General features: G+C 42.5%; 5 protein-coding genes across 7 annotated transcripts in view; 3 read left to right on the top strand and 2 right to left on the bottom strand.

The window, feature by feature from the left end:
* Nucleotides 1–10926: 10926 nt before the first annotated feature.
* nupr1b (nuclear protein 1b) lies at nt 10927–11586 on the top strand. Its single transcript, XM_061973363.2, has 3 exons — nt 10927–11094; nt 11177–11312; nt 11382–11586. The coding sequence occupies exons 1-2, from the start codon at nt 10998–11000 to the stop codon at nt 11302–11304; spliced, it is 225 nt and encodes a 74-aa protein (XP_061829347.1). The 5' UTR covers nt 10927–10997; the 3' UTR covers nt 11305–11312; nt 11382–11586.
* A 5815-nt stretch (nt 11587–17401) lies between these two features.
* Nucleotides 17402–22514, top strand: doc2a (double C2-like domains, alpha). The gene is made up of 11 exons (XM_072915763.1): nt 17402–17661; nt 17824–17879; nt 18267–18346; nt 18425–18499; nt 18895–19004; nt 19064–19190; nt 19281–19340; nt 21120–21313; nt 21953–22034; nt 22116–22212; nt 22273–22514. The coding sequence occupies exons 1-11, from the start codon at nt 17402–17404 to the stop codon at nt 22407–22409; spliced, it is 1278 nt and encodes a 425-aa protein (XP_072771864.1). The 3' UTR covers nt 22410–22514.
* Nucleotides 22515–29165: 6651 nt separating this feature from the next.
* On the bottom strand, nt 29166–38339 carry LOC133615358 (uncharacterized). Its single transcript, XM_061973898.2, has 2 exons — nt 38126–38339; nt 29166–31278 (listed from the first exon to the last, which is right to left on the bottom strand). The coding sequence occupies exons 1-2, from the start codon at nt 38316–38318 to the stop codon at nt 30584–30586; spliced, it is 888 nt and encodes a 295-aa protein (XP_061829882.2). The 5' UTR covers nt 38319–38339; the 3' UTR covers nt 29166–30583.
* LOC133615359 (transmembrane protein 233) lies at nt 38185–53948 on the top strand. Of its 2 annotated transcripts, XM_061973901.2 has the most exons (7): nt 38185–38288; nt 45452–45531; nt 45685–45750; nt 45824–45929; nt 46005–46282; nt 52711–52843; nt 52924–53948. In XM_061973901.2, exons 4-7 carry the CDS (start codon nt 45851–45853, stop codon nt 52941–52943), a joined length of 510 nt encoding a protein of 169 aa, XP_061829885.1. In that variant the 5' UTR covers nt 38185–38288; nt 45452–45531; nt 45685–45750; nt 45824–45850; the 3' UTR covers nt 52944–53948. The 2 variants fall into 2 exon arrangements, with proteins under 2 accessions (XP_061829885.1, XP_061829886.1); XM_061973902.2 differs by lacking the exon at nt 38185–38288 and having other exon boundaries at nt 45387–45531; nt 45694–45750.
* A 10419-nt stretch (nt 53949–64367) lies between these two features.
* mvp (major vault protein) overlaps nt 64368–72089 on the bottom strand; it is a 12251-nt gene continuing 4529 nt past the window's right edge. Inside the window, exons 3-18 of one of the 2 annotated variants that reach the window (XM_061973895.2) lie at nt 72043–72089; nt 71854–71977; nt 71666–71797; nt 71299–71393; nt 70996–71232; nt 70798–70923; nt 70683–70730; nt 70205–70414; nt 69909–70144; nt 69643–69840; nt 69443–69587; nt 69167–69378; nt 68068–68184; nt 65075–65201; nt 64819–65007; nt 64368–64742 (exon numbers count right to left, since the gene is read on the bottom strand). The exon at nt 72043–72089 is cut by the window's right edge and continues 149 nt beyond it. In XM_061973895.2, the coding sequence (XP_061829879.2) occupies nt 64623–64742; nt 64819–65007; nt 65075–65201; nt 68068–68184; nt 69167–69378; nt 69443–69587; nt 69643–69840; nt 69909–70144; nt 70205–70414; nt 70683–70730; nt 70798–70923; nt 70996–71232; nt 71299–71393; nt 71666–71797; nt 71854–71977; nt 72043–72089 (2363 nt within the window). In that variant the 3' untranslated portion in view covers nt 64368–64622. The remainder of the gene's footprint in view (nt 64743–64818; nt 65008–65074; nt 65202–68067; nt 68185–69166; nt 69379–69442; nt 69588–69642; nt 69841–69908; nt 70145–70204; nt 70415–70682; nt 70731–70797; nt 70924–70995; nt 71233–71298; nt 71394–71665; nt 71798–71853; nt 71978–72042) is intronic. The other variant, XM_061973896.2, reaches the window with a different exon arrangement.

Below are 72089 nucleotides of genomic sequence, written 5' to 3'. Positions count from 1 at the left end.
ACAGTATGATGAAAACAACACATTCATAACAAGGATATGAAACAGTATGATGAAAACAACACATTCATAACAAGGATATGAAACAGTATGATGAAAACAACACATTTATAACAAGGATATGAAACAGTATGGTGAAAACAACACATTTATAACAAGGATATGAAACAGTATGATGAAAACAACACATTTATAACAAGGATATGAAACAGTATGAAGAAAACAACACATTTATAACAAGGATATGAAACAGTATGGTGAAAACATCACATTTATAACAAGGATATGAAACAGTATGATGAAAACAACACATTTATAACAAGGATATGAAACAGTATGGTGAAAACATCACATTTATAACAAGGATATGAAACAGTATGATGAAAACAACACATTTATAACAAGGATATGAAACAGTATGGTGAAAACATCACATTTATAACAAGGATATGAAACAGTATGGTGAAAACAACACATTTATAACAAGGATATGAAACAGTATGGTGAAAACAACACATTTATAACAAGGATATGAAACAGTATGATGAAAACAACACATTTATAACAAGGATACGAAACAGTATGATGAAAACAACACATTTATAACAAGGATATGAAACAGTATGGTGAAAACAACACATTTATAACAAGGATATGAAACAGTATGGTGAAAACAACACATTTATAACAAGGATATGAAACAGTATGATGAAAACAACACATTTATAACAAGGATATGAAACAGTATGGTGAAAACAACACATTTATAACAAGGATATGAAACAGTATGATGAAAACAACACATTTATAACAAGGATATGAAACAGTATGATGAAAACAACACATTTATAACAAGGATATGAAACAGTATGGTGAAAACAACACATTTATAACAAGGATATGAAACAGTATGGTGAAAACAACACATTTATAACAAGGATATGAAACAGTATGATGAAAAGCTTTTGGAGCAACATATGTTGCCATCCAAGCAACGTTACCATGGACGCCCCTGCTTATTTCAGCAAGACAATGCCAAGCCACGTGTTACATCAACGTGGCTTCATAGTAAAAGAGTGCAGGTACTAGACTGGCCTGCCTGTAGTCCAGACATTGAAAATGTGTGGTGCATTATGAAGCCTAAAATATCAGTAGGGAGACCCCCGGACTGTTGAACAACTTAAGCTGTACATCAAGCAAGAATGGGAAAGAATTCCACTTCAAAAATGTGTCTCCTCAGTTCCCAAACCTTTACTGAGTCTTGTTAAAAGGAAAGGCCATGTAACACAGTGGTGAACATGCCCTTTCCCAACTACTTTGTCACGTGTTGCAGCCATGAAATTCTAAGTTAATTATTATTTGCAACAACAACAAAAACGTTTATGAGTTTGAACATCAAATATGTTGTCTTTGTAGCATATTCAACTGAATATGGCTTGAAATACATGTACTACACTAAGTACTTCTACTGCATCACAAGTACTTCTACTTTCATACAAGTACTTTTGCTAACATACAAGTACTTTTACTTGCTTACAGGCACTTTGACTTACTTACAAGTACTTTTACTTCCTCACAAGTACTTTTACTTCCTCACAAGTACTTCAACTTCCTTACAAGTACTTCTCCTTCCTTACAAGTACTTCTACTCCCTTACAAGTCCTTCTACTTCTTTACAAGTACTTCTACTTCCTTACAAGTACTTCTACTCCCTTACAAGTCCTTCTACTTCTTTACAAGTACTTCTACTTCCTTACAAGTACTTCTACTCTCTTACAAGTCCTTCTACTTCCTTACAAGTACTTCTACTTCCCTACAAGTACTTTTACTTCCTTACAAGTACTTCTACTTCCTTACAAGTACTTCTCCTTCCTTACAAGTACTTCTACTCCCTTACAAGTACTTCTACTCCCTTACAAGTACTTCTACTTCCTTGCAAGTACTTCTACTTCCTTACAAGTACTTCTACTCCATTACAAGTACTTCTACTCCTTTACAAGTACTTCTACTCCCTTACAAGTACTTTTACTTCCTTACAAGTACTTCTCCTTCCTTACAAGTACTTCTACTTCCTTACAAGTACTTCTCCTTCCTTACAAGTACGTCTACTTCCTTACAAGTACTTCTACTCCCTTACAAGTACTTCTACTTCCTTACAAGTACTTCTACTTCCTTACAAGTACGTCTACTTCCTTACAAGTACTTCTACTTCCTTACAAGTACTTCTACTTCCTTACAAGTACTTCTAGTCCCTTACAAGTACTTCTACTCCCTTACAAGTACTTCTACTTCCTTACAAGTACTTCTACTTCCTTACAAGTACTTTTACTTCCTCACAAGTACTTTTACTTCCTTACAAGTACTTCTACTTCCTTACAAGTACTTCTACTCCCTTACAAGTACTTTTACTTCCTTACAATTACTTCTACTTCCTTACAAGTACTTCTACTTCCTTACAAGTACTTCTACTTCCTTACAAGTACTTCTACTCCTTTACAAGTACTTCTACTCCTTTACAAGTACTTCTACTTCCTTACAAGTACTTATACTCCCTTACAAGTACTTCTCCTTACTTACAAGTACTTCTACTTCCTTACAAGTACTTCTACTCCTTTACAAGTACTTCTACTCCTTTACAAGTACTTCTACTTCCTTACAAGCACTTCTACTTCCTTACAAGTACTTCTCCTTCCTTACAAGTACTTCTACTTCCTTACAAGCACTTCTACTTCCTTACAAGTACTTCTACTTCCTTACAAGTACTTCTACTCCTTTACAAGTACTTCTACTCCTTTACAAGTACTTCTACTTCCTTACAAGTACTTATACTCCCTTACAAGTACTTCTCCTTACTTACAAGTACTTCTACTTCCTTACAAGTACTTCTACTTCCTTACAAGTACTTCTCCTTCCTTACAAGTACTTCTCCTTCCTTACAAGTACTTTTACTTCCTTACAAGTACTTCTACTTCCTTACAAGTACTTCTACTCCCTTACAAGTACTTCTACTTCCTTACAAGTACTTCTACTCCTTTACAAGTACTTCTACTCCTTTACAAGTACTTCTACTCCCTTACAAGTACTTCTCCTTCCTTACAAGTACTTCTACTTCCTTACAAGTACTTCTACTCCCTTACAAGTACTTCTACTTCCTTACAAGTACTTCTACTTCCTTACAAGTACTTCTCCTTCCTTACAAGTACGTCTACTTCCTTACAAGTACTTTTATTTCCTCACAAGTACTTCTACTTCCTTACAAGTACTTCTACTTCTTTACAAGTACTTCTACTTCCTTACAAGTACTTCTACTCCCTTACAAGTCCTTCTACTTCCTTACAAGTACTTCTCCTTCCTTACAAGTACGTCTACTTCCTTACAAGTACTTCTACTCCCTTACAAGTACTTCTACTTCCTTACAAGTACTTCTACTTCCTTACAAGTACTTCTACTTCCTTACAAGTACGTCTACTTCCTTACAAGTACTTCTACTCCTTTACAAGTACTTCTACTCCCTTACAAGTACTTCTACTTCCTTACAAGTACTTCTACTTCCTTACAAGTCCGTCTACTTCTTTACAAGTACTTCTACTTCCTTACAAGTACTTCTACTTCCTTACAAGTACGTCTACTTCCTTACAAGTACTTCTACTTCCTTACAAGTACTTCTACTTCCTTACAAGTACTTCTAGTCCCTTACAAGTACTTCTACTCCCTTACAAGTACTTCTACTTCCTTACAAGTACTTCTACTTCCTTACAAGTACTTTTACTTCCTCACAAGTACTTTTACTTCCTTACAAGTACTTCTACTTCCTTACAAGTACTTCTACTCCCTTACAAGTACTTTTACTTCCTTACAATTACTTCTACTTCCTTACAAGTACTTCTACTTCCTTACAAGTACTTCTACTTCCTTACAAGTACTTCTACTCCTTTACAAGTACTTCTACTCCTTTACAAGTACTTCTACTTCCTTACAAGTACTTATACTCCCTTACAAGTACTTCTCCTTACTTACAAGTACTTCTACTTCCTTACAAGTACTTCTACTCCTTTACAAGTACTTCTACTCCTTTACAAGTACTTCTACTTCCTTACAAGCACTTCTACTTCCTTACAAGTACTTCTCCTTCCTTACAAGTACTTCTACTTCCTTACAAGCACTTCTACTTCCTTACAAGTACTTCTACTCCTTTACAAGTACTTCTACTCCTTTACAAGTACTTCTACTTCCTTACAAGTACTTATACTCCCTTACAAGTACTTCTCCTTACTTACAAGTACTTCTACTTCCTTACAAGTACTTCTACTTCCTTACAAGTACTTCTCCTTCCTTACAAGTACTTCTCCTTCCTTACAAGTACTTTTACTTCCTTACAAGTACTTCTACTTCCTTACAAGTACTTATACTCCCTTACAAGTACTTCTCCTTACTTACAAGTACTTCTACTTCCTTACAAGTACTTCTACTTCCTTACAAGTACTTCTCCTTCCTTACAAGTACTTCTCCTTCCTTACAAGTACTTCTACTTCCTTACAAGTACTTCTACTCCCTTACAAGTACTTCTACTTCCTTACAAGTACTTCTACTTCCTTACAAGTACTTCTCCTTCCTTACAAGTACGTCTACTTCCTTACAAGTACTTTTATTTCCTCACAAGTACTTCTACTTCCTTACAAGTACTTCTACTTCTTTACAAGTACTTCTACTTCCTTACAAGTACTTCTACTCCCTTACAAGTCCTTCTACTTCCTTACAAGTACTTCTCCTTCCTTACAAGTACGTCTACTTCCTTACAAGTACTTCTACTCCCTTACAAGTACTTCTACTTCCTTACAAGTACTTCTACTTCCTTACAAGTACTTCTACTTCCTTACAAGTACGTCTACTTCCTTACAAGTACTTCTACTCCTTTACAAGTACTTCTACTCCCTTACAAGTACTTCTACTTCCTTACAAGTACTTCTACTTCCTTACAAGTCCGTCTACTTCTTTACAAGTACTTCTACTTCCTTACAAGTACTTCTCCTTCCTTACAAGTACTTCTCCTTCCTTACAAGTACGTCTACTTCCTTACAAGTACTTCTCCTTCCTCACAAGTACTTTTACTTCCTTACAAGTACTTCTACTTCCTTACAAGTACTTCTCCTTCCTTACAAGTACTTCTACTTCCTTACAAGTACTTCTCCTTCCTTACAAGTACTTCTCCTTCCTTACAAGTACTTCTCCTTCCTTACAAGTACTTCTACTCCCTTACAAGTACTTCTCCTTCCTTACAAGTACTTCTCCTTCCTTACAAGTCCTTCTACTTCCTTACAAGTACTTCTACACCCTTACAAGTCCTTCTACTTCCTCACAAGTACTTCTACTCCCTTACAAGTACTTCTACTTCCTTACAAGTACTTCTACACCCTTACTAGTACTTCTACTTCCTTACAGGTACTTCTACTCCCTCACAAGTACTTCTCCTTCCTTACAAGTACTTCTCCTTCCTTACAAGTACTTCTCCTTCCTTACAAGTACTTCTACTTCCTTACAAGTACTTCTCCTTCCTTACAAGTACTTCTCCTTCCTTACAAGTACTTCTACTTCCTTACAAGTACTTCTCCTTCCTTACAAGTACTTCTACTTCCTTACAAGTACTTCTCCTTCCTTACAAGTACTTCTACTTCCTTACAAGTACGTCTACTTCCTTACAAGTACTTCTACTTCCTCACAAGTACTTCTACTTCCTTACAAGTACGTCTACTTCCTTACAAGTACTTCTACTTCCTTACAAGTACTTTTACTTCCTCACAAGTACTTTTACTTCCTTACAAGTACTTCTACTTCCTTACAAGTACTTCTACTTCCTTACAAGTACTTCTACTCCCTTACAAGTACTTTTACTTCCTTACAATTACTTCTACTTCCTTACAAGTACTTCTACTTCCTTACAAGTACTTCTACTCCTTTACAAGTACTTCTACTCCTTTACAAGTACTTCTACTTCCTTACAAGTACTTATACTCCCTTACAAGTACTTCTCCTTACTTACAAGTACTTCTACTTCCTTACAAGTACTTCTACTCCTTTACAAGTACTTCTACTCCTTTACAAGTACTTCTACTTCCTTACAAGCACTTCTACTTCCTTACAAGTACTTCTCCTTCCTTACAAGTACTTCTACTTCCTTACAAGCACTTCTACTTCCTTACAAGTACTTCTACTTCCTTACAAGTACTTCTACTCCTTTACAAGTACTTCTACTCCTTTACAAGTACTTCTACTTCCTTACAAGTACTTATACTCCCTTACAAGTACTTCTCCTTACTTACAAGTACTTCTACTTCCTTACAAGTACTTCTACTTCCTTACAAGTACTTCTCCTTCCTTACAAGTACTTCTCCTTCCTTACAAGTACTTTTACTTCCTTACAAGTACTTCTACTTCCTTACAAGTACTTCTACTCCCTTACAAGTACTTCTACTTCCTTACAAGTACTTCTACTCCTTTACAAGTACTTCTACTCCTTTACAAGTACTTCTACTCCCTTACAAGTACTTCTCCTTCCTTACAAGTACTTCTACTTCCTTACAAGTACTTCTACTCCCTTACAAGTACTTCTACTTCCTTACAAGTACTTCTACTTCCTTACAAGTACTTCTCCTTCCTTACAAGTACGTCTACTTCCTTACAAGTACTTTTATTTCCTCACAAGTACTTCTACTTCCTTACAAGTACTTCTACTTCTTTACAAGTACTTCTACTTCCTTACAAGTACTTCTACTCCCTTACAAGTCCTTCTACTTCCTTACAAGTACTTCTACTTCCTTACAAGTACTTCTCCTTCCTTACAAGTACTTCTACTCCCTTACAAGTACTTCTACTTTTTTACAAGTACTTCTACTTCCTTACAAGTACTTCTACTCCCTTACAAGTACTTCTCCTTCCTTACAAGTACTTCTCCTTCCTTACAAGTACTTCTACTCCCTTACAAGTACTTCTCCTTCCTTACAAGTACTTCTCCTTCCTTACAAGTACTTCTACTCCTTTACAAGTACTTCTCCTTTCTTACAAGTACTTCTACTTCCTTACAAGTACTTCTACTCCCTTACAAGTACTTCTACTACCTTACAAGTACTTCTACTCCTTTACTAGTACTTCTACTCCTTTACAAGTACTTCTACTTCCTTATAAGTACTTCTACTTCCTTACAAGTACTTCTACACCCTTACTAGTACTTCTACTTCCTTACAAGTACTTCTACTTCCTTACAAGTACTTCTACTTCCTTACAAGTACTTTTCCTTCCTTACAAGTACTTATACTTCCTTACAAGTACTTATACTTCCTTACAAGTACTTCTACACCCTTACTAGTACTTCTACTTCCTTACAAGTACTTCTACTTCCTTACAAGTACTTCTACTTCCTTACAAGTACTTTTCCTTCCTTACAAGTACTTCTACTTCCTTACAAGTACTTTTCCTTCCTTACAAGTACTTCTACATCCTTATAAGTACTTCTACTTCCTTATAAGTACTTCTACTTCCGTACAAGTACTTCTACTTCCTTACAAGTACTTTTCCTTCCTTACAAGTACTTATACTTCCTTACAAGTACTTATACTTCCTTACAAGTACTTATACTTCCTTACAAGTACTTCTACACCCTTACTAGTACTTCTACTTCCTTACAAGTACTTCTACTTCCTTACAAGTACTTATACTTCCTTACAAGTACTTTTCCTTCCTTACAAGTACTTCTCCTTCCTTACAAGTACTTCTCCTTTCTTACAAGTACTTCTACTTCCTTACAAGTACTTCTACTCCTTTACAAGTACTTCTCCTTTCTTACAAGTACTTCTACTCCCTTACAAGTACTTCTACTTCCTTACAAGTACTTCTACTCCTTTACAAGTACTTCTACTTCCTTACAAGTACTTCTCCTTCCTTACAATTACTTCTACTTCCTTACAAGTACTTCTACTTCCTTACAAGTACTTCTCCTTCCTTACAAGTACTTCTACTCCCTTACAAGTACTTCTACTCCCTTACAAGTACTTCTACTTCCTTACAATTACTTCTACTTCCTTACAAGTACTTCTACTCCCTTACAAATACTTCTCCTTCCTTACAAGTACTTCTCCTTCCTTACAAGTACTTCTACTTCCTTACAAGTACTTTTACTTCCTCACAAGTACTTCTACTTCCTTACAAGTACTTCTACTCCTTTACAAGTACTTCTCCTTCCTTACAAGTACTTCTCCTTCCTTACAAGTACTTCTACTCCCTTACAAGTACTTCTACTCCCTTACAAGTACTTCTCCTCCCTTACAAGTACTTCTCCTTCCTTACAAGTACTTCTCCTTCCTTACAAGTACTTCTACTCCCTTACAAGTACTTCTACTCCCTTACAAGTACTTCTCCTTCCTTACAAGTACTTCTACTCCTTTACAAGTACTTCTACTCCTTTACAAGTACTTCTACTTCCTTACAAGTACTTCTACTTCCTTACAAGTACTTCTACTCCCTTACAAGTACTTCTACTACCTTACAAGTACTTCTACTCCCTTACAAGTACTTCTACTCCCTTACAAGTACTTCTACTTCCTTACAAGTACTTCTACTCCCTTACAAGTACTTGTACTTCCTTACAATTACTTCTACTTCCTTACAAGTACTTCTACTCCCTTACAAGCACTTCTACTTCCTTACAAGTACTTCTACTTCCTTACAAGTACTTCTACTCCTTTACAAGTACTTCTACTTCCTTACAAGTACTTCTACTCCTTTACAAGTACTTCTACTCCTTTACAAGTACTTCTACTTCCTTACAAGTACTTCTACTCCTTTACAAGTACTTCTACTCCCTTACAAGTACTTCTACTCCCTTACAAGTACTTCTCCTTCCTTACAAGTACTTCTACTTCCTTACAAGTACTTTTACTTCCTCACAAGTACTTCTACTTCCTTACAAGTACTTCTACTCCCTTACAAGTACTTCTCCTTCCTTACAAGTACTTCTACTCCCTTACAAGTACTTCTACTCCCTTACAAGTACTTTTACTTCCTTACAAGTACTTCTCCTTCCTTACAAGTACTTCTCCTTCCTTACAAGTACTTCTCCTTCCTTACAAGTACTTCTCCTTCCTTACAAGTACTTCTACTCCCTTACAAGTACTTCTACTCCCTTACAAGTACTTTTACTTCCTTACAAGTACTTCTCCTTCCTTACAAGTACTTCTCCTTCCTTACAAGTACTTCTCCTTCCTTACAAGTACTTCTCCTTCCTTACAAGTACTTCTACTCCCTTACAAGTACTTCTACTTCCTTACAAGTACTTCTACTCCCTTACAAGTACTTGTACTTCCTTACAATTACTTCTACTTCCTTACAAGTACTTCTACTCCCTTACAAGTACTTCTCCTTTCTTACAAGTACTTCTACTCCCTTACAAGTACTTCTCCTTCCTTACAAGCACTTCTACTCCCTTACAAGTACTTCTACTTCCTTACAAGTACTTCTACTCCCTTACAAGTACTTCTACTCCCTTACAAGTACTTCTCCTTTTTTACAAGTACTTCTACTCCCTTACAAGTACTTCTACTTCCTTACAAGTACTTCTACTCCCTTACAAGTACTTCTACTTCCTTACAAGTACTTCTCCTTCTTTACAAGTACTTCTACTCCCTTACAAGTACTTCTCCTTCCTTACAAGCACTTCTACTTCCTTACAAGTACTTCTACTTCCTTACAAGTACTTCTCCTTCCTTACAAGTACTTCTACTTCCTTACAAGTACTTCTCCTTCCTTAAAAGTACTTCTACTTCCTTACAAGTACTTCTCCTTCCTTACAAGTACTTCTCCTTCCTTACAAGTACTTTTACTTCCTCACAAGTACTTCTCCTTCCTTACAAGTACTTCTACTTCCTTACAAGTACTTCTCCTTCCTTACAAGTACTTCTACTTCCTTACAAGTACTTCTACTCCCTTACAAGTACTTCTACTCCCTTACAAGTACTTCTCATTTCCTTACAAGTACTTCTACTCCCTTACAAGTACTTCTACTCCCTTACAAGTACTTCTACTCCCTTACAAGTACTTCTACTCCCTTACAAGTACTTCTACTTCCTTACAAGTACTTTTACTTCCTCACAAGTACTTCTACTTCCTTACAAGTACTTCTACTTCCTTACAAGTACTTCTACTCCCTTACAAGTACTTCTACTCCCTTACAAGTACTTCTACTTCCTTACAAGTACTTCTACTCCCTTACAAGTACTTCTACTTCCTTACAAGTACTTCTACTTCCTTACAAGTACTTGTATGTCCACTCCAAGCTTTTTGGCAAGTGCAACTTTATTGATGAGAATGAAAAGTGTATAGAAGAAGTACACAAACAATACATGACGTGTACAGTCGAGTTCCAAGCAGTGCAGACAACAATTACATAAAAATTGTATTTCATGCACTTCCTGTTTTGCTTCACGTAGTTAATTATCATCAAAGTCTTTCAAATATTCTCATTCCAAACTTTCTTCTTGCTTTCAAACTGGGCCTGCTGCAAATGTGTATTTACTCTGCAGAGATGATGCAAGAGCAGGGGGAGGAGCCTGAGAGAAAGCAGATGTGTTGGAGGAGGAGCCTGAGAGAAAGCAGACACAAGGGGGGAGGAGCCTGAGAGAAAGCAGACACAAGGGGGGAGGAGCCTGAGAGAAAGCAGACACAAGGGGGGAGGAGCCTGAGAGAAAGCAGACACAAGGGGGGAGGAGCCTGGGAGAAAGCAGACACAAGGGGGGAGGAGCCTGAGAGAAAGCAGACACAAGGGGGGAGGAGCCTGAGAGAAAGCAGACACGTCGGGGGAGGAGCCTGAGAGAAGAAGGACACATCATGGGAGGAGCCTGAGAGAAGGCGGACACGTCATGGAAGGAGCCTGAGCGTTCCCTCAAAAGGCAGAGAGCGTTTCCCCTGCAGCAGACGACACGTTGCAGTTGTTGTTGTTGACACAAGCGGCCATCATGAGTCACGTGGACGTGAAGAATCTGAAGCCCAGCAGCTTCGAGGACGAGTACTACGACCAGTACGACTACTACAGCGTGACCGACAAGTACACAGGTGAGTGTAGAAGTACACAGGTGAGCGCCTACACATGCCTGTGTTGTCGTTGTTGTGACGCCGTGTTGTCGTGGCAACGCAGAGGGGGCGGCGCGCAAAGGCCGCAGCAAGAAGGAGGCGAGCGCCAACACCAACAGGCCCAACCCCGGCGGACACGAGCGCAAGATAGCGGAGAAGCTCCAGAACAGCGAGAAGAAGGACAAGGCGTGAACGCGCAGGTGATGTCAGGCGACGGCGCTGCGGCCAGGTGTGAGCGCGCAGGTGAAACTTTTGTCTTCTCGCATCAGGACCGCTCTGACGGCTCAACAGGAAATGACCTCGGCCTCGATGGCGCTCCCGGCCGCGCGTGCAGTGCGGGTGGGGGGCCTCGGGAAGACCTGCGGCGGGGGCGTGCACGTGATCACCACGTGCACGCGCACGTGCACTGTGATTGACGTCATTTGTTGACTCAAATAAAGTTTGTACTTTGTTCAGTACACTTCAATAAGTATACTACATGTGTACTCTGTACTTGCTTCCACTGTTGACTGTGTAGTATATACTACTGTCTTTCTAAGTACACTTACTGTACATGACTCCAATATTACTGTAAAGAACTACATTACTGTAAAGAACTGCAATATTACTGTAGATAACTGCAATATTACTGTAAATAACTCCAATACTACTGTAAATAACTACATTACTGTAAATAACTGCAATATTACTGTAAATAACTGCAATATTACTGTAGATAACTGCAATATTACTGTAAATAACTCCAATACTACTGTAAATAACTACATTACTGTAAATAACTGCAATATTACTGTAGATAACTCAATCAATCAATCAAAACTCCAATATTACTGTAACTGCAATCTTACTGTAAATAACTGCAATATTACTGTAAATAACTCCAATATTACTGTAGATAACTGCAATATTACTGTAAATAACGGCAATACTACTGTAAATAACTTCAATATTACTGTAAATAACTGCAATATTACTGTAGATAACTGCAATATTAATGTAAAGAACTCCAATATTACTGTAAATAACTGCAATATTACTGTAAAAACCTCCAATATTACTGTAAAGAACTGCAATATTACTGTAAAAACTGCAATAATACTGTAAAGAATTACAATATTACTGTAAATAACTGCAGTATTACTGTAAACAATTACAATATTACTGTAAATAACTGCAATATTACTGTAAATAACTACAACGTTACTGTAAATAATTGTAATATTACTGTAAAGAACTGCAATATTACTGTAGATAACTCCAAGATTACTGTAAATAACTGCAATATTACTGCAAATAACTCCAATGTTACTGTAAATAACTGCAATATTACTGTACATAACTGCAATATTACTGTAAAGAACTGCAATATTACTGTAAATAACTACATTACTGTAAATAACTGCAATATTACTGTAAATAACTATATTACTGTAAATAACTGCAATATTACTGTAGATAACTGCAATATTACTGTAAATAACTACATTACTGTAAATAACTGCAATATTACTGTAGATAACTGCAATATTACTGTAAATAACTTTAATACTACTGTGAATAACTACATTACTGTAAATAACTGCAATATTACTGTAAATAACTGCAATATTACTGTATATAACTCCAATATTAATGTAAATAACTGCAATATTAAGGTAAATAACTACATTACTGTAAATAACTGCAATATTACTGTAGATAACTGCAATATTACTGTAAATAACTTTAATACTACTGTGAATAACTACATTAGTGTAAATAACTGCAATATTACTGTTGATAACTCCAATATTACTGTAAATAACTGCAATATTACTGTAAATAACTGCAATACTACTGTAAATAACTGCAATATTACTGTAGATAACTCCAATATTAATGTAAATAACTGCAATATTACTGTAAATAACTACAATATTACTGTAAAGAACTGCAATATTACTGTAAAGAACTGCAATATTAATGTAAGGAACTCCAATATTACTGTAAATAACTGCAATATTACTGTAAAAAACTCCAATATTACTGTAAAGAACTGCAATATTACTGTAAAAAATTACAATATTACTGTAAATAACTGCAGTATTACTGTAAATAATTGTAATATTACTGTAAAGAACTGCAATATTACTGTAGATAACTCCAATATTACTGTAAATAACTGCAATATTACTGTAAAGAACTGCGGCATTACTGTAAAGAACAGCAATATTACTGTAAATAACTCCAATATTACTGTAAATAACTGCAATATTACTGTAAATAACTGCAATATTACTGTAAATAATTACAATATTACTGTAGATAACAGCAATATTACTGTAAATAACTAAAACATTACTGTAAAAACTGCAATATTACTGTAAATAACTACAATATTACTGTAAATAACTGCAATATTACTGTAAATAACTGCAATATTACTGTAAAGAACTGCATTATTACTGTAAATAACTACATTACTGTAAATAACTGCAATATTGCTGTAGATAACTGCAATATTACTGTAAATAACTGCAATATTACTGTAAATAACTATATTACTGTAAATAACTGCAATATTACTGTAGATAACTGCAATATTACTGTAAATAACTGCAATATTACTGGAAATAACTACATTACTGTAAATAACTGCAATATTACTGTAGATAACTGCAATATTACTGTAAATAACTTTAATACTACTGTGAATAACTACATTACTGTACATAACTGCAATATTACTGTAAATAACTGCAATATTACTGTATATAGCTCCAATATTAATGTAAATAACTGCAATATTAAGGTAAATAACTACATTACTGTAAATAACTGCAATATTACTGTAGATAACTGCAATATTACTGTAAATAACTTTAATACTACTGTGAATAACTACATTAGTGTAAATAACTGCAATATTACTGTAGATAACTCCAATATTATTGTAAATAACTGCAATATTACTGTAAATAACTGCAATACTACTGTAAATAACTGCAATATTACTGTAGATAACTCCAATATTAATGTAAATAGCTGCAATATTACTGTAAATAACTACAATATTACTGTAAATAACTGCAATATTACTGTAAAGAACTGCAATATTAATGTAAGGAACTCCAATATTATTGTAAATAACTGCAATATTACTGTAAAAACTCCAATATTACTGTAAATAACGGCAATATTACTGTAAATAACGGCAATATTACTGTAAAGAATTACAATATTACTGTAAATAACTGCAGTATTACTGTAAATAATTGTAATATTACTGTAAAGAACTGCAATATTACTGTAGATAACTCCAATATTACTGTAAATAACTGCAATATTACTGTAAATAACTGCAATATTACCGCAAATAACTCCAATATTACTGTAAATAACTGCTGCATTACTGTAAAGAACAGCAATATTACTGTAAATAACTCCAATATTACTGTAAATAACTGCAATATTACTGTAAAGAATTACAATATTACTGTAAATAACTGCAGTATTACTGTAAATAATTGTAATATTACTGTAAAGAACCGCAATATTACTGTAGATAACTCCAATATTACTGTAAATAACTGCAATATTACTGTAAATAACTGCAATATTACTGCAAATAACTCCAATATTACTGTAAATAACTGCGGCATTACTGTAAAGAACAGCAATATTACTGTAAATAACTCCAATATTACTGTAAATAACTGCAAATTACTGTAAAGAACTACAATATTACTGTAAATAATTACAATATTACTGTAGATAACTTCAATATTACTGTAAATAATTACAATATTACTGTAAATAACTAAAACATTACTGTAAAACTGCAATATTACTGTAAATAACTACAATATTACTGTAAATAACTGCAATATTACTGTAAATAACTACAACACTAGTGTAAATAACGGCAATATTATTGTAAATAATATTACTGTAAATAACTTCAATATTACTGTGAAGAACTGTAATATTACTGTAAAGAATAACAATATTACTGTAAATTAGTTCAATGTTACTGTAAATAATTGTAATATTACTGTAAAGAACTGCAATATTACTGTAAATAACCACAATATTACCTTCTGCTCGCTACTGGTTAGTCCCGCCCCTCCCGCCATGTCACCAAGATGGCGGCTACTCAGAAGAGTTAAGTGTCCGTCAGTGCACACTCACCCTTTTCAGTGTTTGGACTATGGAACATGAGACTACAGTGTACTGCAATGGAGGGTACTTGTCCGTGTGGAAATATACCTATAAGTACACACATGTAACACACTTATACACTTAAAGACTCAGTTTAAGTACACAAGTGTAACACACTCATGCACTTACATTCTCAAAGTACACACATATAACCTGAAGACTCAGTTTAAGTACACAAGTGTAACACACTAATGTACTTAAAGACTCAGCCTAAGTACACAATTGTAACACACTAATGTACTTAAAGACTCAGTCTAAGTACAAAAGTGTAACACACTTATGTTTTTAAAAACTAAGTCTAAGTAGACACATGTAACACACTTATACACTTAAAGACTCAGTCTAAGTAAACAAGTCTAACACATTCATGCACTTAAATATTCAGTCTAAGTACACACGTGTAACATAAAGACTCAGTGTAAGTACACAAGTGTACTTAAAGACTCAGTGTAAGTACACGTGTTTTACACTTATTTACTTAAAGACTCAGTCTAAGTACACAATGACTTCTCCTGGACAGTCAACACCACATCAATCATCAAGAAGGCTCAGCAGCGGCTACACTTCCTTAGAGTCCTCGGGAAGTACAACCTGAAGCCTGACCTGCTGATGACCTTCTACCGCTCGTCCATCGAGAGCCTGCTGACCTACTGTATTACGGTATGGTACGGCAGCTGCACTGCAGCAGACAGGGAGAGGCTGCAAAGAGTGGTCAAGACGGCTCAGAAGATCATCGGCCGCCCTCTCCCCTCTCTGACGGACATCTACACCTCCCGCTGCCTCAACAGAGCCAGTGCCATCATCAAGGACAGCACCCACCCTGGCTCTGACCTGTTCCACCTGCTGCCCTCTGGGAAGCGCTACAGGTGCATTAAAACCAAAACAAACAGGCTAAAGAACAGCTTCTTCCCCAGGGCCATAACCATCCTGAACGGACTGCCCCATTGTCCCTCATAACTGCCTTCTCTTCGGTGCAATAACCCATTCCACCAACCACCCTGTTTTTTTTTTTTTTTTTTTTTCATGTATATATTCATTTCACACCATATTCATTGCACTTCTACATTTTTTAAATTTTTATATATTTGCACATTGTTTTTCTAGCATGCACACATCGCACTGTATGGAATGGCCTCAATCTCGTTACCTTGCGTAATGACAATAAAGCTGATTCTGATTCTGATTCTGACAAGTGTAACAATATATGCACTTAAATACTCAGTCTAAGTATAAAAATGTAACGTAATGACTCAGTCTAAGTACACAAGTGTAACACACAAATGTACTTAAAGACTCAGTCTAAGTACACAAGTGTACTTAAAGACTCAGTCTAAGTACACAAGTGTACTTAAAGACTCAGTGTAAGTACATGTGTTTTACACTTATTTACTTAAAGACTCAGTCTAAGTACACAAGTGTACTTAAAGACTCAGTGTAAGTACATGTGTTTTACACTTATTTACTTAAAGACTCAGTCTAAGTACACAAGTGTAACACAAAGACTAAGTGTAAGTAATGGGAATTAGACCTGGAAAACACACACACACACACACACACACACACACACACACACACACACACACACACACACACACACACACACACGCGGTGGCCTAGCAACAAGTTTTGAGTAGAGTAAAAATGAAAGTAAAAACTATGTTTTGAAGCAGAAAATCTCATGTTGATGCCTTGTTGTGTGTGTGTGTTGTACATGTCACATAGGTTGTGTGTATGTGTGTGTGCACGTGTATCATTAGACACAAATTACAGAGGAGGAAGAAGAAGAGGAGGAGAAGGAGGAGGTGGGTGCAGACAGATGCTGTTATTGACCCCCACAGTATGAGGGGATGTTCAAAGAAGAGCATGACGTGTGTGTGTGTGTGTGTGTGTGTGTGTGTGTGTGTGTGTTCTGGCGGGTGAAGGAGCAGCAGAGTGGTCATACTTCCTGTTGCTGTGTTGGTGTTTTGGTGTCTTCCGGTTGCTGCCTGTAGGTAAGTCTTCACACACACACACAGACACACACACACACACAGACACACACACACACACACCTGACCCATGTATGCATGTGTGACTGACAGGAGGTCCAATGAGTGTTGGGAGAAGCAAGAAGTTCAACATCTCCATCCAGGAGCACATGGCCATCGACGTTTGTCCTGGTCCAATCAGAGCCATTCGCCAAATTTCAACCTACTTCCCCCGTCTGTCCCCCACCTCCCTTGTGTCCCCCACCTCCCCCGTCTCCCCCACCTCCCTTGTGTCCCCCACCTTCCCCGTGTCTCCCACCTCCCTTGTGTCCCCCACCTTCCCCGTGTCTCCCACCTCCCTTGTGTCCCCCACCTTCCCCGTGTCTCCCACCTCCCTTGTGTCCCCCACCTTCCCCGTGTCTCCCACCTCCCTTGTGTCCCCCACCTTCCTTGTGTCCCCCACCTCTCCCGTGTCCCCCACCTCCCTTGTGTCCCCCACCTCTCCCGTGTCCCCCATCCCACTCTCTCCCCCGACAACCCTCAGTCCTACCACTGTGATGTCATCAATGGACGCCATCAGCTCAGACAGTGATGACTGCAGTGAGCATTGCTGTCACACACGCCTGTGTGTCTGTGTGCTTGTGTATGTGTGTGTGTTTGTGTATGTACGTGTGTGTGTCTGTGTATGTGTGTGCGTGTATCTGTGTCTGTGTGTGTACGTGTGTGTGTATGTACGTGTGTGTGTGTGTGTCTGTGTGTGAGTCTGTGTGTGTATAAGTCTGTGTGTGTGTAAGTATGTGTGTGTGTAAGTATGCGTGTGTGTGGATGTGTGTATGTGTGTGTGTGTGTACACAGCTAACCTGTTTGACTAAGTGCTAAGCTTTACTATGCCAGTGTAAGTACAGTACTACACTGCTAGCATTCACACACTAAGTACACAGTGCACTTCATGAAGTGTACTGAATGAGCTAATGTGTGTGTGTGTAGCGTCGTTGGGCATGTTGGAGTTTGAGCTGAGGTACGAGCAGACGTCCAGTCAGCTGCACTGCACGGTTCTACGGGCAAAGGTAAGCAAGGTGAGAGACTGTGGGGGCGTGGCCTCCAGGGTCACATGACAACAGGTGACACATCCTCATGGTCTGTAGGGTTTGAAGCCCATGGACTTCAATGGCTTGGCCGACCCCTACGTCAAAGTGCACCTGCTGCCCGGCGCCTGCAAGGTGAGATTGGAACCTGCGACACCTTACGTATGCTAATGAGCTGACCAAGAAGATATGCTAATGAGCTGAAGTTAAAGATATGCTCATGAGTTAACATAGAGGATATGCAAATGAGCTGGCCTGGAAGATATGCTAATGAGCTAAAGGAAAATATATGCTAATGAGCTGAAATAAAATATATGCTAATGAGCTAAAGGAAAATATATGTTAATGAGCTGAAATAAAATATATGCTAATGAGCTGAAATAAAAGATATGCTAATGGGCCAAAGGAAATTATATGCTAATGAGCTGAAATAAAAGATATGCTAATGAGCTAAAAGGAAAATATATGCTAATGAGCTGAAATAAAAGATATGCTAATGAGCTGAGGGATATGCTAATGATGTGTGTCAGGCCAACAAGCTGAAGACAAAGACGGTGAGGAACTGTCTGAACCCGGTGTGGGAGGAGACTCTGACCTACGTGGGAATCACGCAGGAGGACATCGTCAGGAAGACGCTCAGGTGCGCCCCCTGCTGTGCGTGTGAAGACCTGTTCCTTGTTCTTGCTCTGCACCTGGCAGGCTGACCGTGTGTGACCAGGACAAGCTGACCCAGAACCAGATCATTGGTCAGTCCAGAGTGGCGCTCAGGAGACTCCACGCTCAGCACGCCACACGCTTCCACACCTGCCTCGAACACCCGCCCCCGGTAACACACACACACACACACACACACACACACACACACACACACACAGGAAGTAGCCAACACTGTGTGTGTGTGTGTGTGTGTGTGCAGCTGCCATCTCCGAGCGCCACAGGAGAAGCTGTGCGAGGAATCTCCTGCTACCTGCGAGAGGTACTCAACCATCATGTGACACCTGCAGGTCCATGACATCACCACTTCCTCTTCACTGATGATGTCATCACAACATTCTTCACTGATGATGACATCACAACCGACGACGTCACGACTGGCGACGTCACGACTGGGGACGTCACAACTGGGGATGTCACGACTGGCGACGTCACGACTGGCGACGTCACGACTGGGGACGTCATGACTGGGGACGTCATGACTGGGGATGTCACAACTGGCGACGTCACGACTGGTGACGTCACTACTGGCGACACCACGACTGGGGATGTCACGACTGGCGACATCACGACTGGCGACATCACCACTGGCGACGTCACTACTGGCGACAACACGACTGGGGATGTCACGACTGGCGACATCACGACTGCCGACGTCACTACTGGCGACACCACGACTGGGGATGTCACGACTGGCGACATCACGACTGGCGACGTCACTACTGGCGACAACACGACTGGGGATGTCACGACTGGCGACATCATGACTGCCGACGTCACTACTGGCGACACCATGACTGGGGATGTCACGACTGGCGACATCACAACTGGAGACATCAGGACTGGTGACACCACGACTGGCGACACCACGATTGGGGACATCACTATTGTCCACACCGCGACTGGCCACACCACGGCTGGCCACATTACAACAGGGGACATCACGACTGGCGACGTCACTACTGGCGACAACACGACTGGGGATGTCACGACTGGCGACATCACGACTGCCGACGTCACTACTGGCGACACCACGACTGGGGATGTCACGACTGGCGACATCACGACTGGCGACATCACGACTGGCGACGTCACTACTGGCGACAACACGACTGGGGATGTCACGACTGGCGACATCACGACTGCCGACGTCACTACTGGCGACACCATGACTGTGGATGTCACGACTGGCGACATCACAACTGGCGACGTCACAACTGGCGACGTCACGACTGGCGACGTCACAACTGGCGACATCACGACTGACACCACGACTGGCGACACCACGACTGACCACATCACAACTGGGGACACCACGACTGGCAACACCACAACTGGCCACACCACGACTGGGGACATCACTACTGGCCACACCACGACTGGGGACATCACTACTGGCCACACCACGGCTGGCTACATCACAACTGGGGACATCACAACTGGCGACACCACAACTGGCCACACCATGACTGGGGAGATCACTACTGGCCACACCACGACTGACCACATCACGACTGGGGACATCACAACTGGCGACGTCATGACTGGCAACGTCACGACTGGCAACGTCACGACTGGCAACGTCACGACTGGCGACGTCCCGACTGGGGACGTCACGACTGGAAACACCACGACTGGCGACACCACGACTGGCGACACCGCGACTGGCCACATCACAACTGGAGACATCAGGACTGGTGACACCACGACTGGCGACACCACGATTGGGGACATCACTATTGTCCACACCGCGACTGACCCCACCACGGCTGGCCACATTACAACAGGGGACATCACGACTGGCGACACCACGACTGGCCACATCACAACTGGGGACATCAGGACTGGCGACACCACGACTGACGACACCACGATTGGGGACATCACTATCGTCCACACCGCGACTGGCCACACCACGGCTGGCCACATCACAACTGGGGACATCACGACTGGCGACACCACAACTGGCCACACCACGACTGGGGTCATCACTACTGGCCACACCACAAAGAAAGACGGTGATGATGATGTTTTGTTCCAGTGGGAGGAGCAGCAGCTCCACAGTCTGGAGGAAAGAGGTCGTCTTCTTCTCTCGCTGCAGTTCCTGCCTCTGCCCACCGGGGGAAACGACCAGACTGACAGGCGGCTAGCGGGCGGTCTGTGCGTTGGCGTGAAGCGCTGCGCTCACCTGGCAGCCATGGACGTGAACGGATTCTCTGACCCTTACGTGAAAATGTAGCCGCACAAACACTGATGCTAACTCCTTAGCTAATGTTGATTAGCACAGTGCTACCTTTGTAGCTAATGTTGATTAGCAGAGTGCTAACTCCTCAGCTAATGTTGATTAGCACAGTGCTAACTCCTCATGAATGTTTATTAGCACAATGCTAAGTCCTTAGCTAGTGTTGATTAGCAGAGTGCTAACTCCTCATGAATGTTTATTAGCACAATGCTAAGTCCTTAGCTAACGTTGATTAGCACAGTGCTAACTCCTCATGAATGTTTATTAGCACAATGCTAAGTCCTTAGCTAACATTGATTAGCACAGTGCTAACTCCTCATGAATGTTTACTAGCACAATGCTAAGTCCTTAGCTAACGTTGATTAGCACAGTGCTAACTCCTCATGAATGTTTATTAGCATAATGCTAAGTCCTTAGCTAACGTTGATTAGCACAGTGCTAACTCCTCATGAATGTTTATTAGCACAATGCTAAGTCCTTAGCTAACGTTGATTAGCACAGTGCTAACTCCTCATGAATGTTTATTAGCACAATGCTAAGTCCTTAGCTAACATTGATTAGCACTGCGCTAACTCCTCAGCTAACGTTTGTAGCATGCTAATGGCTTGGCTAACATCTGATGCGTGCGGCAGATACCTGAAGCCCGACATGGAGAAGAAGTCCAAACACAAAACTGCAGTTGTGAAGAAGACGCTCAACCCTGAATTCAACCAGGTAAGAAAAACGCTAACCTTCTTGTCACCTTGACTAAAAAGTGCTGGGGTCGAAGGTCACTGAAGCGTCCGCACTCCGCAGGAGTTCTTCTACGAGATCTCCCGGTCAGAACTGGTCACCAAGACCCTGGAGGTGACCGTGTGGGACTACGACTTGGGACGCTCCAACGACTTCATAGGTGACGCGCCACTGATGATGTCCCGCCTTTTCAATGACTTCCTGTCCACTTCCTGTTTAGGTGGCGTGTGTCTGGGGGCTCAGTCTCTGGGCCACGCCCTTCGCCACTGGACAGACTGCCTGAAGAACCAAGGCCAGCAGGTGGAGCGCTGGCACATTCTGACCAATCAGCTGCCACGTAGCGTCAGCCACAACTAAAGTCATGTGACCTCTGCGAAAAAAGGAATCCATCCGTGTCAGCCGCTAACCAAATGTTAGCATCAGTAAATATGTAACATTACTGTTATATCTGTATGTTATATACATGGGCTCCCCTAGTGGTGTGCGAAGGTATCATTTGATTAAAGTACAGTGTTTTATTGTCTTATATTCAAACACAGTGTTACTGTTCAAACTGTGTGTAATGTTACAGTGGCCAAATATATTAAATACACTTGTTAATAAAGCCTCTGCCTTGTTTTTAATGAATACTTAGGTCTACTACGCTACTGTATTTTAATGGTGTCATTATGGTGGTACTTGATGAATACTTAGGTCTACTACACTACTGTATTTTAATGTCATTATGGTGGTACTTGATGAATACTTAGGTGTACTACACTTCTGTATTTTAATGCATATATACACATACATCTATATACACATACATACATACATACACACACATATATACATACACCCATACATGCACACACATACATACATACACACATTTACATACCTCCATCCACACGCACACACACACGTACACATACGTATATACACTAATAAATCCATACACAGGCCGGCGGGTCAGCAATCAAGCCTTGGCACCCACTGCCCACTGAGAACCAGCCGATCACCTCCCCCAAGCCCCACAGGTCCGACCGCCACCTGCCCCCAGGGACAACCCCGCCCCAGACGACGGCACGACACCGGGCATGAAGGGCGGCGCGGCAGAGCGCAAGGGCATCCCAGGCCTACACCCGACAAGCCCTGCAAGAAAAGCTACATGCCACATCTGCCATAAAAGCGGACATTGGGCCAGAGTGTGTCACAACAGCAACAAGTCAGTGAATGAAGTCACAGAAAGTGGGCATGTTGAACAGACCTCCTATTTCTTAGGTTCAGTGTGCTGTGGAGATGAGAAAGAACAGTGGACTGTTCAACTACAGGTGGATTCCATCCCAAGGAAATTTAAAATTGACACAGGAGCTGATGTCAGTGTATTAAGTGAGGACGCGTTCCACACACTTACCCCACTGAGAGCACTGGAACCTGCTGACATTCCCCTGGACAGCCCAGGAGGTGAACTGTTGTGTCTGGCCCGATTTAAAGCAACAGTTACCTACAAAGGGAAGGATTACCCCTTCAATGTCAACAATCTACGCAGCCGGTCCCCGTCAGTCAGAATGAACTTGGTGCAAAGAGTTGACGAAGTGACACACACCACCAGAGGACATCAGCAAGCTTACGGTGAGCACGGCACGCTAAAAACTGAACCAGTTAGAATACAGCTGAAAGATGGTGCCCAACCATATGCTGTTCATTCCGCACGCCTTTCCTAATATTACAAAAAGTCAAAGACACAGGATGGAGAATAAAGGCCAGTAACACAGCCAACTGAATGGTGTTCACCAATGGTGCCCGTTCTGAAAAAGGACACTGGCAAAGCCAGGGTATGTGTGGACTTGAAACGGCTAAACGATTCAGTCAAAAGAGAGCCTTATGTCTTACCTACCTCGGATGAGATCACTGCCAAGCTCAGTGGAGCAACTGTGTTCTCCTCTCCTCTCTTGATACTGCGAGTGGGTTCTGGCAGATCCCGCTGCACTCAGACAGCTGCAAGCTAATAACTTTTATTATACTGTTTCAAGAGATTACCATTCGGGATCACCAGTGCACCAGAAATCTTCCAGCGAAAAATGCTGGAGACACTGCAAGGGCTGTAAGGTGTTGACGTTTTCATGGATGACATCCTGGTCTATGGGATCTCAATGGAACAGCACGACATCAGACTCGAAAAGGTACTTCAACGTGTTGAATCAGCAGGCCTGAAGCTCAACAAAGACAAATGCTCCCTCAATTAAGGCCAACTACGTTTTTTGGGACATCTCATCGATCAGTCAGGGGTCAGACCTGACCCTGACAAAGTTGAAGCAATTCGACAGCTGGCCCCACCAATGAATGTCCAGGAGCTAAAAAGAGTTCTGGGCATGGTGAACTACCTGGGGAGGTATGTTCCCAGCCTATCCACAATAGGTCAACCATTATACGAGCTTTTGAAAAACAGGAACATCTGGACCTGGAGCCACACACAGCAGGCGGCATTTGAGAACATTAAGGAGCCTTTCTTTCTACGATGTGGTTAAGCCCACAGCTGTGTCCGCCGACCCCAATAGTTACATCCTGGGGGGCGTACTGTTCCAACTCTATGGAGAAAAGTGGAAGCCAGTAGCCTATTGCTCCAGACGTCTCACTGAAGCCGAAACAAGTTTCGCCAAGACTGAGAAAGAGTGTCTGGCTGGTGTATGGGCCTGTGAAAAATTTGACAAGTATCTTTGCGGCTTGGATCAGTTCAGGCCTGAGACCGATCACAAACCATTAGTACCGTCTGTCAACAATAGAAGTCTGGACAATGTTCCTTTAAGATGTCAGCGGTAACTGATGAGACTCCGGAGGTACAAACCGATCGCAGAATATGTGCCAGGAAAAACTCTCATAGTTGCCGAAGCCCTGTCTCGTAGCCCACAAACACACACAAAAGGAGAGACTGACACTCAGGATGATGTGGCGTGCTACGTAGCCACAGTGATGCAGGGCATCCCAGCATCTCCAACCAGAATGGAGAGCATCAGGACAGCAACAACGGCCGACAGCCAGCTACAGGCTGTCATCAAACTAATCAGGTCAGGATAGCCAGGACTCTCTCTAAGACTTAAGAACATTGTAGAGTCGTGCAGAACCTGTCAGGAGCAGAAGCGAGCTCAGCAGAAGGAGCCACTCATCTCCACACCTCTGCCAAACCGTCCATGGAAACGAATCGCTCTTGACCTTTGTGAACACAACAAGCACGATTATCTTGTGATATCGGATTACTATTCACGGTACCTAGAAATCCTGCATCTACCATCAACGACCAGCGCTCAGGTTATTCAGAGACTGAAAGCAACCTTCACTAGGTTTGGTATCCCGGACGAGGCGGTGAGTGACAACAAACCTCAATACTCAAGTGCGGAATTCCAGGAGTTGGCACGACAGCTGGACTTCAGACACATTACGTCTTGTCCTCACCACCCTCAAGGAAACGGTCATGCAGAAAGAGCAGTGCAGACAGCAAAGAGAATCCTCTGACAGGAAGATCTACTGATAGCTCTCATGTGCTATCGTTCGACTCACTGCACTACCACAGGAGTTAGTCCAGCAGAACTGCAGATCCGAACAACACTCCCTACGATTGAGGAAAATATGCAACCTCAATGGCCCAACAGAAAGACTGCCAAGCAAAAGGATGCTAAAGAAAAGACTAAACAAGCCTTCTATTACAATCGCCTTCAAGGTGCTAGACATCTTCCTGCTCTACAGCCGGGAGATAATGTCTATGTCAAACTTGACAACGAAAAATCTTGGAAAACGCCAGCAGTTGTCACAAAAAAAAGTATTACTCTGAGATCTTATATGGTCAATACACAGGGAGGAGCAGTGCTGTGGCGGAACAGACTTCATGTCCGGGCACAACCAATTCCTGAACCACAAAAGACTACCCCACCTGCGCACACCACTGAGAGTGGTGAGATGATTTCTCAATCACTGTGTGCCACCGTTACAGCGGAGAGCTGCCCAAATAAAAGTGAGCTGACGACCCCAACACAAACACCAGGACATATTTTGACCAGGTCTGGCCGTGTCAGTAAGCCAGCTGCTAAACTGGACTTGTAGAGAGAAGTGTTTTAGGTGTTTCACATTGGACATGGGGGTGACATACTGAAAAAACTAAACAAAAAAGCCACCAATGGCCTTTGGGGTGGGGGGTGGAAGAAGAGAGATGACACAACCATCTGTTCACTTTGAGAATGTACATTTGAGTTATGTTTACGGAACATTTGTGTAATAGTTATGTAGCTTCTGTAAATGTTGATAAAGAGTAATTATTGTGTTATTGTGACAAAGGAAGTACACTTTGAGTTATTTGCAACTTAGACCTATTTTTTTTTACAGATTTTAATTTAACGTTACAAAGCCCACTTGCGGTTTGAAAATACTAAACAATAATGTGGCATCACAATTGTAACATTGTTAATTTCAATTGAGCTATTTTTACTTGTTAAGATACACTTTGCAGTTATTTGGGATAAGTTGAAAAGGATGCAGATGTCACATATGCATGTACACTAGATGGCAGTATTGCCCTGTTTAAGAGTGTCACAACATTGCCGTTTACGGCAGACGAACTGCTTTACGGTAGACCAAAAAGGTGACTGCGGTTGTTGTGTGTTGTTACCGCTCTGGGAGGACGTTAATGAGAACTGCCTACAATAAACCCACATAAGAAACCAACAACTCACCCTTGATCATTCTACAGTGCTCAAACATCCATCCATCCATCTTCTTCCGCTTATCCGAGGTCGGGTCGCTGGGGCAGCAGCCTAAGCAGAGAAGCCCAGACTTTCCTCTCCCAAGCCACTTAGTCCAGCTCTTCCCGGGGGATCCCGAGGCGTTCCCAGGCCAGCCGGGAGACATAGTCTTCCTAACGTGTCCTTGGTCTTCCCCGTGGCCTCCTACCAATCGGACGTGCCCTAAACACCTCCCTCAGGAAGCGTTCGGGTGGCATCCTGACCAGATGCCCGAACCACCTCATCTGGCTCCTCTCCATGTGGAGGAGCAACGGCTTTACTTTGAGCTCCTCCCGGATGACAGAGCTTCTCACCCTATCTCTAAGGGAGAGACCCGCCACCCGGTGGAGGAAACTCATTTCAGCCGCTTGTACCCGTGATCCTGTCCTTTTGGTCATGACCCAAAGCTCATGACCATAGGTGAGGATGGGAACGTAGATTGACCGGTAAATTGAGAGCTTTGCCTTCCGGCTCAGCTCCTTATTCACCACAACGGATCGATACAGCGTCCGCATTACTGAAGACGCCGCACCGATCCGCCTGTCGATCTCACCATCCACTCTTCCCTCACTCGTGAACAAAACTCCCAGGTACTTGAACTCCTCCACTTGGGTCAGCGTCTCCTCCCCAACCCGGAGATGGCACTCCACCCTTTTCCGGGCGAGAACCATGGACTTGGACTTGGAGGTGCTGATTCTCATCCCAGTCGCTTCACACTCGGCTGCGAACCGATCCAGTGAGAAATTCTGTCCGTAAAATTTATGAACAGAATCCTTGCTCAAACATGACTTTTGTTTTTTCTTTCTAATTCGCAACGTGCGCCCATAAAAGTACGTAGTCTGGTTCGCACTTTCTTGTATTCATGTACTTACCGTGGACTTCTAGCTACTTCTCCATATTTCTTGTATTCATGTACTCACCGTGGACTTCCAGCTACTTCTCCGTATTTCTTGTATTCATGTACTCACCGTGGACTTCCATCTACTTCTCCGTATTTCTTGTATTCATGTACTCACCGTGGACTTCCATCTACTTCTCCGTATTCCTTGTATTCATGTACTCACCGTGGACTTCCAGCTACTTCTCCATATTTCCACGTACACATGGTCGGATAATATTCGTCGCCAAGTTAGCTAGCTGCACGCTCTGCCGTCTTTTTGATGATTTATGACTTTAATTTGATGAATATCATCCACTTCATCTTGTCTGAGCTTCCTCAACTCAAACTTTTATTTGACAAAAAGTCAGTTCTTGTCCGGCAGCAGAGCTAAAGATGCACTTGGCAACACCACACGTCTGCTTAAGTCAGGCCTTCAAAATAAAAGGCCGGCAGGAAAGTAAACATAGCAGGCGTTAGTGGTTTCATCCTCAACCTGCTTTGCAAAACGTTATTGTTCCAGACCAGCAAACAGGACTCGCATGACGCTTTGAGGTAGTGCATACAGGAAGTCCTCACAGCACTTCACTTCCTACACACTTTAGAATAGAATACATTTATTTTCGTCCTCAAACTGCAAAGATGTCTTTAAAAATACCTTTTCGCGTCGTCATTATGGGGTATTGTGTGTAGAATTTTGAGGACCAAAATGAATGTATTCCATTTAGGAACACAACTGTCCTCTCCGGGGTCACGACCGTCCTCTCCAGGGTCACGGCCGTCCTCTCAGGGGTCACGGCTGTCCTCTACGGGGTCACGGCTGTCCTCTCTGGGTCACAACTGTCCTCTCTGGGGTCACAACTGTCCTCTCAGGGGTCACAACTGTCCTCTCAGGGGCCACAACTGTCCTCTCTGGGGTCACAACTGTCCTCTCGTGGGTCACAACTGTCCTTTCATGGGTCACGGCTGTCCTCTACGGGGTCACGGCTGTCCTCTCTGGGGTCACAACTGTCCTCTCATGGTTCACCGCTGTCCTTTCATGGGTCACCGCTGTCCTTTAATGGGTCACAACTGTCCTCTCTGGGTCACAACTGTCCTCTCCGGGGTCACAACTGTCCTCTCCGGGGTCACAACTGTCCTCTACGGGGTCACAACTGTCCTCTCCGGGGTCACAACTGTCCTCTCTGGGGTCACAACTGTCCTATCATGGGTCACCGCCTTCCTTTCATGGGTCACGGCTGTCCTCTACTGGGTCACGGCTGTCCTCTCTGGGTCACAACTGTCCTCTCCGGGGTCACAACTGTCCTCTCCGGGGTCACAACTGTCCTCTCTGGGGTCACAACTGTCCTCTCGTGGGTCACAACTGTCCTATCATGGGTCACCGCCTTCCTTTCATGGGTCACGGCTGTCCTCTACGGGGTCACGGCTGTCCTCTCTGGGTCACAACTGTCCTCTCCGGGGTCACAACTGTCCTCTCTGGGGTCACAACTGTTCTCTTAGGGGTCACAACTGTCCTCTCCGGGGTCACAACTGTCCTTTCAGGGGTCACAGTTGTCCTCTCAGGGGTCACAACTGTCCTTTCAGGGGTCACAACTGTCCTCTCAGGGGTCACAGTTGTTCTCTCAGGGGTCACAACTGTCCACTTCGGGGTCACAACTGTCCTTTCAGGGGTCACAACTGTCCTTTTGGGGTCACAACTGTCCTCTCTGGGGTCACAACTGTCCTCTAATGGGTCACCGCCTTCCTTTCATGGGTCACAACTGTTCTCTTAGGGGTCAAAACTGTCCTTTCAGGGGTCACAGCTGTCCTCTCAGGGGTCACAACTATCATTTCAGGGGTCACAACTGTCCTCTCTGGGGTCACAACTGTCCTCTCATGGGTCACCGCCTTCCTTTCACGGGTCACAACTGTTCTCTTAGGGGTCACAACTGTCCTCTGAGGGGTCAAAACTGTCCTCTCAGGGGTCACAGTTGTCCTTTCAGGGGTCACAACTGTCCTCTCAGGGGTCACAGTTGTTCTCTCAGGGGTCACAACTGTCCTTTCAGGGGTCACAACTGTCCTCCAATGGGTCACCGCCTTCCTTTCATGGGTCACAACTGTCCACTCCGGGGTCACAACTGTCCTTTCAGGGGTCACAACTGTCCTCAGGGGTCACAACTGTCCTTTTGGGGTCACAGCTGTCCTCTCTGGGGTCACAACTGTCCTCTCATGGGTCACCGCCTTCCTTTCATGGGTCACAACTGTTCTCTTAGGGGTCAAAACTGTCCTTTCAAGGGTCACAGCTGTCCTCTCAGGGGTCACAACTATCGTTTCAGGGGTCACAACTGTCCTCTCTGGGGTCACAACTGTCCTCTCATGGGTCACCGCCTTCCTTTCACGGGTCACAACTGTTCTCTTAGGGGTCACAACTGTCCTCTCAGGGGTCAAGACTGTCCTCTCAGGGGTCACAACTGTCCTCTCAGGGGTCACCGCCTTCCTTTCATGGGTCACAACTGTTCTCTTAGGGGTCACAACTGTCCTCTCAGGGGTCAAAACTGTCCTCTCAGGGGTCACAACTGTCCTCTCAGGTGTCAAAACTGTCCTCTCAGGGGTCACAACTGTCCTCTCAGGGGTCACCGCCTTCCTTTCATGGGTCACAACTGTTCTCTTAGGGGTCACAACTGTTCTGTCAGGGATTACAACTGTCCTCTCATGGGTCACCGCCTTCCTTTCATGGGTCACAACTGTCCTCAGGGTTCACGGGTGTCCTCACCGGGGTCACAGCTGTCCTCTCCGGGGTCACCGCTGTCAACTCAGCGGTCACGGCCGTCCTCTCAGGGGTCACGGCTGTCCTCTCAGAGGTCAGGGCCGTCCTCTCAGGTCCCGCGTGGCCTTGACGGGGCGCGGGGTCTTGTGGGAGGAGGTCAGGTGTCAGAGAGGCGTGTGTGGTGGTGGGTGCGCCTGTGCTTCTTGAGCGTGTCGCCGTCACTGAAGGTGCGCTGGCAGAGCGGGCAGCAATATGGCCGCTCGCCCGTGTGGATGCGCACGTGTCGCCGCAGGTTTCCTTGCTGGCTGAAGCTCTTGGAGCAGAAGGAGCAGCGGTGCGGCCGTTCGCCCGTGTGCGTGCGCAGGTGTCGCCGCAGGTCGGCCGACTGCGCGAAGGACTTGCAGCACCAGTCGCAGGCGTACGTCTTGCGCTTCTGCTCCAGGTGGAGGCGCAGCCCGGCAGCCCGGTCGAAGGCCTCGCTGCAGCGAGGACACTCGTAAACGATGGTGCTCGCCGATGTGTCAGGAGAGGCTCCCGCACGCCCCCGAGCGTCCGCGTGTGTCCTGACATGCGACTCGTCCACAGAGACCAGATCGTGCGTCGGCGCGGACGTCACCTTAGACTCCTCGTGCTCCGTCTTGATGGGAGGAGGGGGGGGCGCTCGCTGCACGTCCACGTGGAGTGTAAGGATGGCGGCGGGCGGCGAGGGGAGAGAGGCTTTGAAAGACGAGTCGTCCGCTCGCAGGACGCCGGATGCCGCCTGCGCCGACGTGCCGGCTGGTGGCACTCGTTGGTGTTGGGGAGCACAGGCGGGCTGGCGGTCGCCATGCTGCTCGGAGATCTTGTTGCTTCCTGAAAGGACAGACGACAGCGCGTGAAACACCTGTGTCCTGCAGGGCGGAGCAAGGATCTCTGCACTTTTTTATTACCATTTTTTGTAAGACAGGAACACATTTTTCCTTTTTTTGTGCATTCTAAGTCGTAAAATATGGCAAGTAGAAGGTGGCTAACCATGGGAGGACACTACTGCGCCCTTAAAGCCGCCTAAAAACCACCAACAATACTCCATTTACATGTCGTGACCTGAATATTAACACATTTTTATTTTAAGTGCTAACGTAGAGGAGCGCCGTGATCACAGAGAGCTAAATAGGTTATGCTGCTACATTGACATATTGAGCTGCTGCATCGCCTCTGAGTTGGTGAAAGTTAATTCTAGGTGATAAATCATGTCTCCCACCTGGATAGTAGAAGCTTGTGGACATAATCTGACAAGTTGGTCAACGTTGACATCCAACTTAGACCCGGAGATGGCGAGAAAGACACGAAAAAAACGCATGTTTGTACAACAGATTATGATGAGAAGCTTGTGGACATAATCTAACAAGTTGGTCAACGCTGACATCCAACTTAGAGATGGCGAGAAAGAGACGAAAAAAACGCATGTTTGTACAACAGATTATGATGAATTGTTGATGTAAAGGGGAAGATATACTGTAAACATCCCATCAGTCTTTATAACAGTGAGGGCAGACATTGTACAGTAAGTGATTGTTTTATTATGTTTGCATGTCTTGTTTAGCACTCAGAAATACTGCTACGTGATGCTTAGTGTTTGACTAAAGCTGCATCTGTTTAGCACACAGCTTCTAAAACTTGTAGCTCATCCTCCATATATACAGGCTCAAAAATAGAAGTTTCTGGATCATCATTTGTCCCAAAGTAGTCTTTGCTGTCTCTCATCAAGTCTGCAATGATTAATAGTCTTCTTGTTGTTGAAGGGAAAGTGAATGTTGTGATGCGTCTGTGAAATTAATACTTAAATTTATTAAAATATGTATATATTACATGTTATTATGAATGTTACTACATGACATATATACTTACATCATGTATATATTACATGTTATTATGAATGTTACTACATGACATATATACTTACATCATGTATATATTACATGTTATTATGAATGTTACTACATGACATATATACTTACCGTATTTTCCGCACTATTAGCCGCACCTAAAAACCACAAATTTACTCAAAAGCTGACAGTGCGGCTTATAACCCGGTGCGCTTTATATATGGATTAATATTAAGATTCATTTTCATAAAGTTTAGGTCTCGCAACTACGGTAAACAGCCGCCATCTTTTTTCCCCATAGAAGAGGAAGCGCTTCTTCTTCTACTGTAAGCAACCACCCGCCCGCGTAGAAGAAGAAGAAGCGCGCGGATATTACGTTTCATTTCCTTTGTGTGTTTACATCTGTAAAGACCACAAAATGGCTCCTACTAAGCGACAGGTTTCCGGTTCATGAAAAGACGCAATCTCTCCATCCGCACACGGACTACTATTTCACAGCAACTGCCTAAAGACTTTCAAGAAAAGCTGGCTACTTTCCGTGCATATTGTAAAAACAAGATAGCTGAAAAAAAGATCCGGCCAGAGAACATTATCAACATGGACGAGGTTCCACTGACTTTTGATATTCCTGTGAACCGCACTGTGGATACAACGGGAGCACGTACGGTGAATATTCGCACCACAGGGAATGAGAAGTCATCCTTCACTGTGGTTCTAGCTTGCCATGCTAATGGCCAGAAACTTCCACCCATGGTGATATTCAAAAGGAAGACCTTGCCAAAAGAGACCTTTCCAGCCGGCCTCATCATAAAAGCTAACTCGAAGGGATGGATGGATGAAGAAAAGATGAGCGAGTGGTTAAGGGAAGTTTACGCGAAGAGGCCGGGTGGCTTTTTTCACGCAGCTCCGTCCATGTTGATATACGACTCCATGCGCGCCCACATCACGCTGGTTTTTAATATATTATTAAAGTTTGACTGACCTATCTGACTGTTTTTTTGACATTCCCTTTAGCGCAGTTAGATGCGGCTTATAACACGGGGCGGCTTATAGGTGGACAAAGTTTTGAAATATGCCGTTCATTGAAGGCGCGGCTTATAACCCAGGGCGGCTTATGGTGCGGAAAATACGGTACATCATGTATATATTACATGTTATTATGAATGTTACTACCGTACATTACATATATACTTACATCATGTATATATTACATGTTATTATGAATGTTACTACATTACAATTCCACGCTCCCAACCTTGTGGGAACAGTTTGGAGCGGGCCCCTTCCTCTTCCAACATGACTGTGCATCAGTGCACAAAGCAAGGTCCATAAAGACATGGATGACAGAGTCTGGTGTGGATGAACTTGACTGGCCTGCACAGAGTCCTGACCTGAACCCGATAGAACACCTTTGGGATGAATTAGAACGGAGACTGAGAGCCAGGCCTTCTCCACCAACACCAGTGTGTGACCTCACCAATGCGCTTTTGGAAGAATGGTGGAAAATTGCTATAAACACACTCCGCAACCTTGTGGACAGCCTTCCCAGAAGAGTTGAAGCTGTAATAGCTGCAAAAGGTGGACCCACATCATATTGAAACCTATGGGTTAGGAATGGGATGGCACTTCAAGTTCATATGTGAGTCAAGGCAGGTGGCCAAATACTTTTGGCGATATAGAATTAAAAGGGGGAAATCAAAATGTTGAACCTCTGAGGTCATGGGGACTCTCCCGAGATTTGAACCTCTCCTGCTTGGGTGTCTACAGGAGAGGTTCAAACCTCGGCAGAGTCCCTATGACCTCAGAAGTTCAGCTGTCTTTCAGAAAGCAAACATAAGAATGAGCTTAAAAAGTAGATGTGTTTCTGTCAGGGGGGTTCATCTGTGGAACAGCTTGGATGATTCCTTCAAATGTTACAGTTCCATTCACACATTTAAAAAACACTTTGACCAATGTCTTGGAAAAAATATATCACTCTTGAATCAACACAGTAGTTAATACTATGATCAATGTTAATTACAAACGAAATGTGGGATATAAATAATAATGGAAGTATAATTGTTTGTATATAGTATATAATTGGTACAATTGTACAAGGATATTTCACATGTCTTTACTGTGTATATAATTGAACAGTGTTTATGCTGTGTACAGAGTGTATTTATAATATGTTGTGCAAAGGAAATTTCATAATTTTTGACATTGTTTACAGGGTTAGGCGCAGAGGTGGGTAGAGTAGCCAGAAATTGTACTCAAGTAAGAGTACTGTTACTTTAGAGATTTATTACTCAAGTAAAAGTAAGGAGTAGTCACCCAAATATTTACTTGAGTAAAAGTAAAAAGTATGTTGTGAAAAAACTACTCAAGTACTGAGTAACTGATGAGTAACATACACACACATATCATATATATATATATATATATATATACATACACACATATATATATACACACACACATACATATATATATATATATATATATATATATATATATATATATATATATATATATATATATATATATATATATATATATATATATATATATATATATATATATATATATATCAACTAACATTGGACACAAATTCCTCAATCTGATTGACAAACACTTTCCCAAAGACAACACCCTAAGAAAAGTATTCAACAAGAACAACATTAAATTGAGCTACAGCTGTATGAACAATATACGACAAATTATCTCAAACCACAACAAAACAATTGCAAATGAGCCGTCGGCCCCCGGACAGAGCGACTCCAAAACCAACAAAGGCCGCAACTGTCGAAAGAAACCTGATTGCCCTCTCAACGGGGGGTGCTTACAAACATCAGTTGTCTACCAATCTAAGGTAACACGCAAGGACATTAACACATCCGACACATATGTAGGATTAACCGAGGGAGAATTCAAAACCAGATGGAACAATCACAAGGCTTCTTTCAGGAACCAAAACCTGCGGAATACCACAGAACTCAGCAAACACATTTGGGACCTCAAAGACAATAATGTTGAATATTCAATAACATGGCAAATTCTTGCATCCAGCACACCTTACAATAGTGGTAATAAAAGATGCAACCTATGCTTGAAAGAGAAACTGTTTATTATTTACCGTCCAGACCTGTCATCCCTCAACAAGCGCAGCGAAATTGTAACAGCATGCCGCCACAGACGGAAACACCTCCTAGGTAACACATGAGCCAATCACCACGCCCCTACGCCAGCCTGTACCCACCCACTCTGTGCCCTATACAAACCATGGTATGCGAATGCTCCCATTAAAATCTCCTGATGATTGAGGGAACCCCCCTTCATGAAACAGGCCTGTAGAGATGAAATAGTCTTGTGATTTTTTTTCCCCCACACATACATATATATATATATATATATATATATACAGTATATAATTTAATTTATATTTATTTATTTTGCCGTTTTTGTTTACATGTTAAATGTGTTTTAATGAATATACATGCATGTTTAACACATATAGATTCCTTTCTTTCATGAAGACAAGAATATAAGTTGGTGTATTACCTGATTCTGATGACTTGCATTGATTGTAAACAGACAGTATTGCTTATAACGTCCACGTTTTCAAATGGAGGAGAAAAAAAGTTCCTCCTTTCTGTCTAATACCACATGAAAGTGGTTGGTTTTTGGCATCTTATTTGTCCAGCTTCCATATTCGTTTTTATACACTTTACAAGAAATACATTGGCGGCAAACTCCGTAGCTTGCTAGCTTGTTTGCGCTGGCTTTCGGAGACTCTTGTTTTGAAAGCGCAGGCGCGATGGAGCGGCACTTTTATTGTGAAGACAGGAACTGTGCAGTCAGTCTTTAGGCTTTTGACGGGATGTACGGTTAAAATAAAAAATGGTCTTTTTTCCTTCACACTTTTGATTGATTGATTGAAACTTTTATTAGTACCGGGTAGATTGCTCAGTACAGTATATATTCCGTACAATTGGCCACTAAATGGTAACACCCCAATAAGTTTTTCAACTTGTTTAAGTCAGGTCATGTGACCGCCTGGCTCTGTTTGATTGGTCCAACGTCACCAGTGACTGCATCTGATTGGTGGAACGGAGTAAACGTCACCAGTGACTGTATTTGTTGAAACGCAGGCACTATGACAGACCAAAACAAACAAAGCTTGCATTAACAGATCGATAAAAATTAGTAGCGAGTAGCGAGCTGAATGTAGATAAAAGTAGCGGAGTAAAAGTAGCGTTTCTTCTCTATAAATATACTCAAGTAAAAGTAAAAGTATGTTGCATTAAAACTACTCTTAGAAGTACAATTTATCCCAAAAGTTACTCAAGTAGATGTAACGGAGTAAATGTAGCGCGTTACTACCCACCTCTGGTTAGGCGCAATAAGTGTTCAACTTCAGCCTAAACCCTTTCGGTCTGCAACTGTTTGTTTATGTACAACTGTTTGTTTATGTAAAACGGTTTGTTTATTTTGTTGACCACTGACCGAAGAAATAATAAACTAACTAACTAACTAAATATATTTCGAACAATTAAAGCTCATCAACCCAAAGATGTCACGCCCACCGTGCAGTACCACCGCCGACCCCCTAGGGGTCGCGGACTCCCTGTTGAAGACCTGTGATGTAAACAATGGGGCAGGGCCGACATCCGGGCAACTGAGCTACATACGGGTTCTTCGAGCCATAGCAACCTGACTGGCGTTGAAAACAAACCGTCGCCATTACTCTTTAACCTGTCGACCTGCGCTGATTAAACCCGTCATTCTGCCTCCAAAATGCCAAAACACTGTGTTGTTTTTGGTTGTGCAAACCACAACTGGAAACAGGGAAAACAAAGGTCGTATTTTGTTCTGCCAAAGCGTGCTAAAAGCCCACAGAGACGAGACAAATGGCTCGCAGCTTTACACCGGGAAAACGAGGACGGTTCTCACTGGAGTCCCCCAAAATCCCGGGTCGTGTGTTCGGATCACTTCGTTTCTGGTAAATATAAGGAACAAAAATCCACCTTCTTAACCACAACTTGGTCCATGCTAATGTTGAACCCGTTGAATTTTTACTGAATAACGTTCGACAGCTGAAGTTGTTGTTGTTGCACAACAATAACATACGGTATAAAGGCTATTTCCAGTAATTCAGCAAATAATAAATCATAATACTGAACTGAATTTGAATGAGCTCTCTACAGATATAATAAATATACAGATACTGGTAGCCACCGTGTCATCCTTATTATCATTTATCAACATACCTTGGGTGATTTAACCATTTTTATGTGATTTATTCGTTATATAACAACCGAAGCTAACAACCGACCTGGTGCGCTTGTGAGGTAGACATAAAGATTTCCAAATTCCATGTCCGGGGCCATTGTGTAGGATTATCAGTCCACGCATCTGCTGGAAGGCGGTAAGGGCAGTCGTTTAATCCAACTACAGAACATTTTAACTCGTATCTTAACCTCGCCTCACTGGAAAGACTATTTACATAATCATACGCCATTTAGAACAGTTTAAAATGCCGTGAAACCTCGTTAAATGCCTTTTCTGTCAATGCTGTGTTCGCTGTGAGCTGGTTTGTTTTCAACGAATTCAATATGGCGACCGCGTTGCTAGGGGATTGGAGGGCGGAAGTGACGTAGGTCCGCCCTCGCCCATACCCACAATTGAAATATTAAACACGCTTTGGTTGCTCTAAAACGTGAACGTGACTGTAAATCTACACTTGAAACATCTTTACTTTTTCCTTTTAGCCGCACTGCGACTTTACGAGCCTTAAAAAGATTACAGCTCGCACGTTTTGAAGCTACTTAGCTAGCAGGCTAGCCGGGCCTTACTCGGACACTGAAGCCCGGCCTCCACGAGCCGGAAGTCGCGCAGTTGCCTCCGCAGGATCTCGTTCTCTCGCCGGGTCCGGACCGTCTCTTCCCGGTACTCGCTGACCGTGTCCTCGACCACGTCCAGGATGTCCCTGACCAGCGCCGTCAGCCGCTCCGTCAGGTAGCCGCCCAGCAGCTCCAGTTTGGTCATTTTGGAAACGCACAGCGGAAACACAACAAATCACACCGGAAGTGCTTGTCCTTCACAACAAAAGCGCCGAGTCCAATACGCGTTATTGCGGTGACGTGAGTTATTGTCCAATTTGGTCCCAATAGGAGGCAGGAGAGAAGTCCTGTTCATCTTTAATCGTCCTTAAAAACATTCAAAACAATTTACTTGGTGAAATATGTTCTTTGTTTCCGCCGGGTGGTTGCAGTTCGTCTATGTGTTAAGACGACTGATCTGCTCGTTTGTCCTGATAAAGCCCCGAAAATAAAGAATAACTTTATTATAATTTATATGTTTGCATTTGTATGTGGCACGTTTGTCAACCTTCTCCCAAACGAGCAGGGTTGAACACATGAAGTCCAGACATGATTGAACGCAACAATGCAGCAACACGCAGGAAGTGAGCGTGCGTCCTTTCAAAATTACAGCCCGTGAAATGTTTCCAAAGTAAAAGCTGACGCAAAGTGTGTGCTATTGATTATGATGGTTTCATATATTCACTAAATTAGTTAAGTATTTTGTGTTAAAATGTAATTTATCTTAAAGAACGTATTTAAGTTCATTATGATTATATTTGTTATGTGTTTAGTTTAGGCGTTTCTTTTAGGCAGGAAGGCTAGTCAGGGTGACATAGTATGAATTATTGCTTGTGAAGTGAATGAATGAACTCAATCATCAATCAATCAATGTTTATTTGTATAGCCCTAAATCACGAGTGTCTCAAAGGGCTGCACAAGCCATAACGACATCCTCGGCTCAGATCCCACATCAGGGCAAGAAAAAACTCAACCCAATGGGATGACAATGAGAAACCTTGGAGGGGACCGCAGATGTGGGGACCACCCCAAGGGCAATCGGTGCAATGGACGTCGAGTGGATCTAGCATAATATTGTGAGAGTCCAGTCCATAGTGGATCTAACATAATAGTGAGAGTCCAGTCCATAGTGGATCTAACATAATAGTGTGAGAGTCCAGTCCATAGTGGATCTAACATAATAGTGAGAGTCCAGTCCATAGTGGATCTAACATAATAGTGAGAGAGTCCAGTCCATAGTGGATCTAACATAATAGTGAGAGTCCAGTCCATAGTGGATCTAACATAATAGTGAGAGTCCAGTCCATAGTGGATCTAACATAATAGTGAGAGTCCAGTCCATAGTGGATCTAACATAATAGTGAGAGTCCAGTCCATAGTGGATCTAACATAATAGTGAGAGTCCAGTCCCTAGTGGATCTAACATAATAGTGAGAGTCCAGTCCATAGTGGATCTAACATAATAGTGACAGTCCAGTCCATAGTGGATCTAACATAATAGTGAGAGTCCAGTCCATAGTGGATCTAACATAATAGTGACAGTCCAGTCCATAGTGGATCTAACATAATAGTGAGAGTCCAGTCCATAGTGGATCTAACATAATAGTGTGAGAGTCCAGTCCATAGTGGATCTAACATAATAGTGTGAGAGTCCAGTCCATAGTGGATCTAACATAATAGTGAGAGTCCAGTCCATAGTGGATCTAACATAATAGTGAGAGTCCAGTCCATAGTGGATCTAACATAATAGTGAGAGTCCAGTCCATAGTGGATCTAACATAATAGTGTGAGAGTCCAGTCCATAGTGGATCTAACATAATAGTGAGAGTCCAGTCCATAGTGGATCTAACATACGGTAATAGTGTGAGAGTCCAGTCCATAGTGGATCCAACATAATTTTGTGAGAGTCCAGTCCATAGTGGATCTAACATAATAGTGAGAGTCCAGTCCATAGTGGATCTAACATAATATTGTGAGAGTCCAGTCCATAGTGGATCTAACATAATATTGTGAGAGTCCAGTCCATAGTGGATCTAACATAATAGTGAGAGTCCAGTCCATAGTGGATCTAACATAATAGTGAGAGTCCAGTCCATAGTGGATCTAACATAATAGTGAGAGTCCAGTCCATAGTGGATCTAACATAATAGTGAGAGTCCAGTCCATAGTGGATCTAACATAATAGTGTGAGAGTCCAGTCCATAGTGGATCTAACATAATAGTGTGAGAGTCCAGTCCATAGTGGATCTAACATAATAGTGAGAGTCCAGTCCATAGTGGATCTAACATAATAGTGAGAGTCCAGTCCATAGTGGATCTAACATAATAGTGTGAGAGTCCAGTCCATAGTGGATCTAACATAATAGTGAGAGTCCAGTCCATAGTGGATCTAACATACGGTAATAGTGTGAGAGTCCAGTCCATAGTGGATCCAACATAATTTTGTGAGAGTCCAGTCCATAGTGGATCTAACATAATAGTGAGAGTCCAGTCCATAGTGGATCTAACATAATATTGTGAGAGTCCAGTCCATAGTGGATCTAACATAATATTGTGAGAGTCCAGTCCATAGTGGATCTAACATAATAATGAGAGTCCAGTCCATAGTGGATCTAACATAATATTGTGAGAGTCCAGTCCATAGTGGATCTAACATAATAATGAGAGTCCAGTCCATAGTGGATCTAACATAATAGTGAGAGTCCAGTCCATAGTGGATCTAACATAATAGTGAGAGTCCAGTCCATAGTGGATCTAACATAATAGTGAGAGTCCAGTCCATAGTGGATCTAACATAATAGTGAGAGTCCAGTCCATAGTGGATCTAACATAATAGTGAGAGTCCAGTCCATAGTGGATCTAACATAATAGTGAGAGTCCAGTCCATAGTGGATCTAACATAATAGTGAGAGTCCAGTCCATAGTGGATCTAACATAATAGTGAGAGTCCAGTCCATAGTGGATCTAACATAATAGTGAGAGTCCAGTCCATAGTGGATCTAACATAATAGTGAGAGTCCAGTCCATAGTGGATCTAACATAATAGTGAGAGTCCAGTCCATAGTGGATCTAACATAATAGTGAGAGTCCAGTCCATAGTGGATCTAACATAATAGTGAGAGTCCAGTCCATAGTGGATCTAACATAATAGTGAGAGTCCAGTCCATAGTGGATCTAACATAATAGTGAGAGTCCAGTCCATAGTGGATCTAACATAATAGTGAGAGTCCAGTCCATAGTGGATCTAACATAATAGTGAGAGTCCAGTCCATAGTGGGGCCAGCAACTCATATTATTTTCTACATATGGTGAATATTCATATTCGCCTTAGAGAAAGCAAACCACCAAGTTGAATTAAATAGTGGTAACTTTAGTCCTGACATTCCGTGTGTTGCATGGTGGGGCCCCTCAGTACATCACTAACTTGCTAAGCCCTACTCTTCAGTTTCATTGTGGGGCCCCTCAGTACATCACTAACTTGCTATGCCCTACTCTTCAGGGCGCAGCCTCCGGTCTTCAGGCCAGGGTCTTCTAAAGATCCCCAAAAACTTGTTTTAAAACCTGTGGAGACCTGGCATTCCAGGCTATAGCTCTTGGACTCTGGAACAACTTGCACCAGTCCCTCCGTGATCTTGATGACTGTTGAAACTTTTAAGAAACATTTGAAAACTTCTCTTTTTAGTAAAGCTTTTAGTTTAATGCACCTTTCAACTATCATCTTTAATCCACTTTGTATCCTTTTTATGGTGATGCCCCTGTTGTTTTAAATGTAATTGTTTTACTTTACCTATGTTTTGTACAGCACTTTGTGATTTTATCTGGGAAAAGCGCTTTATAAATAAAATGTACTTACTTACTTACTATTTCAGTTTGAGCACATAGTAAGATACGGCCCCTTAGTTTGATATCCGCAGGTGGACTGGATCACTTCTCGTAGGAAAGAGGCCCTCACTCGCCACTCCCAGTCTGTGGAACGCGCTCCCTGACCACCTAAGGGCACCACAGACTGTGGATGCTTTTAAAAAAGGCTTAAAACCCTTCTTTTAAAAAAAGCCATTTTTAGATATATGTGTGCTGGATCTAGCTATTAGGTTGTTCTAGTTTTTATTTTTTTTACTATTTATTTTACTTGTTGGGGGAAGCTATTTGTGGTTTTAGCGTTGTTTTGTTTTTGTTTTTTAAATTTTTTTAAATGCACTGTAGCATTTTGAGGTTGTTTTCTCAATGTAAAGTGCTTTTACAAATACAATCTATTATTATTATTATCATTGGGACTTCGGAATGCAAAAGTTATAGCGCTATCCTTGAGAAGAGACTACATGTTCAGCCCAACGCCAACATTTAAGTTATGACTTAGAGCAGTTTTTTTCCAGACACTTACACACAAACTTCTCCTTTTATGGTCAGGATGCGCTCTCCTGACTTAGCCCACACACACAGAGACAGGAAGGAGAAAGATAAAAACTGATGGTTTGGCTTCTCCAAGTTAGGAGAGACACATTTTTTGACCGGACCTCCTCCAGGTACTGCAGTCCTGTATAATGACGCCCGCTTGTAATAAAGCAACTTTTAGTTCACCTGACGTCTCTTTTGATCCGGCCGCACTACCGTGTCGCCCTTCTGCCCGCGACACCAGAAATACACATCATTTTTAAAAATAAATAAAGCACATTTGCATCAGAATTGGACGTTTTGTTTTTGCAGCTTTGATTGGCTCTTTGGGCACTTTTTAAAAATCTTTTGACAAACTGCTACTATAGTGACAATAAAAGATTGTTGTTAGCATTAGCATCAGTCCCACGTTAAACACTAAAGAAGGCACATCTTTAGCACATACCTCCCTGCTTGGCACTCAGCATCAAGGCTTGGAATTGGGGGTTAAATCACCAAAAATGATTCCCGGGCGCGGCCACTGCTGCTGCTCACTGCTGCTGCTCACTGCTCCCCTCACCTCCCAGGGGGTGATCAAGGGTGATGGGTATAATTTCGCCACACCTAGTGTGTGTGTGATAGAGATGCGCGGTTTGCGGGCACAACCGCGGAATCCGCGGATCGGGCGGATGAAATTAAAAAAAATAAGATTTTAGCCGCGCGCGGGTCGGGTCGGGCGGATTAATTAGATTTTTTTTTTTTTTTTGCGGGTGGCAGTTAAACCAATTGGTAAATATATATACATAGTTAAATGTTGTTACCCACATATGAAAAACGAGCAGGCACCTGCAGCATATGCCACAACAGAAGAAAAAAAAAGAAAAGAGATGGACACTTTTACGGAGCGGAGAAGGGACGCCTCGCCGGGGTCCGGGACCGAGGCCCCTTCCCCCGAGAGGGCCCCACCGGGAGCCGTAGCTGAGGCGATCCGCGAGAAGGGCCCGACGCACGTCCAGGGTCACCACCGCGCCCACCGCACCGACACCCCGCCTCGTCCGCCTTCGCCGCGGCCGGCGTCACGCGCAGCAGGTAAGCAGCTTATGGAAGTCGGAACCCGCTAAGGAGTGTGTAACAACCCACCTGCCGAATCAACTAGCCCTGAAAATGGATGGCGCTGGAGCGTCGGGCCCATACCTGGCCGTCGCCGGCAGCGAGACGCGCTTGGAGGTGCGCTCAGCGCGGCTCCCATATGATTGCGCACTGGTGTGCGTCTGGGTCGTGACAGCGTGGCACGCGAACGTCTGTGCTGCATTGGATCAGTCTCCTTTCTTTAACAGGCAAAAGCTTTATAACCTCACCATACCTGCCAACTTTTGAAATCAGAAAAACCTAGTAGCCAGGGTCCAAGGGCCGCAGGCCCCGGTAGGTCCAGGACAAAGTCCTGGTGGAGGGATCAGGGCTTCGCCCCCCGACGCAAAATGATTATTAGCATTCAGACAGGTTAAAATGTTGCTAAAACCATCACTTTTCTATCAGTCACAGTGACTTTTCAAAACAAAAACATTACAGCAAAAATCATATGGGTTGATTGACATGTTTATTCTGTAAGCTAACTTCAATAGTTTGAAATTATTTTGACAGTTAATGCCAGTTATCCTGTCAACCTTTCACAAGACTTCAATTTGTTCATTGAAAGTATAAACAGTATAAACACTTTTTACAGTAAACAAATGGTAAAACAGTACTAAACAATTCCATTAAAAAAAAATTGGTGTCATTATTAACTTTCTGTCCAAGCTTGTATAATCTACTGCCTTGTTCAATTGTAAAAAATATTCTGTGCCTAAAATTCACATTTCTATCACAATTATCATACTGTAAACATGGTAAGCTAACTTCATTAAAATTAATAGTCCTGTCAATAGCATGGAATTACAATTCAAATATAGTTTTTTTGTAAGCCTTTCAAAAGAATTCAAAATATGAAAAATTAATGAAAATTAATTGAAGCCATCAGACACTTGAAAAGTGGCACATCACATCTCTAATGTAATCATTTGAACTTTTCAACAGAAATAGCACTGCAAAAATATTAAGGACATACTTCCGTATTTTGGTAGATATGCTGTCAACATTTAACAAGATTTCTTCAACTTGGACTTGAAAGCATAAATAGTATAAACACTTTTAACAGTATGTCGTGCTGTGAAATACAGCCGACAGGATTGCGCACCAAACACGAAGCAAGGCCATGGTGCAGGAGAACAAAGGACTTCTTTCATTTAAGGTTTGTGATAAACCATCAAACTCATTCGTTAAAAGGACTCTATAGTAATATAAAGCGAATTTTTCTGGACATTATCATGCAAGAAAAGTTTATTTTTGGGACCGCGATCACCGCGTAATGATTTTTAAAGGTTGCATTACAAACATTTAACTGTCCCATGTGATCAGCCAGTGCGATTGGAAATCCATGCTCAATTATTGCCTCCGTAAATAAAACTTCGGGCGGGTGCGGGCGGATGGCGGGCGGGTGCAGTTCTGATCAAACGTTACACCGGGTGGATGGCGGATGGTTGACGACTTTCTGACGCGGTTGCGGATGAAATAAATTGCCTATCCGCGCATCTCTAGTGTGTGACAATCATTGGTACTTTAACTGTTTTACTTTAACATTTTCAGTATTCTGCCACGTCAGGCTTTTATTTTGAAAACCGCAGAGTGGAACTTGTTGGACTGTTAACCCATTGACAGAAACAATGAGAACACACACACACGCGCGCATGCGCACACACGCACACACACACACACACACACACACACACACACACACACACACACACACACACACCCCTCCCTTGCAGTGGTTGCTGCAGCAGAGTCTTCATCATCTTCATCGTCATTCCACCATCTTGTCTGCTTCTTTAGGCGTCATGACAGACTTGATTGACATCTGACGGCTTCCTGGTGGACATGAACTTCACTCTGCTGCTCCCACCTTAAAGCAGGTAAGAACATGTGTGTATGTGTGTGTGTGTGTGTGTGTGTGTTTGGTGACTTCCTGTCCAGAAGTCCAGAAGGTTCTCTCAGGAGCTGAGGTTTTCACAATAAAAGGCTATGTTGCTAAAGTTAGCATGAAGAAGTGATGAAGGTTCTGTCAGAACACACAGGAAGAGGAAGAGGAAGACGGGGGCGACCCTCACAGGGCTGAAGAGCAACGTTGTCAGGTAGGAAGTCCAGCGGTTGCCACGGTAACCGCCGCCACCATCAATCAGCTGTCTTGTGTCTGATGTGTCGCAGCGAGACCCCCCCCACCCCCCCAGCGGCATGGCGGATGTCGAGCGCGGTGCCGTGACGAGCCAACCGGGCACGGAAGAACAACAAGCCCCGCCCCCAGCAGCAGACAGTAATTAGACTCCTCCCACTTTGGCTCCATTCAATCAAGAAAGACAACCCCCGCCCACCTCTGCCCCTCCCTCAGGTAACGGCGCCGGTACGGCAACAACGGCCGCCTTCGGACCCCCCGCCGGCCAGGCGGAGGTCAAAGGTGCTCACGCCAACGGTCAGGAGGGTCTGGGCAGCCAATCAGCTTTGATGGCGGGCGGCTCGCCGCGGTCGTCGCTCAGCCAGCAGCCCGGCGCCGTCACTGAGGGTCCGGAAGACGGATCCAAACCGCCGGACTACCTGATCCTCGCCATCTTGTCCTGCTTCTGTCTGCTGTGGCCGATCAACATCCCCGCCCTCGTCTTCTCCGTCATGGTAACATCTCGCTACACCTTTTTCACCTCATTCCAACACAGCAGCACAGTAGGCCCAAGTATTCATTAAAAACAAGGTTTTATTTACCAAGTATATTTCATATTTTTGGCTCTCCAAGTACTACCAAAATGAGCAACATTCAAACACAGCAGCACAGTAGGCCCAAGTATTAATTAAAAACAAGGTTTTATTTACCAAGTATATTTCATATTTTTTGGCCACTTTGACACGTTACAGTTTGAACAGCATATTTGTAATATGGCCCCAAGTACCGGAATCTGTGATTATCATTTTAAAAAGTATGGAATTAGCTCAACTGCAAGCATACAACATTGCCATGCTAACACTAGCATGGTAACAGGATAACAGCTAGCATACTTCTAAGATAGCGCCGGGTAGCAAAGTCTATGATAATTAGGTGCTAAAGTACAGAAGTAGCCAAAATGCTCGTGAAAAACGTAAGCATGCTAACATTAAAATGTTAAAAGACAACAGCTAGCATATTTCGAGGATGGCGCCGAGATTTAAAGTTTGTGATCATTAGATGCCAAAGTACAAACGTAGCTAAAATGCTTGTAAAAAAAGTGTTAGCCTGCTAACATTAAAACGCTAAAGGAGAACAGCTAGCATGCTTTTAAGATGGCGCCTAGTAGCAAAGTCCGTTATAAATAGGTGCTAATGTACAAAAGTAGCTTAAATGCTAGTGGAAAAACCCAAGCATGCTAACATTGAAATGTTAAAGGAGAACAGCTAGCATGCTTTTAAGATGGCGCCTAGTAGCAAAGTCCATTATAAATAGGTGCTAATGTACAAAAGTAGCTTAAATGCTAGTGGAAAAACCCAAGCATGCTAACATTAAAACGCTAAAGGAGAACAGCTAGCATGCTTTTAAGATGGCGCCTAGTAGCAAAGTCCATTATAAATAGGTGCTAATGTACAAAAGTAGCTTAAATGCTAGTGGAAAAACCCAAGCATGCTAACAATGAAATGTTAAAGGAGAACAGCTAGCATGCTTTTAAGATGGCGCCTAGTAGCAAAGTCCATTATAAATAGGTGCTAATGTACAAAAGTAGCTAAAATGCTTGTGGAAAAACCCAAGCATGCTAACATTAAAACGCTAAAGGAGAACAGCTAGCATGCTTTTAAGATGGCGCCTAGTAGCAAAGTCCATTATAAATAGGTGCTAATGTACAAAAGTAGCCAAAATGCTAGTGGAAAAACCCAAGCATGCTAACATTGAAATGTTAAAGGAGAACAGCTAGCATATTTCTAGGATGGCGCATAGTAGCAAAGTCCATGATCATGAGGTGCCAAAGTACAAATGTAGCTAAAATGCTTGTAAAAAAGTGTTAGCCTGCTAACATTAAAACGCTAAAGGAGAACAGCTAGCATGCTTTTAAGATGGCGCCTAGTAGCAAAGTCCATTATAAATAGGTGCTAATGTACAAAAGTAGCCAAAATGCTAGTGGAAAAACCCAAGCATGCTAACATTGAAATGTTAAAAGAGAACAGCTAGCATATTTCTAGGATGGCGCATAGTAGCAAAGTCCATGATCATGAGGTGCCAAAGTACAAATGTAGCTAAAATGCTTGTAAAAAAAAGTGTTAGCATGCTAACATTAAAACGCTAAAGGAGAACAGCTAGCATGCTTCTAAGATGGCGCCCAGGAGCAAAGTCCATTATTATTAGGTGCTAAAGTACAAATGTAGCTGAAATGCCAGTAAAAAAATGTTAGCATGCTAACATTAAAATGCTAAAGGAGAACAGCTACTAGGCTTCTAAGATGGCGCCTAGTAGCAAAGTCCAAGATTATTAGGTGCTAAAGTACAAGATTCACTAAAATGCTAGCATAAAATGTTAGCATGCTAACATTATCATGGTAACATACTAGCTGTTCTAGTATACTACTAGAACAGCTAGTATACTTCTAATATGACACCTAGTTGCAAAGTCCGTGATTATTAGGTGCTGAAGTACAAAAGTAGTTCAAATGCTAGTTTAAAACTTTAGCATGCTAACATTAAAATGCTAAAGGAGAACAGCTAGCATGCTTTTAAGATGGCGCCTAGTAGCAAAGTCCATTATAAATAGGTGCTAATGTACAAAAGTAGCTTAAATGCTAGTGGAAAAACCCAAGCATGCTAACATTGAAATGTTAAGGAGAACAGCTAGCATGCTTTTAAGATGGCGCCTAGTAGCAAAGTCCATTATAAATAGGTGCTAATGTACAAAAGTAGCTTAAATGCTAGTGGAAAAACCCAAGCATGCTAACATTGAAATGTTAAAGGAGAACAGCTAGCATGCTTTTAAGATGGCGCCTAGTAGCAAAGTCCATTATAAATAGGTGCTAATGTACAAAAGTAGCTTAAATGCTAGTGGAAAAACCCAAGCATGCTAACATTAAAACGCTAAAGGAGAACAGCTAGCATGCTTTTAAGATGGCGCCTAGTAGCAAAGTCCATTATAAATAGGTGCTAATGTACAAAAGTAGCTTAAATGCTAGTGGAAAAACCCAAGCATGCTAACATTGAAATGTTAAAGGAGAACAGCTAGCATGCTTTTAAGATGGCGCCTAGTAGCAAAGTCCATTATAAATAGGTGCTAATGTACAAAAGTAGCTTAAATGCTAGTGGAAAAACCCAAGCATGCTAACATTAAAACGCTAAAGGAGAACAGCTAGCATGCTTTTAAGATGGCGCCTAGTAGCAAAGTCCATTATAAATAGGTGCTAATGTACAAAAGTAGCTTAAATGCTAGTGGAAAAACCCAAGCATGCTAACATTAAAACGCTAAAGGAGAACAGCTAGCATGCTTTTAAGATGGCGCCTAGTAGCAAAGTCCATTATAAATAGGTGCTAATGTACAAAAGTAGCTTAAATGCTAGTGGAAAAACCCAAGCATGCTAACATTGAAATGTTAAAGGAGAACAGCTAGCATGCTTTTAAGATGGCGCCTAGTAGCAAAGTCCATTATAAATAGGTGCTAATGTACAAAAGTAGCTTAAATGCTAGTGGAAAAACCCAAGCATGCTAACATTAAAACGCTAAAGGAGAACAGCTAGCATGCTTTTAAGATGGCGCCTAGTAGCAAAGTCCATTATAAATAGGTGCTAATGTACAAAAGTAGCCAAAATGCTAGTGGAAAAACCCAAGCATGCTAACATTGAAATGTTAAAGGAGAACAGCTAGCATATTTCTAGGATGGCGCATAGTAGCAAAGTCCATGATCATGAGGTGCCAAAGTACAAATGTAGCTAAAATGCTTGTAAAAAAAAGTGTTAGCATGCTAACATTAAAACGCTAAAGGAGAACAGCTAGCATGCTTCTAAGATGGCGCCCAGGAGCAAAGTCCATTATTATTAGGTGCTAAAGTACAAATGTAGCTGAAATGCCAGTAAAAAAATGTTAGCATGCTAACATTAAAATGCTAAAGGAGAACAGCTACTAGGCCTCTAAGATGGCGCCTAGTAGCAAAGTCCAAGATTATAAGGTGCTAAAGTACAAGATTCACTAAAATGCTAGCATAAAACGTTAGCATGCTAACATTATCATGGTAACATACTAGCTGTTCTAGTATACTACTAGAACAGCTAGTATACTTCTAAGATGACACCTAGTAGCAAAGTCCATGATTATTAGGTGCTGAAGTACAAAAGTAGTTCAAATGCTAGTTTAAAACTTTAGCATGCTAACATTAAAATGCTAAAGGAGAACAGCTACCATACTTCTAAGATGGCGCCTAGTAGCAAAGTCCATTATAAATAGGTGCTAATGTACAAAAGTAGCTTAAATGCTAGTGGAAAAACCCAAGCATGCTAACATTAAAACGCTAAAGGAGAACAGCTAGCATGCTTTTAAGATGGCGCCTAGTAGCAAAGTCCGTTATAAATAGGTGCTAATGTACAAAAGTAGCCAAAATGCTAGTGGAAAAACCCAAGCATGCTAACATTGAAATGTTAAAGGAGAACAGCTAGCATATTTCTAGGATGGCACATAGTAGCAAAGTCCATGATCATGAAGTGCCAAAGTACAAATGTAGCTAAAATGCTTGTAAAAAAAAGTGTTAGCATGCTAACATTAAAACGCTAAAGGAGAACAGCTAGCATGCTTCTAAGATGGCGCCCAGGAGCAAAGTCCATTATTATTAGGTGCTAAAGTACAAATGTAGCTGAAATGCCAGTAAAAAATGTTAGCATGCTAACATTAAAATGCTAAAGGAGAACAGCTACTAGGCTTCTAAGATGGCGCCTAGTAGCAAAGTCCAAGATTATAAGGTGCTAAAGTACAAGATTCACTAAAATGCTAGCATAAAACGTTAGCATGCTAACATTATCATGGTAACATACTAGCTGTTCTAGTATACTACTAGAACAGCTAGTATACTTCTAAGATGACACCTAGTAGCAAAGTCCATGATTATTAGGTGCTGAAGTACAAAAGTAGTTCAAATGCTAGTTTAAAACTTTAGCATGCTAACATTAAAATGCTAAAGGAGAACAGCTACCATACTTCTAAGATGGCGCCTAGTAGCAAAGTCCATTATAAATAGGTGCTAATGTACAAAAGTAGCTTAAATGCTAGTGGAAAAACCCAAGCATGCTAACATTAAAACGCTAAAGGAGAACAGCTAGCATGCTTTTAAGATGGCGCCTAGTAGCAAAGTCCGTTATAAATAGGTGCTAATGTACAAAAGTAGCCAAAATGCTAGTGGAAAAACCCAAGCATGCTAACATTGAAATGTTAAAGGAGAACAGCTAGCATATTTCTAGGATGGCGCATAGTAGCAAAGTCCATGATCATGAGGTGCCAAAGTACAAATGTAGCTAAAATACTTGTAAAAAAAAAAAGTGTTAGCATGCTAACATTAAAACGCTAAAGGAGAACAGCTAGCATGCTTCTAAGATGGCGCCCAGGAGCAAAGTCCATTATTATTAGGTGCTAAAGTACAAATGTAGCTGAAATGCCAGTAAAAAATGTTAGCATGCTAACATTAAAACGCTAAAGGAGAACAGCTAGCATGCTTTTAAGATGGCGCCTAGTAGCAAAGTCCATTATAAATAGGTGCTAATGTACAAAAGTAGCTTAAATGCTAGTGGAAAAACCCAAGCATGCTAACATTGAAATGTTAAAGGAGAACAGCTAGCATGCTTTTAAGATGGCGCCTAGTAGCAAAGTCCGTTATAAATAGGTGCTAATGTACAAAAGTAGCTTAAATGCTAGTGGAAAAACCCAATCATGCTAACATTGAAATGTTAAAGGAGAACAGCTAGCATGCTTTTAAGATGGCGCCTAGTAGCAAAGTCCATTATAAATAGGTGCTAATGTACAAAAGTAGCTTAAATGCTAGTGGAAAAACCCAAGCATGCTAACATTAAAACGCTAAAGGAGAACAGCTAGCATGCTTTTAAGATGGCGCCTAGTAGCAAAGTCCATTATAAATAGGTGCTAATGTACAAAAGTAGCTTAAATGCTAGTGGAAAAACCCAAGCATGCTAACATTAAAACGCTAAAGGAGAACAGCTAGCATGCTTTTAAGATGGCGCCTAGTAGCAAAGTCCATTATAAATAGGTGCTAATGTACAAAAGTAGCTTAAATGCTAGTGGAAAAACCCAAGCATGCTAACATTGAAATGTTAAAGGAGAACAGCTAGCATATTTCTAGGATGGCGCATAGTAGCAAAGTCCATGATCATGAGGTGCCAAAGTACAAATGTAGCTAAAATGCTTGTAAAAAAAAGTGTTAGCATGCTAACATTAAAACGCTAAAGGAGAACAGCTAGCATGCTTCTAAGATGGCGCCCAGGAGCAAAGTCCATTATTATTAGGTGCTAAAGTACAAATGTAGCTGAAATGCCAGTAAAAAAATGTTAGCATGCTAACATTAAAATGCTAAAGGAGAACAGCTAGTATACTTCTAAGATTACATTATGCACTAGGATGAAAAAAAAGTGTTATAAGTACACCTCTGCATAACATTATGCACTAGGATGAAAACAATTGTTATAAGTACACCTCTGCATTATATTACGCACTAGGATGAAAAACAATTGTTATAAGTACACCTCTGCATTACATTATGCACTAGGATGAAAACAATTGTTATAAGTACACCTCTGCATTACATTATGCACTAGGATGAAAACAATTGTTATAAGTACACCTCTGCATAACATTATGCACTAGGATGAAAACAATTGTTATAAGTACACCTCTGCATTACATTATGCACTAGGATGAAAACAATTGTTATAAGTACACCTCTGCATTACATTATGCACTAGGATGAAAACAATTGTTATAAGTACACCTCTGCATTACATTATGCACTAGGATGAAAACAATTGTTATAAGTACACCTCTGCATTACATTATGCACTAGGATGGCGCAGGGATGTAGCGTTAGCATCAGCACTGTCCCTGTCTTGCAGTCCCGCAACAGCCTGCAGCAGGGGAACGTGGACGGCGCTCGCCGCTTGGGCCGCAACGCCATGGTGCTGTCGGTGATCGCCATCTTGGGGGGAACCGCCATCATCATCGCCGCCATCGCGCTCAACTGGGGACGTAGGTGGCCTTTCTCAGCTAGCACATGACCACGACCTTCGCCGCGCCGCATCACACCTTCCTTCTTTTTGTCCCGCCAGGGATTTTGAAGTCGGGATAGGACACGCCCCCCTGCCGTTCCTGCACGACGAGCATGCGTGATGACCTTCTACCTCCGACAAGATGGCCGACCGACCGCAGTTGTCATGGCAACGCGCCTCGTCAGCCAGTCTGCATGCCAAGTTTCTGCATGAGTAAAGTAGCAAACCAATGTTTACATCCAATCACTTTGAGACTATGCCGTAACCATGACGACCAGAGGAGTGCATGTTTACAATGTTACGACTGTTAGCACTTTGTCATAATGAGCCCGCCACGTAAGTGTTGACGTTTGACCACGCTATGAGGGCCAGGTCAGGAGGCCACGCCCCTTCCCTTAGCCCCGCCTCCAGCATATGTAGCATGCCTGTTTACTAACGACAATATGCAAGACGCTAACCTCCGCTAATGTTAGCATCTCTAATGCACTACGGCTAACTGAATGCTAGCTCAATGCTAACCTGTTTGTTTTGATGACATTTATCTTGAAGATGATTGGTTAATATTTAGTCACATGTCACCTCGTCACCATGACAACCTTTGCACTTAACCACGCCGTCGTTCTTTGATTTAGACATTTTTGAAATGTGATCTTTGTATTTCTATTCTCTTTTGTATTCTTCACGAGCCTGCTTGCGTCACCCTGCTTATTATGGGATGTCAGCATGTACTTTATGACATGTACTATATAACATGTACTTTATGACATGTACTGTATAACATGTACTTTATGACATGTACTTTATGACATGTACTGTATGACATGTACTTTGTAAGACTTGAAGACGAGAAAAGTACTTCCCTCTTTCCTCTTTTACTTTCACTTCGCTTGTCCCGAGCAGGACGCACGTTGCCTTGGCAACCGTTGCTAAGCAGGGGGCAGGCTGCTTGGAGGAGAACGTTTGACTTTCTCATCAATAATTCAAAGACATTGGCAAACATTTGGGACAGAAAGGAAGCCACGTGAGAACATGAGACCGCATGAGAACGTGAGACATTGTGAGCGTGTCGGACAAGATGAGACGACATGAGACAACATGAGAATATGAAAACATGAGACAGCATGAAAACATGAGACAGCATGAGAACATGAGACAACATGAGAACATGAGACAACATCAGAACATGAAAATATGAGACAACACGAGAACCTGACAGAACATGAAAACATGAGACAGCATTAGAACACGAGACAATGTGAGAACATAAGACAACGTAAGAACATGAGACAATATGAGACCATGAGACAACCTGAGCACATTAGACAACGTGAGAACATGAGACAATATGAGAACATGAAAACATGAGACAACATGAGAACCTGACAGAATATAAAAACATGAGACAGCATGAGAACATGAGACAACGTGAGAACATGGGAACATTAAAACAGACAACACGAGACCAGGAGACAACATGAGAACATGAAAACATGAGACAATATGAGAACATGAGGCAACATCAGAACATGAAAATATGAGACAACATGAGAACCTGACAGAACATGAAAACATGAGACAATATGAGAACATGAGACAATATGAGAACATGAGGCAACATCAGAACATGAAAATATGAGACAACATGAGAACCTGACAGAACATGAAAACATGAGACAGCATTAGAACACGAGACAATGTGAGAACATAAGACAACGTAAGAACATGAGACAATATGAGACCATGAGACAACCTGAGCACATTAGACAACGTGAGAACATGAGACAATATGAGAACATGAAAACATGAGACAACATGAGAACCTGACAGAATATAAAAACATGAGACAGCATGAGAACATGGGAACATTAAAACAGACAACACGAGACCAGGAGACAACATGAGAACATGAAAACATGAGACAATATGAGAACATGAGACAATATGAGAACATGAGGAAACATCAGAACATGAAAATATGAGACAACATGAGAACCTGACAGAACATGAAAACATGAGACAGCATTAGAACACGAGACAATGTGAGAACATAAGACAACGTAAGAACATGAGACAATATGAGACCATGAGACAACCTGAGCACATTAGACAACGTGAGAACATGAGACAATATGAGAACATGAAAACATGAGACAACATGAGAACCTGACAGAATATAAAAACATGAGACAGCATGAGAACATGAGACAACGTGAGAACATGGGAACATTAAAACAGACAACACGAGACCAGGAGACAACATGAGAACATGAAAACATGAGACAATATGAGAACATGAGGCAACATCAGAACATGAAAATATGAGACAACATGAGAACCTGACAGAACATGAAAACATGAGACAATATGAGAACATGAGACAATATGAGAACATGAGGCAACATCAGAACATGAAAATATGAGACAACATGAGAACCTGACAGAACATGAAAACATGAGACAGCATTAGAACACGAGACAATGTGAGAACATAAGACAACGTAAGAACATGAGACAATATGAGACCATGAGACAACCTGAGCACATTAGACAACGTGAGAACATGAGACAATATGAGAACATGAAAACATGAGACAACATGAGAACCTGACAGAATATAAAAACATGAGACAGCATGAGAACATGGGAACATTAAAACAGACAACACGAGACCAGGAGACAACATGAGAACATGAAAACATGAGACAATATGAGAACATGAGACAATATGAGAACATGAGGAAACATCAGAACATGAAAATATGAGACATGAGAACCTGACAGAACATGAAAACATGAGACAGCATCAGAACATGAGACAACATGAGAACATAAGACAACGTAAGAACATGAGACACTATGAGAACATGAGACAACATGAGCACATTAGACAACCTGAGAACATGAGACAATATGAGAACACGGTACAACATTGAATTATATGAAAATATGAGACAACATGATAACATGAGACAATATGAGAACATAAGACCATATGAGACCATATGACAACATGAGACAGCATGAAAATATGAGACAACATGAGAACCTGACAAAATATGAAAACATGAGACAACATGACAACATTAAAACAGACAACACGAGAACAGGAGACATGAGAACATGAAAACATGAGACAATGAGAACATGAGAACATGAGACAACATGAGACAACATCAGAACATGAAAATATGAGAACCTGACAGAACATGAAAACATGAGACAGCATTAGAACATGAGACAACGTGAGAACATAAGACAACGTAAGAACATGAGACACTATGAGAACATGAGACAACATGAGCACATTAGACAACCTGAGAACATGAGACAGTATGAGAACTCGGTACAACATTGAATTATATGAAAATATGAGACAACATGATAACATGAGACAATATAAGAACATAAGACCATATGAGACAATATGACAACATGAGACAGCATGAAAATATGAGACAACATGAGAACCTGACAAAATATGAAAACATGAGACAACATGACAACATTAAAACAGACAACACGAGAACAGGAGACATGAGAACATGAAAACATGAGACAATGAGAACATGAGACAACATGAGACAACATCAGAACATGAAAATATGAGAACCTGACAAAACATGAAAACATGAAACAGCATTAGAACATGAGACAACATGAGAACATAAGACAACGTAAGAACATGAGACACTATGAGAACATGAGACAACATGAGCACATTAGACAACCTGAGAACATGAGACAATATGAGAACTCGGTACAACATTGAATTATATGAAAATATGAGACAACATGATAACATGAGACAATATAAGAACATAAGACCATATGAGACAATATGACAACATGAGACAGCATGAAAATATGAGACAACATGAGAACCTGACAAAATATGAAAACATGAGACAACATGACAACATTAAAACAGACAACACGAGAACAGGAGACATGAGAACATGAAAACATGAGACAATGAGAACATGAGACAACATGAGACAACATCAGAACATGAAAATATGAGAACCTGACAGAACATGAAAACATGAAACAGCATTAGAACATGAGACAACATGAGAACATAAGACAACGTAAGAACATGAGACACTATGAGAACATGAGACAACATGAGCACATTAGACAACCTGAGAACATGAGACAATATGAGAACACGGTACAACATTGAATTATATGAAAATATGAGACAACATGATAACATGAGACAATATGAGAACATAAGACCATATGAGACAATATGACATGAGACAGCATGAAAATATGAGACAACATGAGAACCTGACAAAAAATGAAAACATGAGACAACATGACAACATTTAAACAGACAACACGAGAACAGGAGACATGAGAACATGAAAACATGAGACAATGAGAACATGAGACAACATGAGAACATGAGACAACATCAGAACATGAAAATATGAGAACCTGACAGAACATGAAAACATGAGACAGCATTAGAACATGAGACAACATGAGAACATAAGACAACGTAAGAACATGAGACACTATGAGAACATGAGACAACATGAGCACATTAGACAACCTGAGAACATGAGACAATATGAGAACACGGTACAACATTGAATTATATGAAAATATGAGATAACATGATAACATGAGACAATATGAGAACATAAGACCATATGAGACAATATGACAACAGGAGACAGCATGAAAATATGAGACAACATGAGAACATGAGACAACATGAGAACATGAAAATATGAGACAACACGAGAACCTGACAGAACATGAAAACATGAGACAGCATTAGAACATGAGACAATGTGAGAACATAAGACAACGTAAGAACATGAGACAATATGAGACCATGAGACAACCTGAGCACATTAGACAACGTGAGAACATGAGACAATATGAGAACATGAAAACATGAGACAACATGAGAACCTGACAGAATATAAAAACATGAGACAGCATGAGAACATGAGACAACGTGAGAACATGGGAACATTAAAACAGACAACACGAGACCAGGAGACAACATGAGAACATGAAAACATGAGACAATATGAGAACATGAGGCAACATCAGAACATGAGAACCTGACAGAACATGAAAACATGAGACAACATGAGAACATGAGACAACATGAGCACATTAGACAACCTGAGAACATGAGACAATATGAGAACACGGTACAACATTGAATTATATGAAAATATGAGACAACATGATAACATGAGACAATATGAGAACATAAGACCATATGAGACAATATGACAACATGAGACAGCATGAAAATATGAGACAACATGAGAACCTGACAAAATATGAAAACATGAGACAACATGACAACATTAAAACAGACAACACGAGAACAGGAGACATGAGAACATGAAAACATGAGACAATGAGAACATGAGACAACATGAGACAACATCAGAACATGAAAATATGAGAACCTGACAGAACATGAAAACATGAAACAGCATTAGAACATGAGACAACGTGAGAACATAAGACAACATAAGAACTTGAGACAATATGAGAACACGAGACAACCTTAGCACAGACAACGTGAGAACATGAGACAACATGAGAACATGAGACAACATCAGAACATGAAATTATGAGACAACATGAGAACATGAGACAATATGAGAACATAAGACCATATGAGACAATATGACAACATGATAACATGAGACAGCATGAAAACATGAGACAACATGAGCACATTAGACAACCTGAGAACATGAGACAATATGAGAACACGGTACAACATTGAATTATATGAAAATATGAGACAACCTGATAACATGAGACGATATGACAACATGATAACATGAGACAGCATGAAAACATGAGACAACATGAGAACCTGACAAAATATGAAAACATGAGACAGCATGAGAACATGAGACAACATGACAACATTAAAACATTAGACAACACGAGTACAGGAGACAACATGAGAACATAAATACATGAGACAATATGAGAACATGAGACAACATGAGAACATGAGACAACATGACAACATTAAAACATTAGACAACACGAGTACAGGAGACAACATGAGAACATAAATACATGAGACAATATGAGAACATGAGACAACATGAGAACATGAGACAACATCAGAACATGAAAATATGATAACATGAGAACCTGACAGAACATGAAAACATGAAACAGCATTAGAACAGGAGACAACGTGAGAACATAAGACAACATAAGAACTTGAGACAATATGAGAACACGGTACAACATTGAATTATATGAAAATATGAGACAACATGATAACATGAGACAATATGACAACATAAGACCATATGAGACCATATGACAACATGATAACAGGAGACAGCATGAAAACATGAGACAACATGAGAACCTGACAAAATATGAAAACATGAGACAGCATGAGAACATGAGACAACATGACAACATGAGACAACATTAGACAACACGAGAACAGGAGACAACATGAGAACATGAAAACATGAGACAATATGAGAACATGAGACAACATGAGAACATTAGACAACATCAGAACATGAAAATATGAGAACCTGACAGAACATGAAAACATGAAACAGCATTAGAACATGAGACAACGTGAGAATATAAGACAACGTAAGAACTTGAGACAATATGAGAACATGAGACAACCTGAGCACATTAGACAACCTGAGAACATGAGACAATATGAGAACACGGGACAACATTGAATTATATGAAAATATGAGATAACATGAGAACCTGACAAAATATGAAAACATGAGACAGCATGAGAACATGAGACAACATGAAACATTAAAACATTAGACAACACGAGAACAGGAGACAACATGAGAACATGAAAACATGAGACAAAATGAGAACATGAGACCACATCAGAACATGAAAATATGAGACAACATGAGAACCTGACAGAACATGAAAACATGAAACAGCATTAGAACATGAGACAACGTGAGAACATAAGACAACATAAGAACTTGAGACAATATGAGAACATGAGACAACCTGAGCACATTAGACAACGTGAGAACATGAGACAATATGAGAACACGGGACAACATTGAATTATATGAAAATATGAGATAACATGATAATTTGAGACAATATGAGAACGTAAGACCATATGAGACAATATGACAACATGATCACATGAGACAACGTGAGAACATGGAAACATGAGACAACATGAGAACCTGACAGAATATGAAAACATGAGACAGCATGAGAACATGGGACAAGGTGAGAACATGAGAACATTAAAACAGACAACACGAGTACCGGAGACAACGTGAGAACTTGAAAACATGAGACAATATGAGAACATGAGGCAACATCAGAACATGAAAATATGAGAAAACATGAGAACCTGACAGAACATGAAAACATGAGACAGCATTAGAACATGAGACAACGTGAGAACATAAAACAATGTAAGAACATGAGACAACCTGAGAACATGAGACAATATGAGAACATGGTACAACATTGAATTATATGAAAATATGAGACAACCTGATAACATGAGACAATATGAGAACATAAGACCATATGAGACCATATGACAACATGATACAACATAAGAACATGAAGAAAACATGACAATATGAGTGAATATGACACATGAGAACATGAGACAACATGAACACATGCGACGACATGAGACAATATGAGAACATTACATGATATGAGACAATACAAGGACATTAAAACATGAGACAACATGAGAACACAAAACATGAGACAATATGGTAACATGAGACAACATGAGAACACAAGACAACATGAGACAATATGGTAACATGAGACAACATGAGAACATTTTTAATTTTCCTGAGGGAAGTCTCCTGAAGGAATCAATAAAGTACTCTCTATCTATCTATCATCCATCTAGATGAGAACATGAAAACATGAGAGCTCATGAGACAACATGACACAATATGAGAACATGAAAACATTATACAACATGAGAACATAAGACAATATGGGAACATGAAAATATGAGGAAATGAGACAATAGAAGACCATGAGACAATATGAAAACATGAGACAATATGAGAACACAAGACAACATGAGAACATGAGACAATATGAGAACATGAAAACACGAAACATGAGAAAATATGAGAACATGAGACAACATGAGAAGATGAGACAATATGGGAGCATGAAAACATAAGTACATGAGACAATATGAGAACACAAGACAACATGAGACAATATGGTAACATGAGACAACATGAGAACATTTTTAATTTTCCTGAGGGAAGTCTCCTGAAGGAATCAATAAAGTACTCTCTATCTATCATCCATCTAGATGAGAACATGAAAACATGAGAGCTCATGAGACAACATGACACAATATGAGAACATGAAAACATTATACAACATGAGAACATAAGACAATATGGGAACATGAAAATATGAGGAAATGAGACAATAGAAGACCATTAGACAATATGAAAACAGACAATATGAGAACACAAGACAACATGAGAACATGAGACAATATGAGAACATGAAAACACGAAACATGTGAAACTATGAGAACATGAGACAACATGAGAACATGAGACAATATGGGAGCATGAAAACATGAGTAAATGAGACAATATGAAAACATGAGACAATATGAGAACACAAGACAACATGAGACAATATGAGAACATGAAAACACGAGACATGAAAACATGAGAAAATATGAGAACATGAGACAATATGGGAGCATGAAAACATGAGTAAATGAGACAATATGAGAACATGAGACAATATGAGAACATGAGAACTTGAGACAATATGAGAACATAAACATGAGACAATATGAGAACATGAAAACATGAGAGAACATCAGACAACATGAGAACATTAGACAATATGAGAACATGATACAACATGAGAACATGAGACAATATGGGAGCATGAAAACATGAGTAAATGAGACCATATGAGAACATGAGACAATATGAGAACATGAGAACTTGAGACAATATGAGAACATAAACATGAGACAACATGAGAACATGAGACAATATGAGAACATGAAAACATGAGAGAACATCAGACAACATGAGAACATTAGACAATATGAGAACATGATACAACATGAGAACATGAGACAATATGGAAAATGAAAACATGAGGAAATGAGACAACACGAAAACATGAAACAATATGGTAACATGAAAACACGAGACAACATTAGAACATGAGACAATATGAGAACATGAAAACATGAAACAATATGGAAACATGAGACAATATGGGAACATGAAAACACGAGACAACATTAGAACATGAGACAATATGAGAACATGAAAACATGAAACAATATGAAAACATGAGACAATATGGGAACATGAAAACACGAGACAACATTAGAACATGAGACAATATGAGAACATGAAAACATGAAACAATATGAAAACATGAGACAATATGGGAACATGAAAACACGAGACAACATTAGAACATGAGACAATATGAGAACATGAAAACATGAAACAATATGAAAACATGAGACAATATGGGAACATGAAAACACGAGACAACATTAGAACATGAGACAATATGAGAACATGAAAACATGAAACAATATGAAAACATGAGACAATATGGGAACATGAAAACAAGAGACAATATGGGAACATGAGACACTGAGAACATGAAAGAACATGAGACAAGATGAAAACATGGGACAATATGAGAACATGAGACACAGACAACATGGGAACATGAAAACATGAGCCAATATGACAGATAAAACATGAGACAATATGAGAACATGAAATCATGAAACATAACAGACAATATGAAAACATGAGACATCAGAACAGACAATATGAGAACATGAAACAATATGGAAACATGAGACAATATGGGAACATGAGACACTGAGAACATGAGACAACATGAAACAATATGAGAACATGGGACACAGACAACATGGGAACATGAAAACATGAGCTAATATGACAGATAAAACATGAGAACATGAAAACATGAGACAACATAACATGTGACAAGTTTAAAAGTAGCTAAACTACAGGAAAAGCTATTTGTTCAAAAAGTAGTTAAGCTAGTTGAAAATGTAGTTAAAAGCTCGGTAGATTACACACACACACACACACACACACACACACACACACACACACACACACACACACACACACACACACACACACACACACACACACACACAGTAATGTAGCAGCAGAGGGCATCAAAACCGCACTTTGACTAAATAAAAGCTTGTTTTATTATAAGTTTGTGATCTGGAGTCCATTTCAACTTATTCATTTGATTGAAAACTTCAGAAAGAGCAACGTCCAAACCACAACAATTGCATCCATCCACCCGCACACCTCCTTGGTAGCAAAGATGGCGCCTGTTGTCCGTACGCTAGAGATGCGCGGTTTGCGGGCACAACCGCGGAGTCTGCGGATTATCCGCGGATCGGGCGGATGAAATTAAAAAAAATTAGATTTTAAATAGATTCAGGCGGGTGGCAGTTAAACCAATTGGTAAATATATATACATAGTTAAATGTTGTTACCCACATACGAAAAACGAGCAGGCACCTGCAGCATATGCCACAACAGAAGAAAAAGAAAGAAAAAGAGATGGACACTTTTACGGAGCGGAGAAGGGACGCCTCGCCGGGGTCCGGGACCGAGGCCCCTTCCCCCGAGAGGGCCCCACCGGGAGCCGTAGCTGAGGCGATCCACGAGAAGGGTCCGACGCACGTCCAGGGTCACCACCGCACCGACACCCCGCCTCGTCCGCCTTCGCCGCGGCCGGCGTCACGCGCAGCAGGTAAGCAGCTTACCTGCCCGCCACCCCCGTGACCGGGGGCTCGTAACAGGAGTCACTCCGCGCGCTCCGCCCGCGCAGCTTACCTGCCCGCCACCCCTGTTGCCGGGGGCGCGTAACAGGGGTCACTCCGCGCGCAGTGCGCTCACGAAAGGGGTGGGGCTCACCCTGGTTGATATAGACAGCAGCTAGGACGGTGGCCATGGAAGTCGGAACCCGCTAAGGAGTGTGTAACAACCCACCTGCCGAATCAACTAGCCCTGAAAATGGATGGCGCTGGAGCGTTGGGCCCATATACCCGGCCGTCGCCGGCAGCGAGACGCGCTTGGAGGTGCGCTCAGCGCGGCTCCCATATGATTGCGCACTGGTGTGCGTCTGGGTCGTGACAGCGTGGCACGCGAATGTCTGTGCTGCATTGGATCAGTCTCCTTTCTTTAACAGGCAAAAGCTTTATAACCTCACTAATGCCTTGCATCGTCTATATTAGATATATAACAACGGGCGGGTGCGGTTCTGATCAAATGTTAGATCGGGTGGATTGCGGATGGTTGACGACTTTCTGATGCGGTTGCGGATGAAATAATTGCCTATCCGCGCATCTCTACCGTACGCTCTCTTTGCACCACTCTGACCAACATCACACTGCCTCTGGTGGACAAAGTCACACATGACACACACAAACTGCTTTCTCAAGCACTTTATTCCTTCAAGCAGATGCATCATCACAATTATACCAAATATCATCTAGATCTACATGACGTCATCTAGATGTAGATGATGTCATGTAGATCAATAGGACATATCATCTAGTTCTACAGGACATATCATCTAGATGACATCATCTAGATCTAGATGACATCATGTAGATCTAGATGATGTCATGTAGTTGTGTACATGCATCTATCCTAGGTGTGCTCGATACATGGACGCTCCTCCCTGTGGCGTCACTGTGCGGGTGCAGGCAGCGCCCCCAGCAGGCCGTTGGCGGTGGTGAAGAGGTTGATGGGCGACACGCCGTCCGTGATGAGGGTGGACTTGAGGCCGAGGGCCTGCAGCAACTTCACCTGCGGGCGGAGCAGACGTCAGCCTCTGAGGGCCAATGAGGAGGCGGCGGCGGCGGCGAGGGGCCGTCCTTCCTACCTGCAGCTCGGGGCCGGCCCTCGCCATCTCCTTCAGCGTGTCGCTGCCCAGACTGGCCACCAGCTGGCTGAAGCGCTCGCTCTCCATGTTGGCCAGACGCTCCTGCTTGTCCACGTCCAGCTGGTCCATCTGCTTCTTGTAGCTCAGCTCCTGCTGGCGAGCCTTCGCCAAACGCTCTAGCTCCGCCTCCTGCAGGGGCACATGCGGGCTACTTAACTACAGCCTGCCAGGCGCCGACAGGAAGTGTGCGACGTACCGCCTCGATGGTCTGAGCCTCCACCTTCAGTTTGGCCTCGTGGACCGCCGCCTCGCCTTGGATACGCGCCGCCTCCGCCCGGGACTGAGCCTCCGCCTTGGCGGCGCCCGTGCTCTCCACGGCCGCGCTGAGAGACACAGGAGGACGCGTGATGATTGTGGGACAGGAAGTTATCTTAGTTTAAGTTGATGGCGTGATGATTGTGGGACAGGAAGTTGTCTTAGTTTAAGTTGATGGCGTGCTGATTGTGGGACAGGAAGTTGTCTTAGTTTAAGTTGATGTCGTGATGATTGTGGGACAGGAAGTCGTCTTAGTTTAAGTTGATGGCGTGCTGATTGTGGGACAGGAAGTTGTCTTAGTTTAAGTTGATGGCGTGATGATTGTGGGACAGGAAGTTGTCTTAGTTTAACTTGATGGCGTGATGATTGTGGGACAGGAAGTTATCTTAGTTTAAGTTGATGGCGTGATGATTGTGGGACAGGAAGTTGTCTTAGTTTAAGTTGATGGCGTGCTGATTGTGGGACAGGAAGTTGTCTTAGTTTAAGTTGATGTCGTGATGATTGTGGGACAGGAAGTCGTCTTAGTTTAAGTTGATGGCGTGCTGATTGTGGGACAGGAAGTTGTCTTAGTTTAAGTTGATGGCGTGATGATTGTGGGACAGGAAGTTGTCTTAGTTTAACTTGATGGCGTGATGATTGTGGGACAGGAAGTCATCTTAGTTTAAGTTGATGGCGTGATGATTGTGGGACAGGAAGTTGTCTTAGTTTAACTTGATGGCGTGATGATTGTGGGACAGGAAGTTATCTTAGTTTAAGTTGATGGCGTGATGATTGTGGGACAGGAAGTTGTCTTAGTTTAAGTAGATGGCGTGCTGATTGTGGGACAGGAAGTCGTCTTAGTTTAAGTTGATGGCGTGCTGATTGTGGGACAGGAAGTTGTCTTAGTTTAAGTTGATGGCGTGATGATTGGGGGACAGGAAGTTATCTTAGTTTAAGTTGATGGCGTGCTGATTGTGGGACAGGAAGTTATCTTAGTTTAACTTGATGGCGTGCTGATTGTGGGACAGGAAGTTATCTTAGTTTAAGTTGATGGCGTGATGATTGTGGGACAGGAAGTTGTCTTAGTTTAAGTTGATGGCGTGATGATTGTGGGACAGGAAGTTATCTTAGTTTAACTTGATGGCGTGATGATTGTGGGACAGGAAGTTATCTTAGTTTAAGTTGATGGCGTGATGATTGTGGGACAGGAAGTTGTCTTAGTTTAAGTTGATGGCGTGATGATTGTGGGACAGGAAGTTATCTTAGTTTAAGTTGATGGCGTGATGATTGTGGGACAGGAAGTTGTCTTAGTTTAAGTTGATGGCGTGCTGATTGTGGGACAGGAAGTTATCTTAGTTTAAGTTGATGGCGTGATGATTGTGGGACAGGAAGTTGTCTTAGTTTAACTTGATGGCGTGCTGATTGTGGGACAGGAAGTTATCTTAGTTTAACTTGATGGTGTGATGATTGTGGGACAGGAAGTTGTCTTAGTTTAAGTTGATGGCGTGATGATTGTGGGACAGGAAGTTATCTTAGTTTAACTTGATGGCGTGATGATTGTGGGACAGGAAGTTGTCTTAGTTTAAGTTGATGACGTGCTGATTGTGGGACAGGAAGTTGTCTTAGTTTAAGTTGATGGCGTGATGATTGTGGGACAGGAAGTTGTCTTAGTTTAAGTTGATGGCGTGATGATTGTGGGACAGGAAGTTGTCTTAGTTTAAGTTGATGGCGTGCTGATTGTGGGACAGGAAGTTATCTTAGTTTAAGTTGATGGCGTGCTGATTGTGGGACAGGAAGTTGTCTTAGTTTAAGTAGATGGCGTGCTGATTGTGGGACAGGAAGTTATCTTAGTTTAAGTTGATGGCGTGCTGATTGTGGGACAGGAAGTTGTCTTAGTTTAAGTTGATGGCGTGATGATTGTGGGACAGGAAGTTATCTTAGTTTAAGTTGATGGCGTGATGATTGTGGGACAGGAAGTTATCTTAGTTTAAGTTGATGGCGTGCTGATTGTGGGACAGGAAGTTATCTTAGTTTAACTTGATGGCGTGCTGATTGTGGGACAGGATGTTATCTTAGTTTAACTTGATGGCGTGATGATTGTGGGACAGGAAGTTATCTTAGTTTAAGTTGATGGCGTGATGATTGTGGGACAGGAAGTTATCTTAGTTTAAGTTGATGGCGTGATGATTGTGGGACAGGAAGTTGTCTTAGTTTAAGTTGATGGCGTGATGATTGTGGGACAGGAAGTTATCTTAGTTTAACTTGATGGCGTGCTGATTGTGGGACAGGAAGTTATCTTAGTTTAAGTTGATGGCGTGATGATTGTGGGACAGGAAGTTATCTTAGTTTAAGTTGATGGCGTGATGATTGTGGGACAGGATGTTATCTTAGTTTAAGTTGATGGCGTGATGATTGTGGGACAGGAAGTTGTCTTAGTTTAAGTTGATGGCGTGCTGATTGTGGGACAGGAAGTTGTCTTAGTTTAAGTTGATGGCGTGATGATTGTGGGACAGGAAGTTGTCTTAGTTTAAGTTGATGGCGTGCTGATTGTGGGACAGGAAGTTGTCTTAGTTTAACTTGATGGCGTGATGATTGTGGGACAGGAAGTTGTCTTAGTTTAAGTTGATGGCGTGATGATTGTGGGACAGGAAGTTGTCTTAGTTTAACTTGATGGCGTGATGATTGTGGGACAGGAAGTTGTCTTAGTTTAAGTTAATGGCGTGATGATTGTGGGACAGGAAGTTGTCTTAGTTTAAGTAGATGTCGTGATGATTGTGGGACAGGAAGTTATCTTAGTTTAAGTTGATGGCGTGATGATTGTGGGACAGGAAGTTGTCTTAGTTTAAGTTGATGGCGTGATGATTGTGGGACAGGAAGTCGTCTTAGTTTAACTTGATGGCGTGCTGATTGTGGGACAGGAAGTTATCTTAGTGAGACAGGAAGTGCAGGAGTCACCTGAGAGCCTCCAGCTCTAGAAGTTCCTTCCTGGCTCGCTCAGCTTCTGCCTGGTCCATGATCTTCTGTCTCTCCAGCCGGCCTCGCGCCTCCTGCTCCAGACGCTCCGCCTCGTGTCTGCAGGAGCAACACTTAACTTAGTTTAGCCTAATTTATCTTACCTTATCTTGTTTTAGATTAGCCTACTTTATCTTCACATAGCTTAATGTAGTTTAGTTTACCTTATCTTAGTTTAGCTTAATTTATCTTCACCTATTTTAGTTGCACTCAGTTTCTTAATTTATCTCAACGCTATTTACGACCCGCTGCCCTTTTGAAGCAACTGTGGTCAGGAGACGGGAGGGGTTATCCATTGTCCTCCAACACCTGCCCCAGCTGGATCCAGGAAGAGCCCAAGTCCGAGAAATCCCACTTCTTGGTCTTCAAAGCGACCGAAAACAATGACTGTTTTACATACTCCCCATTCCTGCTGAGATATGTGTTGGTGCGTGAACATTGAACATCTGAATAAAAGGAGGTGACGAAAACCTTCTTCGTCAGAGCGTGGTGCAGGACTGTACAGAGAGTGCAGTGGCCATGTCTCTCCTCAATATTGAGTCCAAATTGAATTCTGTCTCTGTTTGATTCCTTGCCTTTTGTCTTGTTTAGTAGATGTCCTCAGTGTTTGAACGTGACAAGCTTATCTTATCCTTGTTTAACTCTGCTGATCTTAGTTTACCTAAGATTTTTACTGTAACTTACCTCAGTTGAACTCAGTTCATCTTAGTTGAACTTATCTTTGTTTAATTGATCTTAACTACTTGGGCTTATCTTATTTTAGTTGAACTTATCGTATCTTCTACTTGAATGTATCTTAGATTAACTTATCTTTGTTGAGCTTATCTTTTATTAGTTGAACTCAGCTCATCTCAGTTGAACTTATCTCATCTCAGGTGACCTTATCTTATATTAGGTGAACTTATCTCATCTCAGTTGAACTTATCTCATCTCAGGTGAACTTATCTCATCTTAGTTTACCTGAGCTCATCTTATTTAAGTTTATTTAGTAGAACTCAGCTGGTCTTAGTTGACTTTAGCGCAAGCTAGCCTAGCGACGCACCGTGCGGCGGCCTCCTGGGAGTTGGTGGTGATCTCGATGGCGAGCTGGACGCTCTTCTGCAGGGAGTCTCGTGTCCTCTGGTCCACGGGCTCCACAGACTGGATGTCCACGCTGCTGATGACCAGGCGGTTCTGAGGGAAGCGGAGACTCGGGCGCACCGCCAGCTTCTCGTCGAAGCCGAACACGGCCGAGCAGATGATGCGGTTGGAGTTCTGGGCGGTGGCAGCGTGGTGAGGAGGGAAGGAAGGAAGGAAGGAGGAGAAAAGGAAAGGTCACCTTGTGGAAGTCGTCAAACTGCACCGACGCCACTGCGCCTCGGACCCGCGACGCAATGGCCTTGCAGGCGTCGCCCACAAAGTCGGGCACGGCGAACAGCGCGGCGGATTCGGCGGCGTCGACAGGCGGCTTGACGTCAAAGTGCCTGAAGACAGGAAAGGTTGGCGTGGGGAGGAGTCGGCCATTTTGAAGGCACCTACCAGTTGTAGGAGAGCTGCAGCTGCAGGCGGGCGTGGTCGGCGGTCTCGATGGTGATGATGTCGGTGAAGAAGTCGGGGCCCAGCAGCAGACAGATGGCCTTGATCACGTTGCCTCGCTTGGGTCGATCCCCCGACAGCGACAGCACGGTGAACTGCTCGTCAGGACCCAACATCACGCGCTCCGGTCCAAACACCACCCTGAGGAAGAGGGCGGGTCAGCGGCGGCTCGGCGGCCCATGGTCCCATGCCCCCCCCACACAGCCCACCTGGCCCTCTTCTCCCGGTAGTCGTAAACCTGCACCGCCGCATTGTGGGGGACTCTGTAGGACACCACCAGCGTCTTGGTCCTCGCTTTGCCCTCCGCCATCTTGCCCCGGTCCGAGCGGTCCGCCAAAGGGTCGCGGGTGGACGCCAGCAGCGTCTCCACGTTGAGAGGAAGTTCCTTCTGCCACATCTCCTCGTCCTGATTCAGCATGTACGTCTGCCCGATGACCGCTCGCACCTGCGCCGCCGGAAGATCGTTAGCCGCCGGGCCCCGCTCCGCGTCGACGCCTGACCGTACCTTGCCCGTCTTCATGTCCCGCACGTAGATGCCCTCGTTCTCGTCCAGCGGGATGGCCTGTCGCCGCATCACCACCTCCACCGTGGCGGGGGGCACGTACTCCACGGGGCCTCGCAGCATCCAGCGGTCGCCGGGACGGCGAAAGACGCCGCTTTGGCGCCGGCGCTTGCTCCGGTCCTCGTCCTCGTCCTCGTCCTCGTCCACCTCACGCTGGCAGAGAGAACGGGGGAGAGGCGGGAGGAGGGCGGAGACCAGGGTTAACGCGGCGATGCATTGCGGTGGCGAGGGAGGGGGAGGGGTTGGGGAAGGTGGGGGGGAGCGCTGGCGGCAAAATAAATGGTGAGCGGGAGGGTCATGTGACACGCAGCCAGGGAAGGAGAAGAAGAAGAAGGGTTAGTCTGTGGGGGGGAGGGATTAAAGGCCAAACAGGAAGTCACACCCAGTGAGGGTCAAACAGGAAGTGGCAACAGAAAAGTACCTCATCAGCACGTTTTCGTTTTTGAGGTAAAACAAGCAAGGTGGCGTCCTACAATCAAGCGTCAGCATTTAGCCATGCTAGCTAGCCGCGAGGGGGGGCGGAGCCTGTGTCTCACCTCCTCGGTGTCGGCGAAGGCCTGGACGGCTCGCAGGAGCAGACCTTCCTCCTCGGACAGCACGTAGACGTCCTGGATGCCGCGCTCCAGGCGCTCGCCAGGCTGCAGGAAGAAGGAGCGCTCCCCCTGGTGGACACACGACACGCCGCGTCAGGGCCACCCTCGGGTCACTAGCCCCGCCCCCCCCCCCCGCCTCACCTTCACCACCCTCTTCTGGCCCAGCTGAGGTTTGCCGTCGGGTCCGACCGGGTCCAGGATGACGCAGTACTGGCGGCTGCTCAGCGTGGTCACCTCCACCACGCCCACCACCTCCTCCGCCACCGAGGGGATGTGCGCCTCGTGGTCGTCGTTGGTCACCAGCCACTCGTCGCCCGTACGCCGCTGGCGGTCCCCCGTGTCCTTGAAAGCCCGCAGGGCGCGCACGTGCAGCGCTTTCTGTGGGGTCAAAGGTCACGCCGTCAGAACCAGCGTCTCGCTGCACCTCGGCACGCAGGAAGTCACCTTGTCGGTCAGGATGAAGGCGTTGACGATGTCCAGCACTTCCTCGTGTGCGTCCGGCAGGTACGCCCCCACCTTGCTGACCAGCCACTCCTCCCCTGGACACACAGCTCAGTGACTACAAGCTAACAGGAAGTCAAACACATACAGGAGCATTTCAAAATAAAAGCTAGCAGCAGTGTCAGCCAATCAAAGGCGGAGTACAAAAAGACAGGAAGTGGACAGGAAGCTGATGGTTCGCCACAGGAAGGAGGCCAAACCCAAACTGGGATCCTCGGAAAAAAACCTCAGCAAACATAAGCACACATGACGACACAAACTCGTGGCTTGCAACGAGAGCAGGAAGTGAGGAAAAAGGGGCGTGTCCCACCTGTGACGCGGTACACGCCGCCGCGGTCGACTCCCTCCTTGCGAGCTCGCAGTCTGATGGCTTGGTTCACCCGGATCACCGTGGCCTTGATGGTCTCCAGGACGGCCACTTCCTTCTTGGGGATGTACGTCCCTGACAGCCGGCAGACGCCGTTAGCCGGTTGCCGCGGCAACATGGACAAAACTCACCTGGTCCCTCGAAGAGCCACTCGTCCCCGGCGACCCGTCTCTTGCCGCCCTCCTCCTGGAAGTCCAGCTGCGCCCGCAGTCGCAGCGCCGTGTCGGGATAGACCACCTGCAGCGGCGTCACCACCTGAAGCGCAAAGACGTCAGCCGATCATGTGGTCACAAGCCCCGCCCCCTAACCGCCCCGCCCACCTGCTGGATCTCCTCTCCGGGGTACAGCGGGAAAGGATCCCGGCACA

The sequence above is a fragment of the Nerophis lumbriciformis genome, linkage group LG22 (assembly GCF_033978685.3).
Source record: "Nerophis lumbriciformis linkage group LG22, RoL_Nlum_v2.1, whole genome shotgun sequence".
NCBI classification, from domain to species: Eukaryota; Metazoa; Chordata; class Actinopteri; order Syngnathiformes; family Syngnathidae; genus Nerophis; species Nerophis lumbriciformis.
This window is presented reverse-complemented; position numbering and strand designations above follow the sequence as displayed.

Coding starts and splice junctions, on each gene's coding strand:
- nupr1b (XM_061973363.2), top strand. CDS start 10,998: ATGAGTCACGTGGACGTGAAGAATCTGAAGCCCAGCAGCTTCGAGGAC. Junction 11,095..11,176: donor CGTGACCGACAAGTACACAG/GTGAGTGTAGAA, acceptor GTGGCAACGCAG/AGGGGGCGGCGCGCAAAGGC.
- doc2a (XM_072915763.1), top strand. CDS start 17,402: ATGAGTGTTGGGAGAAGCAAGAAGTTCAACATCTCCATCCAGGAGCAC. Junction 19,191..19,280: donor GCCTCGAACACCCGCCCCCG/GTAACACACACA, acceptor GTGTGTGTGCAG/CTGCCATCTCCGAGCGCCAC. Junction 19,341..21,119: donor TCTCCTGCTACCTGCGAGAG/GTACTCAACCAT, acceptor GTTTTGTTCCAG/TGGGAGGAGCAGCAGCTCCA.
- LOC133615358 (XM_061973898.2), bottom strand. CDS start 38,318: ATGACCAAACTGGAGCTGCTGGGCGGCTACCTGACGGAGCGGCTGACG. Junction 31,279..38,125: donor GGCCGGGCTTCAGTGTCCGA/GTAAGGCCCGGC, acceptor CTGTCCTTTCAG/GAAGCAACAAGATCTCCGAG.
- LOC133615359 (XM_061973901.2), top strand. CDS start 45,851: ATGGCGGATGTCGAGCGCGGTGCCGTGACGAGCCAACCGGGCACGGAA. Junction 45,930..46,004: donor CCCGCCCCCAGCAGCAGACA/GTAATTAGACTC, acceptor CCCCTCCCTCAG/GTAACGGCGCCGGTACGGCA. Junction 52,844..52,923: donor CATCGCGCTCAACTGGGGAC/GTAGGTGGCCTT, acceptor TTGTCCCGCCAG/GGATTTTGAAGTCGGGATAG.